Raw genomic sequence first — 66742 nt, 5'->3', positions numbered from 1 at the left:
CATACATTGCAGTCTCCACCCAGAGAAGGGTTTGGACTGAGCGTCACCCCCGCTCCCCTTCCCCGCCCTCACGACCGTGAGAGCCTGGCCTAGAACTCAGTGCTCAGGATCTCCTGGGCCACAAGGCTCGCTAGGACGCCCTCCCCCATCATTCTGGGGTTGTGCGGTGATTAAGGCAAAGGGACGACTGGCGTCCACAGAAGAATGGACATATGATTGGATTGGTTGCACACCAGGAAGGCACTTGACTTGCAAGACAAACCCCCACAGCCGCTGCTGCTGGGTCCGCCAACCTTCGTGGGGCCCTTAGAGAACTCCAAGGTGTGCAAAATTATTTTCCAGGTCCACCCCTGCCTGTGTGCGCACCTGCCTGCACACGATTCCTCCCCCGTACCGTTTACGTGGAGGGGGAGACTCAGAAGAAGCCGCGTGCTCTGCTCAAGGTCACATTGCGGGATAGTGACTGAGTCTGGACGGAAATGAATAAGCTCAACCATTCATCGGAGCCCTTTGAGATACTTGGATTCCTCTCCTCCCCCAGGCGCTCGGCTCTGCATCTCGGATTTTAATCATCCTGGCTCTACCCAATTTCTCCCCCCCACCCCGCCCCGCAGCTGAAATAGACTTGCTGTTCCCGCATTGGCCCAGACCCCGGTGACCCTGCCTCCGATTGTATCTGTTTGAATGTGCCATCAAAGTCCGGGGTGGGAGGGAGCAAAGTCCGGAGGGCTGGAAAGCAGCTCTGAACCCCGTTAGGAAGTACTACAGCGAGTCCCTGGATTTCAGAGGACCTGCCAAAGGTGTGGCCAGCGCCCCAATCTCAAAGACTCTGAAGAGAAGTCTGGCTAGGGGGAGGAGGAAAGCCTTGGTCCCTACCTTCCCCTGACCTTCTTCTCTAAGTGCTTGCGGGCGCCTTTTGATTGAGTTACCGCGGACTGTAGGCATGACAACAAGTCTCCCGAGAGGCAGCTCCCGGAGCGAGGGAGGAAGGAAGGGAGAGAGGGTGAGGGAGTTAGATTCAGAGAAGAGAGGAGACTCACAGATAGAAGAGGGGGTGTTTAGTGAACAGGAGTAGCTCTCAGAGCAGACACACCGGGGAGATGACTCCGCGAGAGGAAGAGGAGGGGCCATTCAGCTCAGTGAGCTCAGTCCAGTAACAGGATCCAGGGCTTCGGGTTAACAGGTACCTAGGTGTAGAGACGCGGGGGGGGGGGGGGGGGGGGGGAGCGACGTGGCACAGTGTGGAAAGTGAAGCCCAGGAAATGGGAACTCAGAGAGTCAGAGGGGTTCAATGAGATTGAGAAAGACATCCTAAATATGGGTCTGTTTTTGAGAACAGCTTTGGGTCTCTCAATGCAAAAGCAATCCATTCAGAGAAACTTGACTGGTGTTTTCTGCATTAGCTGCCAACTTCCAGATGAATGGAGGTGAGGAACAACAGACAGGCCCTTATCCTGCACACACACGCACACACACACACACACACACACACACACACACACACCCAAGTCTCAACATTCCTCCCATTCCTTCATGGTGGCACAAGCCAGTAATTTCACCATTTCCAAGGTAGAGGCTGGAGGATCAAGAGTTCAAGGCCAACCTGAGCTACGTGAAACCCTTACTAAAAAGAGAAAGGCCAGGGATGGCAGCCCATGCCCTTCCTCCCAGTACTTGGCAGGCAGAGGTAAAAGGATCTCTGCAAGTTCAAGGACAGCCTGGTCTACATAGTGAACTCCAGGGCAGTCAGAACAAATTAAGAAACTCTGTCTCAAACAAGCAATAAAGATGGAGAGGGTGGATAGTTCAATAAGGGTAGGGCTACCTAAAGAATATAGTAATAAGGAATCATTATCTAAAGTTACATATAATACATATAAGTCTATGTGTATATACATACATACATACACAGTTTAAATTAAAATTTCCCACCTGGTCTGACAATGCTACCCCCAAGAGTCAGAGACTAAAACCCCAAAACTGAGCTTGAGAAGCCATCTTTGGGGTTGCTAGTCAGGGTAGTCCAAGAGGCTTCTAAAACATTGTAGGCTATGGCCATTGCCCTTGGTTGCTTTCCAGAAGTTGAAGGTAAGTCACTATTGCTGAAGGCACTATGCAGTTTGAACATAGGACCCAAATATCCAAGCCAAACTTGACCCCAAATCCTCCTCCCTGAGCTTTTACGGCACCAAAGGTCCCATGCAAGCTTCCAAGAGAGGGAAGCAGGCAACAGACCTACCCAGCTCCCATGAACCATTTACACTAATGCAGGGGTGGCACCTATATCTCGATGGTAACCAGTAGCTTTCTAATTGGACTTAAGGCTCATTAGACAAGAGGGAAATCATGCCTGCTGCTGGAAATACAGCCAACCATCTCAGGACCCAGCAATTCCACTCCCAGTTTCCACAGTGGCTGCACAAGTTTGCATTCCCACCAACAATGGATGAGTGTTCCCCTCACCCCACATCCTCTCCAGCATAGGCTATCGTTGGTGTTTTTGACTTTAGCTATTCTGACAAGTGTTAAGATAGAGCTTGGAGGAGAATCTACAGCTGCCATTTTACCAAAGCAGCATAATTTCTGTGTTCTAAATCTGTATCCTTATAGCCATAGACAAGTGCAGCTCTCACTCCTTGTCGAAGAAACTTTCCTTTGCAACAGGCAGAGACCATTATAGACAACCACACTGATCAAAATACAGAGCACGAGCGATCATGCGGTGCCCAGCCCCCAGTGATCCGATGTGGTGCCCAGCCCCCAGTGATCCGATGCAGTGCCCAGCCCCCGTGATCCGATGCGGTGCCCAAACCCCCGTGATCCAATGCGGTGCCCAGCCCCCAGTGATCCGATGCGGTGCCCAGCCCCCAGTGATCCGATGCGGTGCCCAAACCCCAGTGATCCAATGCGGTGCCCAGCCCCCAGTGATCCGATGCGGTGCCCAGCCCCCAGTGATCCCATGCGGTGCCTAGCCCACAATGATTCCATGTGGTGCCCAGTCCCCAGTGATCTGTCTACAACACAACTCCTATACCTAAGGAGAAAATCTCCCCAGTTATTTATCCAATGCTAAGTGGTCAGCCCTGAATCATATCCACACAAGCAACATCACCATTATACAAACTGAGCAGGCTGTAGTTATACTTTTAGGAATATGTGTATATGTGTATTACAAATACATGTTCTCTCACTCTCTCTCTCTTTCTCTCTCTCCATTGGCTGCTGGATTTGGTTTCTGTTCCCCGTTCATGCAGAGAACTGTGATATGTGAGTCTACCCCTGAATAAAGAACCCTTTATTATACTAAAAAAAAATGTGTTTATAATTTACATAATGTAAATTATAAATATATGTACATATATGATGTATATATAATATAAGTGAGATATATATATATATATATATATATATATATATATATATATATATAAAGAGAGAGAGAGAGAGAGAGAGTATTCAAGAAAAAGAGGCCATGAATTTAAGAGAGAGCAAAGGGGATTCATGGGAGGTGTCAAAGGGAAGGAGAGAAATGATGTAATTGTGACTATTAGACTGTCAAGAACCTGCCTCAGGGCTGCTGGGATGGCTCCCCAGATAGAGACACCTATTTCCAGCCTGACTGTGTGAGTTCGATCCCTGGGAGCTATATGATGGAAGAAGAGAAATTTCTGACAAAGTTGTCCCCTGACCCCCACATGTATGCAGTGACACACAGATATAGGCACACAAAATAAGCAAAAATAAAATAAAAATGTAACTTCTTTTTAAGAAAAAAAGTAGGACTGTTATTTGGGGAACAAAATTGAACCCCACCATTGGTCGGATCCAGAGAACCTCTCAGATCTGGGTTCAAAACCTCCACACACTTTCTTCCAGAGACCTTTCTAGGAGGGAGAAGATGGTAAAAGCATGGAAGCGTGACTCAGCAGTCAAGCTGGGTTCGATCCCCAGCACCACGTGAAAATAAAAACAACAAGCAGCTATGATGGCTCCTGCCTGTTGTCCAGCATGTGAGAGATCATCAAGAGGAAGAGAAGTGCAAGATCATCCTTGGGTACATAGCAAGTGCTGGGCCAGACAGGGCTACAGGAGACTATCTCAGAATCCAAATAAAAAGAAAGATAGGAAGATAGGGAGACAGATAGATAGATAGATAGATAGAGAGAGAGAGAGAGAGATAGATAGATAGATAGATAGATAAATTATAGATAGATAGATGATAGATATGTAGATAGATAAGTAGATAGATGATAGATAGATAGATAGATAGATAGATAGATAGATAGATAGATAGATAGATAGATGTTAGGTAGGTAGGTAGATAGATAGATAGATAGATAGATAGATAGATAGATAGATAGAGTGTTCACTGAATAAGTCAATATCCTATTTTTTTACATCATCCCTAAAAGGAAGCTAAAACTCTCAAAGTCACATAACTGAGCTGGGTGTGTTGGCTCACAGCTATAACCCCAGAGTTCAGAAGGTTTAGGCGATAAGAATGCCATGGGTCAGAGACCAGTCTGGGCAACATATCGAATTCTAGGCCAATCTAATCAATGGTGTGATATCCTGTCTCCAAAAGATGAAGACCAGAACCAGCCAGATGGCTTATCAGCTAAAAGTCAGCACAAGTCTGACAACATGAGTTCGTTTCCCAGAACTCACAGTGGAATAAGAAGTAGTTCCCAAAAGTGCCCTGTGTGCCTCATTCACACACACACACCACACACAGACATGCAACAATGATAATAAATAACAACTTTTAAAAGTTTTTTAAACTTTTAAGATGGGGTCCTATTCTGTAACCTTAACTATCCTGGAACTCACTCTGTAGACCAGCCTGTCCTTGAACTCACAGAGATCCTCCTGCCTCTGCCTCGCAAGTGCTTGGATTAAAGGCATGCACCGTCACACTGGACATTCACTATTTTATTCCTATCCTCTGAGGTAGTATACATAAATATGCTATATATATTATATAACATATGTGATAAGTTTTTTCATTATTGATGGAGTCTCCCCTCTATTCTAGTTTCCCTTCTTGCTGGAATCCTTTGATATTTAGTAGAATGCTTGGGTCTAAAAGCACTCGTACCTAAATGCCCCTCGACTGAAGAATGGATAAGGAAAATGTGGTACATTTACACAATGGAGTACTACACAGCAAAATAAATAAATAAATAAATAATATCTTGAAATTTGCAGGAAAATGGATGGAGCTAGAAAACTTTATTTTGAATGAGGTAACCCAGACACAGAAAGACAATTACCACATGTACTCACTCATAAGTTGTTTTTAAACATAAAGCAAAGAAAGTCAACCTACAAATCACAATCCCAGAGAACTTAGACAACAATGAGGACACTAAGAGAGACTCACATAGATCTAATCTACATGGGAAGTAGAAAGTATAAAAAGACAAAATCTCCTAAGTAAATTGGGAGCATGGGGACCTTGAGGGAGGGCTGGAGGGGGGAGGGGAGAGGGAGGGAGGGGAGCAGAGAAAGCTATAGAGCTCAATAAAAATCAATAAAAAAGGTGGACTGGAGAGATGGTTAAGAGCATTGCCTGCTCTTCCAAAGGTCCTGAGTTCAATTCCCAGCAACCACGTGGTGGCTCATAACCATCTGTAATGAGGTCTGGTGCTCTCTTCTGGCCTGCAGGCATACACAAAGACAGGATGTTGTGTACATAATAAATAAATAAATATTTTAAAAAATCAATAAAAAATGAAACAGGCTGGAGAGATGGTTCAGTGGTTAAGAGCATTGCCTGCTCTTCTGTTGTGCCCAGATTATGACCGCCAGAGAGAGACCACCAGAGAAGCTCAGACTGTAATAAGCAAGGTTTAATCAGCATAATATAAACATGTTTGGAACCCCTGTCTACTGACCCCATTACAGCGAGGCAGAGAGAGGAGTTGTATCTCCTCTGTGGTGTAAGCTTTTAAAGGCAAAACTACAGAGAGGCTTTTTGCAGCTGCTTTGGTATGGGCGCAAGGACTTTTGCTCCCTTCCATCCTGCTAAATTAGCTTTCTCCTTGTCCTTAGAGTAAGGCCACTGTTCTTGAGTTAGGCCATCTTTATCAGCCTGTACCAGGTGGCTGGCTGGGCTGAGTTAAGTGACCTTGTGCTCAGAATCTCCCAGGTGGGAGAGGTGAAGGCCACTATCTTCCTGGGAAAACATTCTGCTAAGAAATTTCTTTTCACCCCTTTGAAAATAAGGGGTGAGGGTCCTACATTTCCCACTCCTCTTGGTCCTAACTTTGCTAACTTTGGCCAAATTGTCTCTTACAATTATAGTGTCTTTTTATGTTTTTTTTTTGACTTAGCATTTTAACCAGGGATTATTGGACGATGTATTTTTTTAACTGCTTCCAGCTGACTTTGGGGCGTCGTTGTCAAGGGTTAACAAAGGTGAAATGCTAGTCAAAAAGAGAAAATTTCAGGAACATTTGGTTTGCAGACTTTGTTGAAGAGCCAGAGAGCATTTACATCGGCTAGACTGGTCCACATCAGTTTTTAGCAAGTCCACGGTCCACAGTCATTTGGAGCAAGTGTTATAGTCAGCAATTAAGGCTTGTTTGTGTCTGCCAACCAAAGGGAAACCTGTTGAGACAAATTTAAACTAGGAACAGAAGTTAATACATTTGAAACTTTTAGACTCATATTAAAATTTGTATTACAGAAATAGCAAATAACAGATAAATATAAAACAGCAAAAATAGACTTACCTTTGAGTCCCAGCAAAAACACAGAAAATCCTGAGCTTGTAACCCAAACAGTATGTAGTCATTGTTTTATTGCTTACCAGTACTATCTTTTTTTAAAGATTTACTTATTTATTATGTACGCAGTGTTCTGCCTGCATGTATCCCTGTTGGCTAGAAGAGGGCACCAAATCTCATTACAGATGGTTGTGAGCACATGTGGTTGCTGGAAATTGAACTCTGGACCTTTGGAAGATCAGGCAAAGCTCTTAACCACTGAGCCATCTCTCCAGCCCCTATTAGTACTATCTTAAATTACTTTTTAGACCTTAACTTGTATTTTTAACAGAACAGAACTATATACCATATTTTTGTCAGACTGAACCTTTAAATTAATGATTTTAGCAAAGACAATGAGGCTAAAATCTAAACATTAGCTGACTCTTTTGGTGACTATCACCTGGCATTGGTGTTTTTGTTTGTTTGCTTGCTTAGTTTTGTTTTGTTTATTTTGTAACTGTTTTTTCTTTGGGAGTCTAGTCCCAGCTATTCCTGGTGGTAATCGACATTCTTGTATATTAATAAAGAACAGCATAAAACAGTTTTAACATTATCTATATCCAGGGGCTGGAGAGATGGCTCAGTGGTTAAGAGCACTGACTGCTCTTCCAGAGGTCCTGAGTTTAGTTCCCAGCAACCACATGATGGCTCACAGCCATCTATAATGAGATCTGGTGCCCCCTTCTGGTGTGCAGGTGCACATGGAAAGAAGGCTATATACATAATAAATAAATCTTTAAAAATAAAAAAAAACATTATCTATATCAAAAAGACATACAAATTTTTGTGAACCCGAATCTAATGACCAGAGCTCAGAGAAAAATTACAAGTACAAAACTTATAATTAGTTTGAGGCCAGCCTGGTCTACAAGATCTAGTTCCAGGACAGGCTCCAAAAGTCACAGAGACCCTGTCTCAACCCCCACCAAAAAAAAATAAAGAAAAAAAACCTTATAGTTACCAAAGGCTAATTTTTTTAACAAAACATACATATTTTTTTAAAGAAATAAACATGCCCCTTTAACAAGACAATCAAGGGTTTGTTTGGTTTTTTTTTAAACCAGAATTAACCATTAAACATTTAGGTACAAGAAATTACAGTAAACATCTTTTGGCCTTTTATATTTTTTTATACATTTTGCAACTTTTTATATACCTTTTGTAATTTTTAGGTCTGCCTCTCTCTCTCTCTCTATCTTTGTTTCATTGATTAAGCCAGACATTTTTAAACAAACTTTTTTATTATTATTTTAGTCCCCTGCTTTTTTTGTTCTTTAGACAATATAAAAACCTCCATTAAAAACTTTTATTAGGCAATATTCAAATTTTTATCAAAGTCTTTTTTGTGATTTTATCTAGCAGAACATTGCATAAAACAAATGCAGAAATATGTATCTTAATCAAAGGTGATAAGTATTTGTAACCCATATATTTTTTTTCCTGTGGAAACAAGCATTTTCAAATATAATGTATCTCTGACATTTACTTTAAAATTAACATTTTTTTAAAGTTACAGGTTAGTATAATTTAAAACTTCTTATAAGCATTATCAGGACAGGAAAGAGTTAAGAAGGGAAACTCCTGACCAGCAGAAGAGACCTTGAGTGTTATCATACTGAAGAACTTGATTCAGAAAAGAAAAAAGGCACAAAGAGTGTTCATGGCTGCCAATGCTTTTTTAAAAAGTTTTTTGTTTACTTTTTTCTGACTGTGATTTGGGAGTCTCTGTTTTACATTTGCCCAGTTTTTTAATTGCCAGTAGTCAATTTCCTGCACCCATGTGCAGGTCCCTCTCTCCTGCCTAAGGCAAAGACCCTCAAGATACAGAGAGACAAGGGAGAGGGGGCTGCCCTGTTTTGCTGCAGCCAGCCTCTCTCAGTCATTAGCTGCACCACCTGCCTTCTGAAGAGGCATTCCTCTGCCCTCAGCCGGGTGCATGCTGACTTTGCCACCTGCTCTGTCCCAGGGGCTGCTGCTCCCTGGTCTTGGAGCCCCAGAGATCCTCTGCTACATTGCATCTCCCGCAGTCTCAAGGCTTAGCTCTCAGCACCCAGGCAGTGTATTCTCTGCCCTCAGACCTGTCTCAGGGCCAGGGATACAGACCCTAATGGGCTGCTGTCCAGTCACCTGCATTTCCACATTTAACTTTTGTCCCTTTTTTAAAAAAATTTTTTTTTGTCCTCGTCAGTCCAGTCTTAAACATAATAAACGAAGAGACACCAGTTTTCCAGAACTCCAGGGGATCACCATCTATCCCATGTAGCAGGCCCCAAAGACATTCCAAGTCACAGGCATGCACTCCCTACCCTCTCCTTGCCCAGTTCCTTTTGGGCATTCCCCAAGATTTTGCCTCTCTTCTCTCCTCCGGCCCTCCCTCCTCTGGGGGAGAGAGGACTGGGGCTCCATAGGAGCTGCAGGATCTCCAGGATAGAAGTCAAGAGAGAAGGAAAACAAAGCAACAATTACCATAACATAATACAAAGAGACTGACAAATTCCTGGGACAAGATACATAGAGACAGTTTCAAACAGCTGCCTCTGAGGTGGCTGCAAATGACCCGGGGCCAGGAGAATGCCAGCCCCTGTCTACTGTCCCCAGACTGGGAGAATTCCCATCCCTGTTTGGAAATGAAAGACAAGGTGTCCCTTGCTTCTCCAGTGTCTCCATATAAGCGCATCGGCTGTCAATACCAAAATTCCAAATCGGTAGACTGGCACAAAACCAAAGTAGCCATAGTCAGACAGACAAGACAAAATGAAAGAGACAAAGAGACAAGAGACAAAATGTAACATGAGGGCCGGCTTGTTGGGGTTTCCGTCCCGCCCGGTACCCCAACAGCCGGCAAATCCCAAAGAGAAATTACACACAGGACTCCATAAGGTTATAAACTGATTGGCCCATTTGGTCAGGCTACTTATTAGCTCTTATAACATATATTACCCCATTATCCTTATCTATTTTAGCCACATGGGCTCAGTACCTTTCTCAGTGTGACAGCTTACATGTTGCCTCTTCGGTGGTCTGTGCAGGAGTGGCTGAGGAAGTTTCCTCCTCCCTAGCCTTATCCTATTCTCATTGCCCCGCCTCTACTTCCTGTTTGGTTGACCCGCCTATACTTCCTGCCTGGCCAATCAGCGTTTTATTAAAATACATGATTGACAGAATACAGATAATTCTCCCGCACCAACAAAAGACAACAAGCGCTCTCTCACCGGTAGATGCTAATAAACCTCCGGACTTCCATCATCCTGGTGGAATCTCTGGGGTTCCCGGCCAAAGCACCAAATGTTGTGCCCAGATTACGACCCCCAGAGAGAGACCACCAGAGAGGCCCAGATTGTAATAAGCAAGGTTTAATCAGCATAATACAAACATGTTTGGAACCCCTGTCTCCAAACCCCATTGCAGCGAGGTAGAGAGAGTTGTATCTCCTCTGTGGGGTAAGCTTTTAAAGGTATAACTACAAAGAGGCGTTTTGCAACTGCTTTGGCATGGGTGCAAGGACTTTTGCTCCCTTCTATTTTGCTAAGTCAGCTTTTCCCTTGTTCTTAGAGCAAGGCCACTGTTCCTGAGTTAGGCCATCTTTATTAGCCTGTACCAGGTGGCTGGCTGGGCTGAGCTAAGTGACCTTGTGCTTGGACTCACCCAGGTGGGAGAGAGGAAGGCCACTATCTTCCTGGGAAAACATTCTACTAGGAAATTTCTTCTCGCCCCTTTGAGAATAAGGGGTGAGGGTTCCACACTTCCAAAGGTCCTGAGTTCAATTCCCAGCAACCACATGGTGGCTCACAACCACCTGTAATGAAGTCTGGTGCCCTCTTCTGACCTGCAGGGATATACGTAGACAGACTATTGTGTACATAATAAATAAATAAATATTTTAAAAAATGAAACAGTAATGTTATCTGATGTAACAGAATAAGGCTGTTACTTCCAAAGGGCTAAAAACACTAACAATAAAGTCCCCAGTTTAAAAAAAAAAAAAGAAGCACTCGTATGTATGTGTGTGTGTGTTTGTGTGCCTGTGTGTTGTTAGACACGAAACTTGGGGCATTGTGCACACTAGGCAAGAGTTCTACCACAGAGATGCACCACCATCCTAATAACATCTGCTGGAATGGGGAACGATGGAAGCAGGCACCATCAGAACCGAGACCTCCCCTCTGCACTCACTCATTCGTTCATTTTCTTCTCTCTCCCTCGCTCCTCAATTTGATGATCCCTTTCTCCGCTGGGCTGACTGATGGGATGGGAGACACAGCCATAACGGGATAAGCCCTGCCGTGGTGATTGGATGGCAGTTCAGTACTGTTTATACCTGCTTGGGAGAAACACAGAGGCTGCAGGAACACATTGCCCAATGAGGCCAGCTGGGAAGACAAGGTGCAGAAGGTGGTATTTCAGCTGAGAACTGCAGGGTGAGTCAATGTGAAGAAGACAGAGATGAGGGGCAGGGACCATGTGTCGACCAGCAGAGAGAGAGACGGGTGGCATCTGCCCATTTTCTAGCCTTCTTGTTTAACTGCACACTCCCAGGAGTGGACAGGGACCACAGCCAACCACTTACGAGAACACGGCTAGCCCAGCAAGCTGAGCGCTCTGAATGAGGAAGCTGGAAGCTGAGGATGGGCCCAGTTTGGAGAGTGCTTCCCTAGCTAGTACATCTGAGGTCCTGGGACAGATCCCAGCACCAAACATATTAACCAGGTGTGGTGACACAGCCTATGGTCCCAGCATTCAGGAGGGAGTTCAAACCAGGATGACACTTTTTTTTTTACTTGAGATGAAAAAAATGTCTCACTATGCAATGAAAAAAATGTCTCACCACGCAACTCTGGTGTCCTGGAATTTACTATGTAGACCAGCAGGCTGGCCTCGAACTCACAGAGATCTGTCTGCCTCTGCCTCCCAAGTGCTGGGATTAAAGGCGTGCACCATGCCTAACCTGACAAAGTGACTTTTAATTCTTATTAAAGCTCTAAGAGGTAAAAGTTCCTTTATTCAACCTACTGAGTGTGTGTGCATGTACGTGTGCATGTGTGTGCATGCATGCGCACACATGCACTTGCACATGAGTATACCTGGTGTGTGCAGGAACTGCCGCCCTCATGGAGGTCAGAGGACAGCTTGTGGGAGCTGGGCCTCTCTTTCCACCACGTGGGGCTCAGCTTTAACTCTGGCCCTCAGGTTTCATAACAAGTGCTTTCGCCCTGTGCCACCTCACCTACATTTGTCTTTTTGAGGCAGGGTCTGACATAACCCAGGCTGCTCTCAATACGCTAGAGAACTGAAGCTGGCCTTGAACTTCTGACCCTCTCCCCTTCCACTTTCCTAAAAGTATGACGTTTGTCACTGGGCCCAGCTAGGAAACACATTTTGTGGTTTTCATGACCATTACATTTTCTCAGATCTTTATAAAGATTATAATTTTCTTTTTTTAAAATATTTATTTATTTGTTTGTTTGTTTGTTTATTATGTATGCAGTGCAGGCCAGAAGAGGGTACCAAGACTCATTACAGATGGTTGTGAGCCACCATGTGGTTGCTGGGAATTGAACTCAGGACCTTTGGAAGAGCAGGCAAAGCTCTTAACCACTGAGCCATCTCTCCAGCCCCCAAGATTATAATTTTCTTGTAGAAAAATAGAGAAAATCATAAAATTAAAAAACAAAAAATATCCGTGATAAATCAGAAGCTGCAACGCTTGCTTATTATACATAAGGTGCTGAGATCAACCCCTAGCACCGGATGGCACACACCTGTAATCCCAGCTCTTCGGGGGCGGAGGCAGGAAGATTGATTGGAAGTTCAAGATCATCCTTGGCAACTTAGAGTTGGTTTTCTGTCTCAAAACAAATATTATCTCACAACCAAAAGTAATGACAAGGGAGAAAGGGGAGCCTGGAGTAGGGGCTTGTGTTCGGATGGGGTTCAGTCCCTCCCTGGCACCTTCTCTGAACTTCCAGGTCCTGTCTGAGAGCTGAAGTGCCAACAGCACAGCCAGGACTTGAGGGTTTGTGTCAGACCTTGGGGCTGTTCCTGTCTACCTGACCCCAAGCCTGTGGTCGGTCTGAGTTCAAGACACTGTAAGCAAAGTAGCCATCAGAGTCCCACCCAGTATGGACCAGCCCCTCCCAGAACAACCTATAGGGAGGGGGCTCTGAGGGGTGGGAGGAGGGGGAGAGGCACATGTGAGTGTGGCCCAGCCAGGTCCCTCAATCAGCTGAGCATGGGCTAGGACAAGAGGTCAAGGCCTGAGAAGTCCACTTCTATTCCAGCCCACAAGATTCACGGCTCCAGCACAAAGCTCCAACACCCCCCCCACCCCGGGCCCCAGCCCACCCCACTGCATCTTCCTGGCAAGCTGGCCTGACACCCGCGAGGATGTGGTGGCAGTTTAATAATTTAGCAGATGCAGACAAAGATAGCAGTTCTGAAAATAAGGCAGCCAGGCCCCAGGCTCCAGCTCCCCTTTCCTGCTGAAGTCCCCAGGGTCTCTGGTTGCCCTATACACCTGCCAGCGCCCCCACCTGCCAGCGGACACGTCACCTCTCTCCTTCTCGCCCTCTTCCCTCCTTTCTCTCACCTGCTCTTCCTCTCCATCTCATAAAGAGCTTTGGAATCCATTAAGGCTTAAAGGAATCCTACCTTGGCTTTTATTCACAGTGGCTTAAGCAGGGCCCTTCTCTCTGAGCCTCTGTTCCTGCATTGGTAATATGAAACCTTTGGTTCCTAAACGTCAAGGGAGGAGGGGTATGTGGACAGGAGACTGAGTGTCTTCCCCAGCAAGCCACAAGTGCACTGCCAATGTCATCCAGCCCACAGCCTGCAATCTGCCTGCTGCTGCATCCAGAGAGCTCAGACTTTCTTTGTTTTTCATCTTTCCTATGATGAAAATTCTGCCCTACTTATTTTTCCTGGAATAAAAGGCTGTGACTGTTCACAATAGAGGCAGCAGGTGCCTGCCACATGCTTTCGATGTCTTGTCACATTTCTGGCAAGTAGAAATGACGTTCCTTCCCTCTCCGGGCACCTCTCAAATCCTCTGAGAGGGTAGCAGGAGTTTTTCTTTTTTTCTTTCTCTGCCCCTCCCCAGTAGGGCATTGTCTTTTATTGCCTTTTTGTTGTGACGTGCTGGACACCCAACCCAGACGTCTGCACGCTAGACAGGCACTCTACCTCAGAGCTACATCCCCAGGCAGGGTTCCAGTCACTAAAACAGTCTGGTGTTGAAAGATAAACAGGACAAAAGGGGGAAAAAAAAAAAACAACAACAACAACAACAAAAAACCCTCCTCTCATGTATTCATTAAACAACCCGATTAAACACCTCCTGTGTACACAGCCACTGAGTGATGCTAGGAGATCCCTGATTGACAAATCTCATATCTCAGAAGCAAAATAAATAAATAAAATAATAATCAAATCCTAGGAAAGGTGCTTTAAAGGATAATGAAATATCTGACAGTATTTCCCGAATGTTTCCTCTGTGCCAGGAATGGCTCTTAGAGGCACCGTTGTGTGTGGCCTTCCTTAGGGAAAGCAACAGAAGGACAGAGGGGAGTGCTGGGTGTCCCACCAAGCCACCCCAGGTCATCTTGATCTCTGGTGCATCCCTGGGAAATCAGGGAAGAAACTAGGGATTGGATGAAAAAGGGAGCCAGTGAGGGCGTCCCCCACAAAGATGGCATTCAATCTGAGACCCGAAATGATGATGGGCAAACTGGGGAGAGAAACTTCTCAGACAAAAACAACAGAAAGTGCGAAGACCCTGGGGCAGAAAGGTCCGTGTGTTCATTTATCTGGTGAGTCTGTAGGAAACCCGAAGGGACTGAGCTCTGAGCCCGAGCCTGCACTTCAGATGCAACTCTGCAGGCAGAGCCATTAGGTTGGGGATCAACATGATCTGATTTGTTTCTGAAGGATGAAGCTTTTGCTGGGTAGAATGAAGAGCCTGGGTTGGAAGGGGGCAAGGGAGGGCTGCAAGGCCTGAGCTAGGAGATTACTGCAGTAATCCATGGGAGAGAGGACAGCGCCAGACCTAATGGCAAGGGGTGGAAGGGGATGAGTGTTAGGGTTCAATTTGCAAAGAGAGGACTTGGACCAGCTTAGTAGGGATGGGAGTGGGGGCATGACCTTTGGTTTTGCCCGAAAACCAGCAGATGGATTATGGTGTTCTTGGCAGGGAGAACAGAGGGAGAAGCAGTTTGGTGGAGATATCAAGGTCTAGGATTTATGTTACGGCGCTGATGAGATGTTCCACAGGTAAAACTGCTTGCTATGTAAGCCTTATGGCCTAAATTCAATCCTGGAACCCGTGTGAAGGAGGGAGGAAGGAACCACCTCCGTGGCAGACTCCGCATGGACTGGTGCCTTGCACGACCCTCTCCCTGGCAGGGGTGAGAAGTCAGTGTCAAAGATGTAAGTCTGTGGAATACCTGGGGCAGTGTGCAGAAAGCAGCCCAGCTGCGTGGGAGGGGCTAGGATGAGGTGGCAGACACTGTAATCCCAGCACCGGTTACACCAGAGATAACCAGACAGGGGTTAATGTAACTGGCTGTTTTTAACTCTTTTTGGCTCTTTGGGGGCTCATCACCCAGCTCCCAGATAAATACACACGGAGGAGACTTACCCTTGCTTGCGAATGCCCGATCTTAGTCTGGCTTGTTTCCTGACAGCTTAACTCACATTATGCTGTGTACCCTTTACCTCTGAGCTTTTACCTTTTTCCATTTCTATATATCTTTCTTTACTTCTTACTCTGTGCCTGGCTCTGTTGCTGTGTGGTTGGCCCCTTCTTTTCTTGCTCCTTGATCTTTTGTTCCCTGATTTCTCTTCCTATTTATTCTCCCTGTCTGGCAAGACAGGCAAAGTAACATAGTTTCACAGAGTTAAAGAAATGCAACATAAAAGAATGCGACATGGGGCTGGAGAAATGGTTCAGAGGACTGACTGCTCTTCTAGAGGACTGGGATCAACTCCCAGCACCCACATGGTGGCTCACACCTGTCTGTAATTCCAGTTCTAGAGGAACCCCAACACCCTCACACAGACATACACACAAGTAAAATGCCAATAAACATAAAATAAAAATAATATTTTTTTAAAAAAAAGAATGCAACATTTTTAACTATCCACATCACAAGCCGGATGGTGGTGGCGCATGCCTTTAATCCCAGTACTCAGGAGGCAGAGGCAGGCAGATCTCTGTGAGTTTGAGGCCAGCCTGGTCTACTAGAGCTAGTTCCAGGACAGACTCGAAAGCTACAAAAAAAACCCTGTCTCAAAAAAAAAATCCACATCACAAAGTAACACATCTTAAAATATTATTCCACAACAGGATAGAGCAGTGGTTCGCAGCCTCCCTAACGCTGTGACCCTTAAGTGCTCCTCATGTTGTGCTGACCCCAACCATACAATTATTCTCACGCAACTTCATGACTGTCATCTTGCTACTGCTATGGATTGTAATGTAAATAGCTGTGCTTTCTGATGGTCTTAAGCGATCTCTGTGCAAAGGGTCGTTCGACCCCTGCCCTCCCGCAGGGGTCTCGATCCACAGGTTGAGAACCATCGCCCTGTCACACACTGAGGAGATGGAGGTAGCAAGATTGCGAATTCGAAGGGAGCCTAGTTTACCCCGCGAGCTCAGGTCAGGTAAAATTCCTTGAGTCACTGGGCTGCAGAACAAGGAGTATCTGTCTTCCAGAATCCTGTTCGCTATGGATCAGTCTAACCTAGAAAGATGAAACCTAACAGAAGAAAGAAGACAATGTGGGCCGGCGAGTGGGCTCCAGTGACACAGCACAAAACCCTGACAAGCTGAGTTTGACACGCCTCCCTGCCCCCCAAACACAAGGAAAAGTGGAAAAGGAGAACCGATTCCACAAAGTTGGCCTCTGAGTGAGTGTCACGGCATTCACCCCCAACGCAATAATAAATAAATGTTTTTATTGTTGCTTTATTTCTTATTTTTTTGAGGTAGGGTTTCTCTGTGTAGTCTTGACTATTTGGAACTAGCTCTTGTAGACCAGGCTAGCCTCAAACTCACAGAGATCCACCTGCCTCTGCCTCCCAAATCCTGGGATTAAAGGTTTGAGCCACCATTGCCCATCCTATGAATAAATATACAAAACAAACAAACAAAGAAGACAAAGAGGGCAGTCATAGTAGTTAATGTCTATAATCCAGGCACTTAGAAAGATGAGGCAGAAGGATTGCCATGAGTTTGAGACTAACCTTTTCTACATGAGTTTTTCCAGCCCACCCTGAGCTGTGGTGTAAAAGTCTGTCACCAAAAAGAAAGAAAGGGGCTGGGAAGTTTTGGCACATACCTTTAATCCCAGCACTCAGGCACTCAGGAGGAAGAGGCAGGTGGATCTCTGTGAGTTCGAAACCAGCCTGGTCTACAGAGCAAGTTCTAGGACAGCCAAGGCTACACAGAGAAACCCTGTCTTGAACACCCCACCACAACAAAAAAGAAGAAGAAAAAAGAAAAGGAGAAAGAGAGGATGCAGAGTAGGAAAATGCATTTCCAGTTAGGCTCTGCACAAGGATAAGGAAATCTGTGGGAAGACCTTTGAAAGCCCAAACTGGAAATTCATGGTAAGCAGATGAGCAGGCAGGGGAACAGGTTGGGTGGGGCCGGTGAGATGGTTTAGTGGATAGGAGCCAGTGTCTCCGACCTAGGCTGACTCCCTGAGTTCAATCTCCGGAGCCCACGTAGTAGAAGAAAACTGACTCCTGACTCCTGAAAGGTGTCCCCTGATGTGATGTGCACACGTGGAGACACACAATAAATAAATATAAATAAATGTGATTTACAATTAAAAGAGAGATTCGTCTAGGGGTAGAGATCTAAGTTCAGTATGGCATCAACATACAGATGGCACCTGAAGCTACAGGACAGAATGACAGCCTCAGGAGAAGGTAATGAGGTAAGGGGGACTGGAGGACAAAACCTGAGACCCTGGGGGCTGGAGAGATGGCTCAGAGGTTAAGAGCACAGACTGCTCTACCAAAGGTCCTGAGTTCAATTCCCAGCAACTACATGGTGGCTCACAACCATCTGTAATAGGGTCTGGTGACCTCTTCTGGCCTGCAGGCATACACACAGACAGAATATTGTATGCATAATAAATAAATATTAAAAAAAAATGAGGCCCTGTCATGGGGAGGTCAGGATAGGGTGCAGGAGGGCCCAGGGCGTGGGCAATTCTAAAGGCAAGAACTGAGGCAGAAAGATTTCAAGTTTGTGGTCAGTCTAGATTACATAGTGAGTTCAAGGCTAGCCTGGGCTACCGAGTGAAACCATGTCTCAGAAACTGAAAACACAAAATCAAACTTGTAGAAAACTATTTACAAAGGCCAAGTATGGTGGCGCATACCTTTATTCCCAGCACTCAGGAGGCAGAGGCAGGTGAATCTCTGAGTTTGAGGTCAGCCTGGTCTACAAAGTAAGTTCCAGAATGGCCAGGGCTACACAGACAAACTCTATCTTTAAAAAAAAATAAATAATAAATAAATAAATAAACCTGTTCACAAAGCATGATATGGCCACCTTGAACTCTCAGCACTGTGAGTAACTGCCAGAGACCTGCCCAAGACTGGACCCATTACCTCTTCTTCACAGAGGAATAAGCAGGGTTTGTGAGGCTCACCTCACTCTGAGGGCATAGAGACATTTTCTTCAGTGGTGTAGTTGCTTGTCAGTCCCCCTGTTCCTGCAGGTAACCCCTTGCAGTTGCTCCTATAAGCATCGCTAATTAAGCTCAGTGGGTTACCATGCTCAACTAGGATGGAATTGTTTCTTTGGCTCCCTTTGAAAAAGTGGACATTTGTTCATCTCTCCAAGTTCACATAACAGAAATAAACTCATACACCACCTCCACTACTGCCATCACCATCACCACCACCACCTCTACCACCATCTCCACCTCCTCCACCTCCTCCTCCACCACCTCCTTCTCCACCCACCACCACCACGTCCACCATTGATGAATCAACCTAACAAAGCGCTATGTCCCTAAGCTGTCAAAACAGTGCTGGCTATTGGGCTAGAAAAACAAGCCAGAGCCAAGGAAATGAACCAGAGTGCTGCCCCAGTGGCCTGTAGATGGCACTGATGGCTGTCCTGTGAGGACAGCCGTGAGGACCCTCCTTGGCGTGTCATTGGACCTAAAACCTCATCTGACCGATTAACAGAATAAGAGCTCAGAAAAGTCCATTCACTTAGTTCCAGGTTGCCAGGCAAGACTAATAACGTCAGACCTCGTACCCCTTCCGCTGGCCCGGGTCCTCAAACTTCTGTCCTCCCCACCCATCACTGCTGCTGGGATCCAGCTTGGCCAAGTCACACCCGCTATCCCTCTGTGTGTCCCCTTCTTCTCTCTTCTTACATGGACCCTGTAAGGACCAGTATCAATTAGATGCCAACTGTGACACGTTGGCCAGCGACATTGGATCAGCTTCTGCATTCTAGGCCTTGCCATCTGCCTGAAATGCTTCGACAGGCAGTTGACGGTGGTGCCAGCCCACAGCTCTACCCCTGCCATCTGTTTTTAGGTCTGGCATTTGCGGCCTCCTCTGAGACTGGTGAGCCAGCTTTTCTTGACATCCGATGCTGATTCAGACTCCATCGTGACAGGGGAGCAAGCACACTCCGATCATTTCACTCCGAGCATCCTCCTTGCTTCTGTGGCTCAGGTTCCAGCGGCAGGAGGGAGCTATGTTTGGCTTTGGGAAAGAACAGCACAAGGCTTGTGAATTGTACCTAGGGGCTTCTGTTGGCTGGAATAAAATGCTAAGTCTAGGATACTGTAGTGCACCCATGGGATTGATCAGGCAAAATAACTCAGGTGAAGATTTCTTTCTTTCTTTTTAATTAGACAGAGCCTCACTATTGTAGCCCTGGTTGCCCTGGATCTTGCTCTGTAGATCAGGTTGGCCTTGAACTCTCAGAGATCTGCCTGCCTCTGCCGCTGCCTCCCAAGTGCTAGAATTAAAGGTGTGCACCACCAACTATGGCTGAAAGATTCTTAAAACAAGAGTAAGTCCAGGCACTTTGCCGCCTCCTGAGCTGTTCCAGGCTGTGCAGTGTGCTCCAGGTTTCCAGATTTGTGAGTTGTCACCGTGTCAGAGTGGACCTGGGTAATGCAGCTGTCTTTGAGACATTTCTATTCCTGTCAGTAACCCCACTAAATCTCACTGGTTCCAAAAAAAAAAATGAGTCCAGGGAGATGGCTCTGTGGATAAAATACTCATCCCACAAACACAAGGACTTGAATTTGAAACTCCTGGGTCAAGTGCTTTGGAGGCCCTGGGTCCTCCTTCTCCCGGCTGCTTCTGTTTAGATATCCTCACATACCTGTGCCTTCCTGGCCCGTTCTACTTACAATGTCTCCTGGGAGTAAGAAATCATCATCTTAGAGAGCCCACGACCACTTTCCTTGTCTACCTATGTCTCTCTTACTCTCCCTCACTCCTGTGGTGAGAGGGGAAGTAGAGGCAGGAGAATCCCAGAGGCTCACAGGACAGCTAGCCAAGTGGGCACACAGCAAATACCAAAGAGAAACTGCCTCAAATGTGATAGAAGGCAAAAATAGGCACACATACATGTGTGCACATGTATTATGTATTTATAAATAATTTAAATGGGTAACAGGCCCCTGTCAGTGGTTTCGTAAGACAGCCCAGTCTAGTCATGCTGGGGATGGAGCCCAGGGCCTCCTGTGTGCTAGGAAGATCTCTGCCACTATGCTACATCCCAAGCCTACACTTCCCTTACTAGGAAGTCTTAGGAAGATAATTGTATGGCCTCTCCATTATTTTAGCTTATTAACTTTGGTTCTGGAAACAGTCTCAAGTTAGCAAGGATGGCCTTGAACTCCAGATCCTCCTACCTCTGCTTTCCATGTGTTAGAATTATAGACTTGTGCCACCAAAATTTTGGCCCAGATAATTTTCTATTTTTCAGTTGAGGCAGCAAAATATGTTGCCTATTTATTAATTAAATATTTTTTTATTTTTAAATTTGTGTGTGTGTGTGTGTGTGAAAATTTATAAGTACCATGTGCCATACGTGTCTTCAGTGTCACAAAAAAATGGCATGAAGCTTAGGCTTGTTTGTAACTAGCTCTTATAACTTTAATTAATCCATTTCTATTAATCTATGTGCTGTGGTGTAGCTTGTGGCTTTTTTTTTTTTCTGAAGCAGGGTTTCTCTGTATAGCAGTCTTAACTGTCCTGGAACTAGCCTTTGTAGACTAGGCTGGCCTCTAACTCACAGAGATCCCCCTGTCTCTGCCTCCCAAGTGCTGGGATCACCATCACTGCCTGTCTCCTGCCTGACTGTCCCCTGGCTTTTATCTCTCTTCCTGCATGTCATGCTTCCCCTTTGTCTCTTCTGGCACCTCTCCCCCACCTAGATTCATCTCCTCTCTCTGCCCAGAAGTCCCGCCAAACTTCTTCTTGCCTAGCTACTGGCCATTCAGCTCTTTATTAAACCAATCAGAAGGCACCTTGGCAAAGATGATTCCGCAACATTTCCTTCTTTTGTCTAAATAAAAAGAAAAGAATTTAACTCTAACACAATAAAACCATAAACAATAATTATCAGGTAAGAATTACATTCATAATATCCAGTCCATTTGACAAATTCAGAGAAAATATTTCATTATCTATCTTATCTTGGTGAGTCCAAAGTTTTGTACCTTGTTGTGGCCCTTGTCAAAGGAGCATCAGATGATAATTAACACTTAAGGTGTCAACCCACCAGGAATAATTCTCTGATGGAGAACCTCGTTAAAAAAAGCCACGAGGCTACAGAGTCCAGAGTATCTCCTGCCTCTGTCTGTAACTTCACACTGCTGCAAATTTCCCTGTATCATAGTGTGTTTATCTCACAAATACATCCAGAGCTACTGGCCAGTTTTATCTGATTTCCATGCTGAAGCTGAGACAACCCCAATGTGTACAGGCTGATTTAATTCAGTAGCCCCTTCCACAATCCAGTGTCTCTCAGCAGCATCGTTCTCTGTTTATTAGCATTCCAAAAATTCAAAATTAACAAAACACCATACAAAGTCTGTGTCATAATATTTTCCATCCTTATGTGGCTTATTTTTTTATATTTTACCCTAATCTCTCCTTAAAGATTTTATTATTTTTAAACTATTTTTATTGTCTATACCCATTTTCTTTTCTTTCTTCAGCATCTAAGCATGTTTTTAAACACACTGTACCTTTTTAGAGATTTTCTGTGTCTGGATCTGGCTTTACTAAGTGTCTGCAGCATTTTCTGACCTCATGAGACAAATCTTAAACTGCCATGTCAGCCGTCCACGGCACAGCTTAGCATATGGTGCTGGCGCATGGTCCTGGAGGTTGGCTCCAGTCTGCAGCCAATGCCAGTAGCTACACTTCTGTAATACCATTGAACACCTGCCCAGAGAGACTGCGGGACTAGGCTACATCTGGCTCCTTGTCAGAACTTTTCTTAGCTTTCTCAGACCCTATGTTTGGATATCCAAGCCCCCATGTCGGACACCATATGTAGACAGATTTTTCTTTGGTTCACCAGCTCACAAGGAAATGACACAGAGGCTTATGATCAATTATAAAAGCTCAGCCTTAGCTTCGGCTTGTTCCTCTCTAGTTCTTATAACTTCAGCCATTTCTATTAATCTGTGTGCTGTCACATGGCTTGTGGCTTTTACCTCTCCCCTGCATGTCCTGTTTCCCCGCGTGTCCTCTGGCATCTCTTCTTCTCTCTCCACCCATAAGTCCTCCCTAACCTTTCCTGCTTAGCTATTGGCCATTCAGGTCTTTATTAAACCAATCAGAAGGTGCCTTGGCAAAGACACATCTTCACAGTGTACAACTAGATTATTTCACAACAGACTGGAGTTGCAGGTGACTGTGAGCCACCTGATGTGGGTGCTGGGAACTGAACCTGGGTCCTCTTAAAGAACAGTAAGTGCTCTTAACCACTGAGTCATCTCTCCAGCCTGCAAAAGTTGTCTTTTGACTGCCACATGAGTGCCATTACACACACAAACACACACACACACACACATACACACACACATACACACATACACACACACATACACACATACACACACATACACACACACATACACACACACATACACACACACACATACACACACACACACACACACACACACACACTAAATAAATGTGATTAAAAAAAAAAGGCTTGGGCTGGAGAGATGGCTCAGTGTTTAAGAGCATTGACTGCTCTTCCAGAGGTCCTGAGTTCAATTCCCAGCAACCACATGGTGGCTCACAACCATTTGTAATGAGATCAGGCACACATGCAGACAGAATACTGTATACATAATAAATAAATAAATCTTAAAAAAAAGTTTAAGAAAAAATACCCAAGTGAAAAGTTCAAGGGGAGCACAATGTCAAGGCACAGCTGCCATGAGACGTTCAACCATCGCAGCCTCTACCAGATTTCTCTTGGTTTCCCGGCTCTCTTTGCTGGTGGGCTTATCCACAGTCACTTTCATTGTGCCCACAGGTGTACAGCGCATATAGCGAGCGTATGATCCATTTAGTCAGCAGCCCCTAGGCAGAGAGTTTCTCTTGTCCGTCAGTTCCAGAAAACATCCTCATTTAGCTTCATTGGCCAGGACAGCATGATAAGCCGGGTCCTGAAGATCGGCTTTAGTTGGCCCCACACAAAAACGTGCACTGAAGATGTTAGGAGTGGTGAATCCTCCAAGCAGAAAGACACAGTGTCCAAGGCAGGACAAATGGGGCCAGGGTGTATCTCAGTTGCTCAGGGTCATGAGTTCAATCCCCAGTACCATATAAACAAGATACACACTTGTAATCCCAGCACTCAGGAGATGGAGGCAGGAGCATCAGAAGTTAAGTCAACCTCAGCTACACAATGAGTTGAAGACCAGTCTGCAATATGAGAAACCTGTGTCGACAAAAGGGGGGTTCTATTAGCTACCCCTCTGCTGCTACGATAAATACCTTTACCAAAAGCTACTTATGGAAGAGTCTAGTTCAGATTAAGGTTTCGGGAGGAGTTCACAGTGCTGGAAAGCGTGGCAGAAAGTAACAAGCATGGCATCTGGAGTGGGGAGTCTCATTCTGTAGTCTGTCCTGGAACTCACTCTGTTCCTGAGTTCCTGAGGAGGATCTCAGTGAGTTCGAGGCCAACATGGACTACAGAGCAAGTTCCAGGACAGTCAAACCATCCCCCAGAGAAACCCTGCCTTGAAAAAAATCAAACCAAACAAATAAAAAATTATAAAAGCTGCTCTCTCTCTCTCTCTCTCTCTCTCTCTCTCTCTCTCCTCCCCCTCCCTCTCCCCCCACTTCTTGCCTTGGCATGGATCCCAACAATATATGTACATTAAATTAAATAAGATGGTCTTAATGTAAAAAAAAATTATAAAAGCTCGGTCGATACCTTAGGCTTGTTTCTAACTAGCTCTTATAATTCAAATGAGCCCATTTCTATTAATTTACATCCTGTCTCATGGCTTCATTACCTTTGCTCTGCATTTCCCATGCTGCTCCCTCTCAGTCTGGCTGGCGACTCTCTGCATCTCTGCTCCTCTTCCTCCTCCCTGCATCCTCTGTGCCTGAAAATCCTGACTAACTATTGGCTGTTCAGCTTTTTAGTAAACCAGTCTGAGTGACAAATCTCCACAATGTACAAAAAAATTATTCCACAACCTTTAAACTCACGAATTGACTGGAGAGATGGCTCAGTGGTTAAGGATGGGTAGTGCTCTTTCAGAGGACCAGAATTTAGTTCCCAGCACCCGTGTTGGTTGGAAGGTCCAGGGCATCCAATGCCCTCGTCTGGACTCCATGACACCTATACTCATGCATACACATTCACCCCAACACACATACACACACTAAAATTCTTTTTAGTCTTAAAAAAATATTTATTATTTTAATTTTTATAATTTTCTGGGTGATGGTGGCACATGCCTTTAATCCCAGCACTCAGGAGGCAGAGGCAGGTGGATCTCTGTGAGTTTGGGACCAGCCTGGTCTACAGAGTGAGTTCCAGGACAGGCTCCAAAGCTACAGAGAAACCCTGTCTCAGAAAAAAATAATTCCTAAAATTTATTTCAGTGTATAGTGTTTTGCTTACGTGAACACCTATGTACCATGCACTCAGCAGAGGCCAGAAGAGGGCGTTAGAGCTACAGACAGTTGTGAGTCACCGTGTGGTTGCTGGAACTGAACCCAGCTGGTGCTCTTAACCTCTGAGCCATCTTTCCACCCTTAAAAATATTCATTTATGTATATGCATGCTTTGCCCACACATGTGTATGTTTGTGCCCATGAAGGTCAAAAGAAAGTATAAAATTCCCTAGACCTGGAGTTATGAACGGCTATAGGACATATGTGGGTGCTGGGAGCGGAACCTGGGTCCTTTGGAAGAGCAGTCAGTGAACCATCTCTCTAGTCCCAACAATTTAAAGTATCTTTTTTTTTAAGTTTTTAATTTTTTTATTCTTTTGGTTTTTCGAGACAGGGTTTCTCTGTAGCTTTGGAGCCTGTCCTAAAACTAGCTCTTGTAGACCAGGCTGGCCTCAGACTCACAGAGACCCACCTGCCTCTGCCTCCTGAGTGCTGGAGTTAAAGGCGTGCACCACCACTACCCGGTCTGTTTTTTAAAAACTCATGGAATGTTTATTTCTAGAATGTGTTTTGTTTTGATTTTGGGTTTTTGTTTTGTTTGTTTGTTTGTGTGACTGTTTGGGAGTATTTTTGTTGTTCATTGTTCTTGCTTTTGCTTTTTCCTGTTGTTTTTTTGAGACATGGTTTCATTATTTAACTCTGACTGATGTGGAATGGTGAAGATCAGACTGGGCTCAAACTGGCAGCAATCTGCCTGCCCCCACTTCTTGGGTATCCTATGATTACAGGTGTAAGCCACCATACTGGGCTTTATTTCTGAATTTTCTCTGCAAATTCGTAATTGACCACAGATAACTGAAAATGTAGAAAACGAAGCTGCAAGCAGGGAAAGGCTACCACTTTACAGGTATTTCAAAGGCATGGAGAAGTTAGGGGATTTAATCAAATTCACAAATCCTGTAGGTAACAGATCTTCGCAGTCTAGGGCCCTATGGCTTCAGAGTTCACACTGTAAACAGTGTGATATCTTAAGCGAAGCTGAGCCCACCCGCTGTGAGAAGAGCAGAGGCTCAAAGCCTGTGTTCACACAGCACCTGCACAGGCACACACCTAGAGCCGGGCAGCAAGTCTGGGCGTTTTCACTGTTGTATGCTGCCCCCTAGTGCCCCTATGGGAGAAGTGCAGCAGAGGCAGGGAGACTTGCAGAGACTGATTATGGCGCCCATACACAAGTCCCTTGAGCCCCAAAGCTGTTGTGTGTCAGTTTCAAAACAGTCATCCATCCGTGTGTACAGTAATGTGCTTGACTGCCTCACGACCCTCAAACCCAACGGGTCCAACCTAGGTCAACATCGTTACACCTGAAACTCTCCGTGCATCCAGTCGCACAGTCAGGCGCCAGAACTAGAGACCAAAGAAGGTGACCAGAAAATCACAGCAGAGCAACAGTGGTAAAAACAGACGGTCAGGATGATGGCCTCAGGTCAAGGCTATCAGGCCAAATGAGGTCAGGAGGCCCTAGTTACAAAGCAGTGCTCCCGGGCTGGATGGGATGGGATGGGATGGGATGGGATGGGATGGGATGGGATGGGATGGGATGGGATGGGATGGGATGGGAGAGACCAGCAGGCAGATGTATCCAGAACATGCAAAAGCAGTTTCAGTGCTGTGGTACAGAATGCTGGCCTCCAATGTGCACGGCCCTAGGTTTTAGCTCAAATACTAGAAAAAAAATCTCTTAATAAAAATGGAAAGGAATTTCTAGGAATGAGGTTCAGAGGGTAGAGTGCTCACCTACATGCATGAAGTCCTAGGTTCCATTCCAGCCCAGCATACATCAGGCAGGCCTTTAATCCTGGCACTCTGCACTCTGGATGATCAGAAGTTCAAGGTTGTCCTCAACCAAATGGAGAGTTTGAGGCCAGTTTGGGTCACTTGAGATTCTGTATTAAAACAAACAAACAAAAAAACAAAAACAAAAACAAAAACATGGGGGGCTGGAGAGATGGCTCAGAGGATAAGAGCACTGGTTGTTCTTCCAGAGGTCCTGAGTTCAATTCCCAGCAACCACATGGTGGCTCACAACCATCTATAATGAGATCTGGTGTCCTTTTCTGGCCCACAGGGATACGTGCAGGCGGAATATTGTATATATAATAAGTAAATAAATCTTTTTTTAAAAAAAACAACCAGACACTTTTTTTATAAACTATATATAACTGGGTGCTCTTACAGAAGACCTGAGTCAGTTCCCAGCACCTATTTGGCAGCTCACAACTGTCTGTAACTCCAATCCCAGGGTATATGACACCCTCACATAGACATATCACAGACATATATACAGGCAAAACACCAAAGCACATAAAATAAAGATAAATCATTAAAAAAAAAACAACACTCAAGGGGCTGGAGAGATGGCTCAGAAGTTAAGAGCACTGGCTACTCTTCCAGAGGTCAGTTCCCAGCCGTCACATGGTAGCTCATATCATTTACAATGAGATCTCGTGCCCTTTTCTGACCTGCAGGCAGAATACTGTATACATAATAAAAAAAGAAATCTTTAAAAAAAAAAAAAAAGCCGGGCAGTGGTTAATCCCAACACTTGGGAGGCAGAGGCAGACAGCAGATCTTTGTGAGTTTGAGGCCATCTTGGACTACAGAACGAGTTCCAGGACAGGCTCCAAAGCTACACAAAGAAATCCTGTCCTGAAAAACCAAACAAACAAACAAACAAAAAACTCAAGGAAAAAGGGTGTTAATCTCGGACCTTCCCCTGGAAGCCTGTTCTTTGTCTTGTTGACAAATGAGACACTAGGCCAATGAGACTGAGACACTCTGTTTTGTTTTCAGAATGCCCTCTTTTGTTTTGTTTGCTTTAATGAGAAGCAACTGTGCACATTCTTTAAGTTTTTGTTTGTTTATTGTCATTATTTTAGCGTTTTCGAGACAGGGTCTTGTTATATAGTTCAGGCTGGCCTTGAGCTCACTATGCAGCTAGAGCTGGTATTAGACTTGAAATCCTGCTGTTTCCAGCTTTCCACACACCTGGCTTAAACCATTTTTCAGTCACTTTGTTGTACGTGTGTGTGTGTGTTTGCGTGTGTGTGTGCGCGCGCGTGCGCGCACACATGCATGCAGATGCCAGAGGAGATTTGAACTCAGGCCCTAATGTTTGTACAACAAGAGCTCTCATCAACTGAGCCATTACCCCAGACCGTTAAACCACTTTGAAGCACCAATTTAACTGGAATAATTACATTTATAGTATTACACAACCTCTATTTCAAAAATGTCTTCATTATTCAAACAAGAACTCTGTACCTATGAAGCAATAGCTGCCCGTGACCTCCAATCTAGCAGTAAATAACATCTAATCTTTCTGCCTCTGTGAAATTGACTATTCTTAATATTTCACATGTTCATTTTGTTTTATTTTAGGCAATACTGGGAATTGAACATAGGATCTGATGTACTTTGGACAAACACTCTGTCGCTGAGTTATATACCCAGACTTCAATATTTGATGTTAATAGAAACATACAGTGTTCATTTTTGTTTTGTTTTTTCCGAGACAGGGTTTCTCTGTGTAACAATCTAGTTGTCCTGGAACTCGCTCTGTAGTCCAGGCTGGCCTCAAGCTCACGGAGATCCGCCTCCCTTTGCCTCCGATGAGCCACCACAGTTCCGATGAGCTGAACAGTTCTACCAGCCCCTTGTACACATTTCCTTCGGGAGTAGCACGAGAGCTTCTTGTGCATGTGCCCTGGAACCGGCCTTTCTGGTCTCAGAGTACACAGAAGTGCCACTATACACCATGGAACCCATGTTCTGAGCTCCAAATGAGAAAAGAATGTGCCCCTTGCCCCAGAAGGAAATGCGGATGAGCTCTGGTGGGAAGGCCTGCCATCAGGTCTTTGGCAGGGGCAGCACACCTGTGTGCATTTGCACCACTGATCTGAATCTGTTATCTCCTGTGTGTCTGTTACCTTTTTTTTTACAATCTCCCCAATTGATAGAAGTTACCTTCTTTTTTTTTTTTTCTTCTGCTTTTTTGCTTGTTTGGTTGGTTATGGGTTTTTGTTTGTTTGTTTTGTTGTTTTTGAGACTGGATTTTTTTCTTGTAGCCCTGGTTGTCCTGGACTTGCTGTGTAGACCAGGCTGGCCTCGAATTCAGAGATTCACCTGCTTCTACCTCCCAAATGCTGGGATTAAAGGTATGCACCACCACTGCCTTACAGTAGCTTATCTATCTATCTATCTATCTATCTATCTATCTATCTATCTATCTATCTATCTATCTATCTATCTATTTGAGGCAGGGTCTCTCTATATAACCCTGCCTGTTCTGGAACTCACTACGCAGACCAGGCTGACCTGACCTGGAATGCACAGAGATCTGCCTCTTTCTGCCTCTGGAGTGCTGGCGAGAAAGGTGTGCATCACTATGCCCCACACACAGGTACCAGAAGTACCTTCTTTTTCTTTTATCTTTTAAAGAGTTTTTAAAATTTATTTAATTTTATTTCATGAGCATTGGTGTTTTGCCTGTATAAGGGTGTCAGATCCTCTGAAACTGGAGTTATAGACAGTTGTGAGCTGTCATGTGGGTTCCAGGAATTGAACCTGGGTCCTTTGGAAGAGCAATCAACGATTTTAACTGTTGAGCCACCTTTCCAGTCCCCAAAGGTACCTTCTTATGTCTTGGTTGTGGTTTGGTTTTTGTGACAAGGTCTTGCTGTGTATATATCCCCAGCTAACGGGAAACTCATGACTCTTCTACCTCCTCCTTCCCAAGGGTTTGTAGGAGTAAGCTGGGCTTACAGGAGTGCACCACCACGTCTGGCTAGAGAAGTTCTATCATCTACAGAGAAGCAACTGCAAGACAGAAAGTGCTCCCCCGTCAGTCAGTCAAACAGCTCATGCCAACTGATTGATCAATTTCTCCTTTCTGTGCATAAATATCAGCAATGGTGTGTGTGTGTGTGTGTGTGTGTGTGTGTGAGAGAGAGAGAGAGAGAGAGAGAGAGAGAGAGAGAGAGAGAGAATCCCTCGCTCACAGATACTTCCCCCATTTCTTTTGTCCCATCAGTGGTGTTTGTGTGCTTCCAGTTCCGGGCTACCACGAACAAGATTTCTATCTTGTAGATTAGTGGAAGGTTGAATAATGCTGCAAAGGAGGGAGGGGCTTAGCATGGACCTTTATGATCCTCCTTAATGTTCAAGTCTACCAGAATTGCTGTCCAGTTACGGAGAGCAGGCAGTTAGGGTAGAGCAAGACTTTGATGGGGCCTTCCCAGGGAAAGCAGCAGCCACCGTGTTTTCTGGTCTCCGCTCATCTCCCACGTGGTTCTCAGGGCCACGCAGCCTGACCAACTTCTTCACTATACTGGGGCACAGGGTCTCTGCCCCTGAGGTTTTCAGCCGCACATTTGTACACACTGATGAGCAGCAGGTGAGCTGACCCGTCAACCAGGAGCCCCTAGCACTGTCCCAGAGCAAAGAGAGAAAGCCAAGCCCATGTTGGGTGCGGCAGTGCAGGCCTGGAATCCCAGCATTCCAGGGGTGACAGTAGGAGGAGGAACTGTTCAAGGCCAGCGTTGACTACCTAGTGAGCGGGAGGCTAGCCTGTGAGACAACGTCTAAAAAACCTAAACAGTCCGTGGCCATACCCTCCTAGAACACGCCGGGCCTAGTCTGTTCTGGAAGCTAAGCAGGAATAGAATCTGGTTATAGTTGGATGGGGAGACCGAAATAGGTGGGGCTGGAAAGGCGGGTCAGCTGCCGAGAGCACTGGCTGCTCTTCCAAGTTCCAAAGACCCAGCTTCGATTCTCAACTCCAGGTCCAGGGTATCCCATGCCCTTTCTGCTTCTCAGTCGTGCATGCACCAGGCATGCAAGTGCTGCACAGACGTACATGCAGGCAAGAAATCCATACGTATAAAAAAATTAATGTAAAAAAGAAACTTAAATAAATGAATACGTAGACAGAGAGACAAACAGATTGATAACGGACCATTGCCTAGCCATTCAAACAGTGAAGACTGTTTGCTGAGCATTTCGTATGCTCCAGGCCCTGTACTAGGGAAACAAGGCCAGACCTTACCCTCAAGGTCAGAGGCTAAAAGGAGGAGACAGAAGACAAGAAAGAAACAGCCGGCTGGGGACTATAATAAAGAGCACAGAGAACTATTCCACATAACGGAGCTAGGGACTCAGGGGTCAGGGACGAATTCCCAGGAGCCATACGCTTTGAGTAAGAGTTTTGCGGCCCCGTAGGCGCTCCATGGCCTCTCAGAGACTTCCACGACACCGGACTACAGAGCTAAGGGAACCGGAGCACTGCGGCCTGGCTGCCCCTCTCCGAGCCTCACTCTCCTTGCCTAGGCCGGGGCTGGGCGGGGCCTCGGCCAGGTGCGCGGCAGCGCTTCGCGGAGCCAGGAAGTGTGTCCCCAGCGGCGACCCGTGCCGCGCTCCCGCGAGACGCTCACCTGCGACCCAGGTGAGTGCCGAGGGGGGGCGGGGGAAGGGCTGGCTGGAGGCGGCTCACCTGGCGGGGCAGGTAAGTCCAGAGCGGACCCGCGGGGGCGCGGAGCGGCGCAGCCCCGAGTGAGTGACCCTAGAGGCCGCACCTGGATGGCAGCGGGGCGCGGGGGCCCGGCTCCTCGGGACCCGACGCCCACTTCCGGGGTGCGCGGGCCGGGCCGCAAGCCCGAATGGGCGCGGGGCTGGGCGGGCCGGGCCGGGAGGCCTGGGGACTGGGGCCGGGCACTTCGGAGCCGTGGCAGGAATCGTAAGTGGAACAGCGTCCGGACTCGCACGCAATGGCGCTCGCGGCGAGAAAGGCCGTGCGCGCCCCGACGGCAATGCGTACCCGGTACCTGCAGAGGAGGGAAGCTGAGGCTGTGCCTAGGGGTGGGGGTGCCCCGTGCCCTGCGCTCGAGCTCAGCTGACCACGGCTTAGTGACCCGAAGCTTGCTTGGGCAGAGAGGTCGGTGCAGCCAGTCCGTCCTGTGGACGCAGGGAGAGAGCCCGTGGAGAGCCCCGAGTATGTGTGTGTTTGCGGGGACTGGCGGAAAGGCCAAGACCACGAGAAGTCAGAGAGTCCTGGGGCCACCAGACCCTCGAGCATCCTTGTGATGCCTTCGAATGCAGGGTGACTGAGCCCGTTTTCCCAGGCTCTCGCTAAACACCAATGCCTCATTGGAGCGCTATAAAGACACTAATTTCTTCCGTTCAGGCAGATGGGATTTTCAAATTTTATTTGTATTTTATTTCACTTTGGTTAATTTTTTATGTATTTATTTTTAATTATATTCAATTTAATTAAGTATATATTTAGTTTTTGTTTTTGAGATAGGGTCTCATATGGCCCAGGCTCCTTGTCATACTGTCTTGTGTTGGGTTTAGGGGCATGGGCCACCTAACTACTCTAAGGGGAACTTATTTAAAGATGACGAAACGGAGACCAAGAGTCTTGTTCCAAGCTAAAAGAGAGGTGAGAATTGGCCCCACTATATTAGGTGACCGGTGTTACTGAATTGGTAGGAGGGGGAGGAGCAGGGACCCTGATGGGGAAAGGAAGATGTAGCCTGGAATGAATGGGCCATTGGAAGGGACATTGAGACCAGACACTATCACACCACAAGTAGGAAGGCTGATTGGTTGGTTGTTAGGATTTAAGACAGGGTCTCTCTTTTGTAGCCCAGGCTGATCTTGTTGAACTCCAGGGAATCTGCCTGCCTCAGGCTCTTCAGTGCTGGGCTTACCTGAGTGAGCCGCCATCCTTGGTTTATCCTAGGCTTTGCCCATTTTGTCCCCGTTCTTCCCTGACTGGAGATGTGGCACAGAACAAGGTACCTGGGCTGAAGAGCCCTAGCCCACCACACAACAGTTTGCCATCTTGCTCTAACCCCTCCTCTGAGCTTCAGATTCCTGGGCTGTGGAGTGAAGGTAAATTACTCACATGGTAGTTGTAAGTAATGGGAATGCTCTCTGGCCAGAGCCATTTGCTGCTGTTTCCTCAGTAGTTAGCACGGTGCTGACCCATGGTAAATGTGTTTGTTGGATATGAACATACCCTACAGTAGTCAGTCCTAAGCCCTTGATGATGAGGAAAGAGACAGTGTCCCAGCCCAGTGTCGGTAACCATGATACTCCCACAGACCCACAAAGTTCAGCTTGGTGTGATGCTGAGAGTGGCTGATTTGGGAAACACTCCAGTTGCAAGCCCTCAAAGGATGCCAGCTCGTGCTGGCAGCCCTAACTGGCTCTTTCCTCACAAGTCCACAGATGGGGTGGGGTAGTGGAGGACATGGGTAGGAGTGGTCGAGGGTCTGAGGCCAGGTCAATGAGTACAAACAGAAGTGTGTTTGTGGGCTGGGATAGAGCTCTATTGGTAGAGCACTTGGCATGCATGAGACCCGGAGTCAGAGCCCCAGCTCTGCATCAACCAGCACTTGAGGCAGGAGGATCAGTAAGTCACTCTTATCCCAAGGTGCACAATGAGTCTGAGGCCAGCCCGGGATACATAAGAACCTATCTCAAGAAACAAAAGGGGGTGGGTGGACACGCCTGTAATTCCAGCCCTGAGGAGGCAGAGTTCGAGACCACTCTGGTCTACAGAGCAAGTTCCAAGACAGCCAGGACTATTAGACAGAAAAACTGTATGGTGTGGGGGTGTGGTGGGGGAATCTGGCTTTGGACAACTTACTTAAGTTTTCTGCCTTAGTATAGTGGAATAATACTAAGAATTCCTTGAGAATTAATAGATTTATTACAAGCAATATGTTTATGGTGATAGAAGCTGTGAGTAATAACTTTCAATGGGATATAAATCGAGGCTAGGGAGTTAGTCTGTTTTACTGCTGTGTCCTTAGATTTTAGGATGCACAGTAGGGCCTCAACATTTGTTAAATGGCTGAATGGATCCATGCCCAACCTCATGTTGATCAAATCAGGACAAGCATTTAGTTGTTTCCCTCTGAATTGTGAAGAACATTTTGTTCTGTTGAGATGGGGTCTTGCTTTGTTAGTCTCAAAGTCACAATCCTCTTGCCTCAGCCTTCATGGGACAAGGGTGACTGGTGTGTGCCACCACATTCCCTCGTGAAACACTTCTAAATCACTCACTACAGTTTCAGTTTCTATACCTTTTCTTTTGTAACTGAGCAGAAGGGTGAGAGGTGTTCCAAGGGGGAAATACCTCCTTCAGTTTATAGACTTCCAAAGATGGGAACCACATAGGTATACATAGTTCGCTAAGAGTGCCGGCTCCTGCTCTGGTCTTCCTGGAGCCTAAGTCCTTTGTCTTTCCACCATAAAGTCACACAGAATGTGTCTTGTGCCATACTAACACCTTCCCAGACTGACCTTGTTCTAGGCATTGAAGCAGAAAGGAGGCTGACCTTTAAGCTCAAAGTCCCTGGGGATTTAGGCTTATCCCAAAGCAGTGAGTACAAGGCTGACCCAGTCATCAAGAGCCCTCAGCAGAAGGGTCTGGAAAAGGAGCTCATGTAGCTAGGACTCCTCGAGGTCCCCTAGAGAAGGAGAGCTGAGTGGGTACCAGAAACTGTAAAAAATTCAGGAAGAACTGTGTCTTCATCCAGCATAGCGAATATTCCTTGCCTGTCTCTCTGTCTATCTATCTCTACATGAGCTCTCCAGGCATGTGCTGGTAGGCTGGTATAAACCATTGATGATCACACAGCAGATATGTGTTCCTTTACCTCTAAGAACTATAGTCTGCTTCCTAAGCAAAGATACTAGGCTATTTTGTTTCCCCTAGAAATGTATATATCTGTTGGTTCAGCTGGCATACCTTTAATTCCAGCACTCAGGAGGTAGAGTCAGGCAGATCTCTGTAAGTTCAAGACCAGCCCAGTCGACTTAGCAAGTACAGCTAGGGCTACATAGTGAAACCCTGTCTCAAAATAAATTTTATATAGGACTCCATAGTGATTAAATCAGGGGTAAAGGATAGTGTCAGCATCTCAGAAAAGGGTAGGAGGCTGGAGAGGTGGCTCAGTGGTTAAGAGCACTGGCTGCTCTTCCAGAGGACCCAGGTTCAATTCCTATCACCCACATGGTGGCTCAAAATACAGGCTAAGGACAGTTAAGTGTGGTTAAGGCCTTCCTGAGTATGGCACTACATTGTCTCTTAGGGTCCCATGGTGATTTACTCAAATCCACCTGCTTCATCCTAGGAGGTTTTTGGTTTTTGTTTGTTTTGTTTTGTTTTGTTTTGAGACAAAGCCTCACTACATAGCCCAGGCTGGATTAGGGCCCTCTACATAGACCAGTTTATCTTAAACTCACAGAGATCACTGTCTTCTACTGACCCTACTCCGTGCTGGCATTAAAATTGTGAGTACTGCCGGGCAGTGGTGGTGCACGCCTTTAATCCCAGCACTTCAGAGGCAGAGGCAGGAGGAGCTCAGTGAGTTTGAGGTTAGCCTGGTCTACAAAGGGAGTTCCAGGACAGCCAGGGCTACAGAGAGTAGCCCTGTCTTGGAAAAAAACAAAAACAAAAACCCAAAAACCAAGCACATGTCTGGCTAGCTTTTTTTCTTTTCTCTTCTCTTCTCTTCTCTTCTCTTCTCTTCTCTTCTCTTCTCTTCTCTTCTTTATAGGATCTCATGTACTGGGCTGGCTAGCCTGGAACTCACTTTGTAGTGCAGGATGACCCAGAACTACTAGTCCTGCCTCCATCCCCCAAGTGCTAGGTTTTCAAACAGATATTATTGTACTCCGCTTGTCTTAGAAGCTTTTCTAGAAACTGAACCATCAAGTACAGCATGTATAGTTGATTTATATTTGGTTTTGCCTTTCCTGACACATGGCCAGGCTCAGTGTTCATCAGTAAAACAGTTGTAGTTCTGAGATACCTAGCACATAAACCCGAAGAGAAATGAAGATCAGTATTACTATTTTAAGACAAAGCTGTTTTCTTTTTTATTGACTCTCTTATCTTAGGTCTATGTCTGCACTTGAAGGAGTACATGTGTGGAAGTCAGAGGACAGCTTTTAAGAGTTGGTTCTAGCCGGGCAATGGTGGTGCACATGTTTAATCCCAGCACTGGGGTGGGGGGGAGGGGTGGCAGAGGTAGGTGGATCTCTGTAAGTTCAAGGGCAGCCTGGTCTATAGAGTGAGTTCCAGGACAGGCTCCAAAGCTACCCAGAGAAACCCTGTCTCAAAACCAAACAAACCAACAATAAAAAGAGCCAGTTCTCACTTTCCACCTTGTGGAAGCAGTCTCTCATTTCTGCTGCTGCGCTGTGCTGTGCTGTGCCGTGCTGTGCACTCCAGGCTGGCTGGCCCGTGGGCTTCCAGACAGTCCTCTCTCTCCCATCTCACCATAGAAGTGCTGGGATTACAGATGTCATCACTGCATCCAGCTTTCACATGGGTTTTCATTATTAGTGCTCTCACCTGGTGAGCCATCTCCCTAGTCCATGAGAATTATTTTTGTGACAAGGAACCAAAACTGGTTGGTGTTGCCAGGCAAGGTAGTACACTCTTTTAATCCCAGGACATGAGAAGGGAGATTGGAGGACTGGGAATTTAAGTGCAGTTTTGGCTACCTAGCAAATTTGAGGCCTAACTGGCAACATGAGACCCTCTTGTCTTAACAAAACCAATCCTTCTCTCTCCAAAAAGAAAAAGAGAAACCTTCTTGATGGCAAATGTTTCTAGGAGGGCACATCTGAGTATGACGGGAGACCCATTCATGCCCGTGCCCAGGATGATGGGTATGAAGGAAGGAGGGGCAGTGTTGTTGATTATGGCAAGGCAGACAGAGAGTTGTCTGTTGAACAGAGGCCTGCACCGGGCTCAGTGATAGCAGGAAAGTGGGGACAGTCCTCAGGAAGTAAGGTCCCTGCACAGCTCACCTTCTTTGTGGGAAAATATACATGAAAATTACCATTTTAATCTTTTACGTGCCATGTTTTAGCACGCCATCCTGTGGCATTAAATACATCTTCACCTTCCAGAGCTATGAGACCTTCCCAGCTGAAATTCTGTATCCATTCAACATAATAACTCACGTTATGTGTCAGCCCCTAGCATCCACCACACTATTTCTCTCTATCTGTTAAACTGGTAGTTGTGGAGAGTTCATATAAGCTAGACAATAGAGTATTTGTTCTTTCTTGTGTAACTTATTTCATTTAGAATGTCTTGAAAGCTTATCCATGTCAAAGCACAAAAGAATATTTTTTTCTTTTTTGGCTTTTCAAGACAGGGTTTCTGTATAGCTTTGGTGGCTGTCCTGGAACTAGCTCTTATAGATCAAGCTGGCCTTGAACTCTTAAGACATTCGCCTGCCTCTGCCTCCCGAGTGCTGAGATTAAAGACTTGCACCAACACCGCCCGGCTAAGAATTTCATTCTTTTTAAGGTCTAAATGATATCCCAAAAATGTTTCATTTTATGAGTCGATTCATCTGTTGATATAATATACTTTTTAATTTTTTAACCTTTATTTTCATTTGATGTGCATGTTTTGCCTGCATATGTGTCTGCACACTACCTGCATGCAGCACTTGTGGCGGTCAGAAAAGGATGTCAGATCCTCTTTGACTACACTTGCAATTGGTTGTTTGTGGGCATGTAGATGCTAGGAATCAAACCCGGGTCCTCGGGAAGCCCCTCCCCCCACCCACTGATGAACTTTTGGATCGATCTTACTTTATGGTTATTGTAAATAATACTACTATGAACATTGACATACAAATGTCTGTTTAAAGTTGCTACTTTCAGCTGGGCTGTGGTGGCGCACACCTTTAATCTCAGCACTCGGGAGGCAGAGGCAGGCGGACCTCTGTGAGTTTGAGCCCAACCTGGTCTCTAAGAGCTAGTTCCAGAACAGGGTCCAAAGCTACAGAGAAACCCTGTCTCAAAAACAAAACAAAACAAAACAAAAACCCAATAAAATAAAGTTGCTACTTTCAGTTCTCCTGGATATAAACCAAGGATTGAATTTGCTAAGTCATATAGTAATTTTGTGGAGCTTTGAGGGATGTTAAAAACTTTTTTTTTTTTTTTTAGATTTTATTTATTTGTTATTTTCGTTTTGAGACTGGGTCTCACTATGTATCCCTGGCTGTCCTAGAACTCACTATGTAGACCAAGCTGGCCTCAAACTCACAGAGATCCTCTGTACACCACTATTCTTTTTTTTTTAAATATTTTTTATTAATTAATTAGTTTATTTATTATGTATATGCCTGCCTGCCAGAAGAAAGCACCAGACTTCATTACAGATGGTTGTGAGCCACCATGTGGTTGCTGGGGATTGAACTCAGGACTTCTGAAAGAGCAGCCAGTGCTCTTAACCTCTGAGCCATCTCTCCAGCCCCTGTACACCACTATTCTAAGCAGAGATTTTTATTTGTTTATATGTATATGAGTGTTTCTCTGAATATACATCTATGCACCTCATGTGTGCAGTGCCCAGAGAGGCCAGAGGAGTGCACTGGATCGATCCCCTAGGACTGGAGTTAAAGAAGGTTGTGAGCTGCCATATGGGTGCTATGAATTGAACCCCAAGTCCTTTAGAAGAACTGCCAGTGCTCTTAACCATAAGCCATCTGTTGAGCCCCCACTTACACATAATTTTTAAACTTAATAAGGACTGGCACTCAGGAGGCAGAGACAGGTGGATCTCTGTAAGTTTCAGAACAAGAGAAACCCTGACTCAGAAAATCAATGAATTAGTTAATTACGACTAGAAAGATGGCTGGGCATTAAGATCACAGGTTGCTTTTCCAGAGAACCAAGATTCAAATCTTAGTAGTCAACAGTATAGCTCACCACCATCCATAACTCCAGTTCCAAGAGCCCCTACAACCCTCTTCTGACCTCCATGGCCACCAGACACATGTGGCACACACACATATACAGGCAAAATGCTCACACACATAAAAGAAATCTAAAAAAAAAAATTTATTTTTTTTTTGTATATGTATGTGGAGTGAGCGCAGTGTGGGCAGAAGACATAAGAGGGTGTCACATCCCTAGAACTAGAGTTACAGGTGCTTCTGAACCCATATTCTTAACTGCTGAGTGATCTGTCCAGCCCGTTTTTATGTTTTTTGTTTGCCATACTGGGAATGAACTTAGCGCCTCCTTCATGTTATGTAGGCCATGCATGCTACATTTCCAACCTGTGTGTTTAAAGTTTGGAGAACTGTTCTGTTTCCCACAACACCTACATCATTTCATAGCCCCATTAGCAAAGTGCAAGAAGTCCAATTTCTCTGCATCCGCATTGACACTTGTAATTTTCTTTGTTTTGTTTTCAATAATAGCCATTCATTGAGAAGTCCAGGAGATTGTAAAGCCTTAGTTAGACCACAAAGAGAACTTTCTGTTTGGGGCAAGAAGAGCTCAACGTTTGCAGGGGTTTACGGAATGCTCCATCTGTCCTCCTCACAGGCTTCTCAGGAGTCTAAAACTCTTCAGGTCAGCCCAGGAGCTTGTCTCTGACCTCTGCTTCTGATATCCTCCTGGCTTCTCCCCTGCAGGTGCCTGGCTGCAGCAAGCCATGCTCTGAGTCATGCCCAGGCCCGGACAGCCTCGCCCATCGAGTGGGCCTCCACGCTTGGGTCCCTGGGAGAGGCCAACAGAGCTATGCCTGGAAACCAATGATGAGCGCTCCCAGCCCCCACCAGGCCGCCGCACCCGCAGGCCAGACCCCAAGGATCCTGGCCACCACGGGCCAGAGAGTATCACCTTCATTTCAGGCTCTGCAGAACCGGCCACCGAGCCCCCAACCTGCTGCCTCCTTTGGCGCCCCTGGGGGTGGGACTGGTGCAGGGCTGCCTTCTGCTTTCGCCGCTGCAGGGATTGCCTGCAGCGCTGTGGGGCTTGTGTGCGGGGCTGCAGCCCCTGCTTATCTGCTGGGAACCCCACTGAGGGGTCTGCCGAAGCCGCCTGGGTCAAAGAGCCTAATGGTGTGCCACCCAGCCCGGACCGTGCACCTCCCAGCCGCCGAGATGGCCAGCGGCTCAAGTCCCCCATGGGCAGCAGCTTCAGCTATCCTGACGTTAAGCTCAAAGGCATTCCGGTCTACCCCTACCGCCATGCCATCTCCTCAGTCCCTGACTCGGACTCCTGTTGCAAGGAGCCCCTACCCGAGCCTCCTCCCACACGGCACAGCCTGCCCAGTACCCTCCCCAGCAGCCCCCGCGGCTCCGAGGAGTATTACTCCTTCCACGAGTCGGACCTGGACCTGCCCGAAATGGGCAGTGGCTCCATGTCGAGCCGGGAGATCGACGTGCTTATTTTCAAGAAGCTGACAGAGCTATTCAGTGTACACCAGATCGACGAGCTGGCCAAGTGCACGTCGGACACCGTGTTCCTAGAGAAGACCAGCAAGATCTCAGACCTGATCAGTAGCATCACACAGGATTACCATCTGGACGAGCAAGACGCCGAGGGCCGCCTGGTGCGCGGCATTATCCGCATCAGTACCCGCAAAAGCCGTTCCCGCCCACAGACTTCCGAGGGGCGCTCGGCACGCTCTACTGCCCCTGCTGCTGCCCCTGATAGTGGCCATGAGACCATGGTGGGCTCTGCCCTCAGCCAGGACGGTAAGTGTGCATAAGTAGGGAAGCTCTGGTTTATAGGACGGTTGGGCTGGGTTCTTTGTGGGGCTTACCCGTAGCCAGCTGACACATCTCTAAACTCTTGGGCACAATGGAGCTGAGAACTGTGGGGAGCATGCAGACTCAGTCAGTGACCATTGCACTGTCCCCAGCACTCATCCATCCATCCATCCATTCATTCATTCATTGCATCTGTCAGGCTCCTCCTTTCCCCTATTACTATACTACTTGGCAGAGCAGCTCCCAAGCCTGGACTGAACCATGGACCAGAACTCAAGAATTTGTGCCTCTGCAGTAAACAAGAAAGGCTAGTGATAGTTCACGCTTGTATTCCCAGAATTCTAGAGGTTGAAGAAAAAGGACCGCCAAGCGTTCCAGGCCAGCCTGGGCTACAGAGACCTTGTTTCAAAAAACAAAACAAAACCCCAGGAATTTGCATCACTGACCTGGCCTAGCAGAAGTCCCACCTGCCCACTACACACACACACCCATGTCTAGCCTGTGTCCCACGAGCACCCTTCTTCGTTGAGCTGCTTTGTACAATATGATAATGACCACTACCTATTCGTACTCCTTCCCTAGAACTGACCGTGCAGATCTCCCAGGAGACAACAGCAGATGCCATCGCCAGGAAGCTGAGGCCATATGGAGCCCCAGGTGTGGTCCTGACCTGACCAGAGGGTGGGAAACTACACTAGGGGCCCTTCAAATGACCTTCCAGCTTACTTTGGGGGTGGGTGAGGATGGGATCAGAAATGGAAAAAGGCCTGAGCAACCACATATCCACTGCAACCTTGGAAGCTGGCTTGAAGAGAGAAGGTTCCCAGAATAGAGCTAGAAGTGATTGGGGAGTAAGCTGGACAGCAGGCCATCCATCCTGCAGCTGCGGAAGCTCCCCTTATGATGTCTACTGCTATCCTCTGGGCCGTCACAACCCCAGGAGCAAAGTCATTACCCTTTTACAGACAACTGCTGGGATTTGAACATCAGGAGTGGGTTGCGCAGGCTGTTATGGCTGACTAGGCTCAGTCTCAGCAGGCTTCTCCTTGGCTGTAGGCCCTGGCTGAGCTCTTTCCCCTCTCTGAGCCTCTGCTTCCTCCTCCAACCAGGGTATCCAGGCAGCCAAGACTCATCCTTCCAGGGCACGGACACAGACTCTTCAGGGGCACCCCTGCTGCAGGTGTACTGCTAACCCCCACTGGCCCAGCAGTCACAGCCCCTCTTGGAAGAAGCATAGCCAGCGGAGTCGAGGAACCAGGACCCCTTTGTGTGGAGGCCAGATCCTGAGCCCAGCAGTGACCTCTGGCTTCTCCTTTCACTGAATGACTTTAGACCACATACATTTCACAGGACCATGGTGCCCCTGTCCTCTGCCTGTTCAGCTGGATTCACTGCTGCCTGGGACTGTTTCTTCCTGTGAGCTGAAAGCAAAGTCTTGGGAAGTAGCTTTCCAGTTTCAGTCCCACGTCACCCTAAGCAATTATGGAAACTACATAGGTTGGGTTGGGGACAGATGGCCTCTATATGTGATTCTCTGGGCAGTGCCCACCTATTATATTGCTGAGCAGTTTGTGCTGATCTTGACTGTTCTATATTGTTAACATGACCATAGTTGCAAGTTCACAGGCCGGCTCATCAGAGTTACATAGTCTTCCCTGTGCCAGTTGCCCCAAATTCAGCATCGTGGAATAGAAAGGCAAGGTAGGAGCCAGACAGACTGTAGCTTCACTTCTAAAAGATAAAGAATAATCTAGGGCGGCTTTGTCCGGACTGCCACTCCTCCATGGTCTGGCCACCCTTAGTATTAAGTCCCTCATCACATATCAGGAACCCCTCTCACCTCTCCTTGGTGTCAATAGAGCACTCTGGTTTTCACTTTATCCTGCCCTTGCTGGCAACTTGAGAGCCTGGTGTTCAAAGACATCCTTGTAGCTAGCAACGGGCACCAAACTTGGCAGCTGAGCTCCCTGAAGCAAAAGCAGGCTCCTTTCGTGTGGTCACCATCCAGGGCCCTTAGCTGCTCTTTCCAGGTGCTGGACCTGGTACAGACCTAACATCACAGCTACCTGAGGGTGAGGCAGAAGGGCTACAAGTACAGGGTCCATTAGATTAGCCAGGGTAGCTCTTCAACCCAATACAACAAAGTAAGGCCCTATCTAAAGTTTGAGCAAGCTCTGGGCTGACCCGCCTAGCCCAGTAACCACAGGCAAGAAAAAGGGGCCATTCTTTCCCAGCTTCTTCCTTTATAGAGATTGTTTACTGTTTGGGACACCTTTTGGAAAGTGGTAAAACTATCATTTATCTAGTTTCTCAAGGGACAACAGATGGCCCTGGGGGCTGTGACCACAGGCCCCAGGTGCAGCTATACCAAGTGAACTGGCCCTTTTCTTGGGAGCTGCTGTGTTATACAAATTAAGGCATGAATAGAATGACCAGGGAGGGGTGCAGCTTGGTGTTGACTAACATATCTGGGGTCCTGGCTTTGATATCCAGTGCTGCAAGAGGAAAAGGGGGTGTTGACATGTAATCCTACCTAGGAAATCAACAAGAGGATCGCTGAGTTCAAGGCTAACCAGGGATACATACCAAGACTCAGCCTACCCATACGATGGCTCATAACCATCCCTAACCCCAGTTCAAGGTAAACAATGCCCTCTTCTGAGTGTTGTGGGCACCAAGCACATAGATGGTACATATACACACATACAGGAAAACATTGGTTCACATTAAATCTATAAAAAGATTACAGAACGGGGGAAAGCAGAGCAAGTGTTAATGGTCCCTAAATACTAGTCTTGGCCCAGAAACCAACTCCCCAACAGCTTTGTGAAGCTTTGCATTCCCAGAAAAGGGTTTATCGAAACAGCTGGATACTTACTTTACCCTGCACAGCCCCTGCACTCAATAACCCCTACCCTCCAGTGGAAGCAGAGGCTCCAGGGCCAGATGTGAGCACAAGTGCCTCCTGGGCCCTTTACTGCCTCAGTGCTGTCTCTGAGAGGAACAGGCCAGAGACAAACGGTGGGGCTCCACTCGACTGTACCCTGCCTTCCCAGCTCCCACACCCATGCAATCACCCCGACTTTATTACTCTTCTGTCTCAGCACAGTCTAGTCTAAATAGTCAATTCTGAGACTGGGCTCCTGGTAATACACAGCTGCTGTTAGAACTTCTTGGATCATGGGTCCCTTTGGGAAGCTGTAGCTTTTGCTCAGAGTCACACATGTGGCAGGTGAGGTGGCTCAGAGTGGAAAGGCACTTACACAAACTGGACAATCCAAGTTCCATCTCTGGAGTCCACATAAACATAGAACTCATCCACAAAGTTATCCTCTGAACTTCATACATGTGCTACAGCACATGTGCACATACAATAAAAACTAAAACAAGCCAGATGGTGGTGATAGCACACACCTTTAATCACGTGGGGAGACAGAGGCAGGTAGATCGGAGTTTAAGGCCAGCCTGGTCTACAAAGTAAATTCCACGATACAGAGAAACCCTGTCTCTAAATAAAGCCTGTGTCGCCATCCCCCCTAAGTCATGGAGGGAGCTGAGATCCAGAATGAAGAGCCTGCCCTAGTAGGTAGAATTCTACACAACAGAATCTAGGCTAGAAGCCAAAACCCCAAGTCCCAGCCGCAGCAGGGAGGGGCTCAAGGAAGGACACAGATGAAGTAGGGTAAATAGTTTTAATGTGTAACAGGCCAAATGGAGAGGAGGAGACCCCCAACACCCAGCCCATCTCCGGGGAAGCCTTGGAGCTCACATGCCTGGTAAGTCCCATGCCTGCCCCAGCCCTAAGGTTCCCAGGTCCAAGGAAATGGTGGGAAAGGAAGTTTAGGGGTTCAGTTCCAAGAGTATAGGAAGGCAAACATGGGAGGCTAGTTGAATTTGGCTTTGGAGAAATCCATCTCTGGGTGCTGATCCATGAACCTGGGAAAGAGAAGTGTAAGACTGAAGTGAGCTGTCCATCTCAACCTAGCCTAGTCCTGACACTGGGCCTAACCTCCTCAGAACCCTGACCTGGGGCCAAGCTGCGTGGGCCTCAGCTGAAGGTCATTTCAACCCTGGAGGCTGGAAGTGGGAAGTGCCAGCAGTGGCACCAGTTTCCAGTAGGTGGCAATAACGGCCTCTTACCTATTGCTCCCTACTCTTAAGGTAGCCTTGTCCTGGAGATGACCCTGGCAAGTGGTTGGGTTAGCCAAGCCAAGGCCATAGAACCATGAACTTGACTGGTTCGTGCTGGAAGGGGGAGAGGGTAGGGCAGTCTAAGTCCCCAGGGCAATCCCCGAGTTGCTTACTTCTTCAGGATTTCCTGTTTCTTCTGCTCATCGGAGGTGGGCAAGCCCATGGACTTCTGCCTTTGGTCATACATCATTTTTTCCACCATGCTGCGAGTCTCACTGTCCAGGTCCGACAGCTAGAGAGAGGCGGGGAGAGGGTGAACAAAACACTGGAGCTCCTATCCCCTCAATTCCATAAATCTTCAGCTGACCAGGACTCACCTTAGAGTTCTCAGGGTTAATCTTCTTGGTATTGATTTCGGGGTCACTGGTAACCAAGCGGTTCCACCATTCCATCTTATTGATCTTAGAGGAGGAGAAGGAAGATATCCATGGAGAAGGAAAGCTCTGACCTAGGAATTACACCTCAACCCTTTTAGAACTAAACTCCCATCCACATCTTGTATCCAAGCCCCACACAGGTCTGTGCTCGGGCTAGAGATACAAAAGAACCAGACCTCTGTCCGGCCAGGGAAGATAGATACACAGAGGGCAACAGTTACCAATCAACCCACCAGGAAAGGAAGCATGCAGTGGACGCTCAGCGTCAAGGAGAGAGGCTAGATAACAGGTGGACTAGGCATTAAGGCTTCAGCAGTAAATAAGAAGGAAGACAGAAGAAAAAAAAAAAACAAAAAGGGAGATCCTGGCTGGGAGGAAAACCATGAACAAGGGCACAGAGGTGAGTGAGTGGCAGCCAAGCCACCGTCTGTGCCAGGGAAAGCTGTCCTTGGACTCTTGGCCTTTTTCAGACACCACCTTCATTTACCCCAGCAAATACCCTACCTCTAGGAAGGCAGTCTAGAAGACAATATGGACTTCTATGTTTGTTCACTGTTCTCCATCCTTAGAACAGTGCCTGACACACAGTAGGTGCACAGGCATGTATGGCACTGAACCCATGCGCCAGCATGATGGGAAGAAAAGCTCAGCACAGAAGACTGCGCAGCCTGACTCCGCCCACCCTGCGCCAAGCTGAACTGACACTGTTTCCTGACTACAAAACAAGGGCAGAGTGAGGAATAGGCCCCCAAGGGCCTATGGGAGCCTTGGGGAGTCAGCTGGTCTCTCCCCACAGTCAGCAGGCTCCTCCAGGCAGTTGGCACCCAGGCTAGGCTGGGAGTCAGCAGCCCCCCCTTCCAGTGAGCACCCAGGCTAAGCTGGGAGTCAGCAGCCGCCCCGCAGAAAGCACCAGGCTAGGCTGGGCCTCCCCTACCTTCTCCAGGTGCACCGTCACCACTTTGCCATCCTCGATGAGCCATGAGCTCTCCTCCACCTTTACTTCATTGTACAGTTCTCCATCAATGATTGGCGGCTGTCCTTTGAGGCCCACCCGGAGGTGCCGCCGCTGAATGTCCACCACCACGTCCTTCCCCTTCAGCCGGAAGCTGACTCGGAAGGGCACTGCCAGATCTAGTTCCGACAGGGTCTGGGTCCAGCGGTAGTTGGGCAGGTCAGCTCCATTGCCTAGGTTGGGCTTCAGCTTCCCTTTGTCCTTCTCATCTTCCTCCTCATCCTCCTCGTCAGCATCCTGCTCATAGTCAGGGTGTTCAGTGACTTACCTGACAGACCAGACTTCCACCAAGTCAGGCCCAGAACTGCCACTGAACAAAACAGTCACAAGACAGCAGACCTACACTGGGTGGTGGGGGCGCACACCTTTAATCCCAGCATTTGGGAGGCAGTAGCAGGTGAATTTCTGTGAGTTCAAGGCCAACCTGGTCTCCAAAGCTAGTTTCAAGTTATGGAGAAACCTTGTCTCAAAAAACAAAAAAACAAACAGAACAGAAAGCAGACCTAAGCATGGCAGACCCACACACTCTGGGCCACTGAGAACCAAAGGAAAACACAGGTCTGATCTCTGCCAGAAGGGCTCAAAGTGTGTCATGTGACAAAGGATATGGTGGAGTTCACTGCCCCTTAGCCCACCCTTCATGGTGCCCTCTGACTTGTGAGCATGTTAAGAAATATTTTAAGTGTATGAATGTTTTGTTTGCATGTATGTGTGTGCACCATGTGCATTCCTGGTGCTCAGAGTACAGAAGAGGGCATCTAACTGAAGTTAGAGATGGTTGTGAGACACCATGGGTGCTGAGAACCAAACCTGGGACCCTTGCACAAGTAACAAGTATTCCTAACCACTGAGCCATCTTCTCAGCCCACTTGCGGGTATTCTTGTCTCAGTCTTTTATTTTATTTTTTGATTTTTCAAGACAGGATTTCTCAGTGTAGCCCTGGGTGTCCTAGAATTCACTCTGTAGACCAGGCTGGCCTCGAACTCACAGAGATCCACCTGCTGCTTCCTCCCTGCTGGAATTAAAAGTGTGCGCCACCACTGCCTGGTTTATTGTCCCAGTCTTAAAGCCATTAACAAAAAGATTATCACCATCATCATCATTATAGACAGTGTCTCTCTACATAACCCTGGCTGGCCTGGAACTCAGAGATCCGCCTGCCCCGTCTCTTGAGTGCTGGGATTAAAGGTTTTTGCCACTATGCCTGGGTTGAAAAAAATATTAATTTCTTTTGAGATAGGTTCTCACTATATAGCTCAAATTTACATCAATTTTTCTGCCTCAGCCCCCCAAGTGCTGAGATTACTGGTGTGAGCCACCACACTGGCTCTGTTCTATGTTTTCCACGTCTTTGGGGTGCGACCTTGAAGGTTGAGGGCAGGGGAAGGAGACAAGGGAATTCTGTAGAAGGGAGGAAGCTGATGCCCATGCCCCTGCTAATCTATCTTACCTGCTTCCCTGGTGAATCAAGGCTGCCATTCTTGAGCTGGACCTCATGATTCTGGGCATCCTTTTTCTGCAGCAAAAGGCACACAGGGCACACAGGTGGGACAGAGCCCTACTTCCCAGGGCCAATAGAGTCAGGGATGGGGCAGAGGTGGAAGCCCAGCCTCACCTGGTCAATCTCCAGCTGCAGTCTCTCTGCTTCCTCATCAGTCAGCTCCTTGATCTGCGGCCCCAGGGTCTCTGCCTTGGCCTCCTTGGCCAGCCTGGCTGCCCGCTCTGCCTTCTCCTGACGCTCAGTCTCCTGCCGAGCTCGCTTCTCTCTCCGGGCCTTCTGTGCCAGCTGGTTGTGGTGGTTAAATGTCTGTGTGATGAGCTAGGGAGGGCAGTGAAACATCAGAGCAGAGGGCAGCAGTGTCCTAAGGCCTAGGGACAAAGCCCTGCCCGCCTCTACCTTGCAACTGCTGCCAGGTACATAGCTGTGCACCGGTGGACGGGGCTGGTAGCTGTTTCTGTTGCAAGCAGAACTCACGCTCAGCCCCCTTAGGAAGCCTCCCCTAGCACACAGGTCTACACTTCCTGTTCCGTCTCTCTTCTTGCCTATATCCATCTTAGGCACAACCCCAGAAGGCAGCACTCCATCAAGGGAAGAGATTATTTCCCTTCCTAAACAGAGAGCTTCTGATTTCAAGTTGTTTCATGTCCACTGAGGGAGCCTCCCATGATGCTTCAACCCTAAAACCATCTAGATGTCTGCCACCCAGGGCTACCCTCATGGCACCTGTCACAGGTCTGAACTACGACCCTGAGCAATCCCTATCTCTCTCTAAAGGCGGCCTCGGCAGATGCTGCTCTCACCTAGAATGGGGTCTTTGTCTCACCGGCCAGCCTCCAGAACCAGCTCAAATGTCTCGAGTTTAACTAGCAGGTTCTGAACAGACCCTCAGAAAATACAGTTTTCTGTGGTCTCCCACATTCGATACAAAGTGCACACCTGAGGTCTCCTGGAACAGCCACCCCGTGATCAGAGCTCAATGAACCATCTGCCAGGCACCTCCACACCTAAGATGGAAGGAGGGTGTAGCCTCTGAAGTCACCCATGGCCTCTCACATCCAAAGTCCTGCCAAATGCTCCCAGACTCTCATTCATCTGTGACCGCCCCCGCAGCCCCATGCCGCCCTGAGTAGCTTAACCAAAGCATCAGGAAGTTTGAGAGTAACGGTGGGAATGAGTGCAATGAGGCACGCAGAGGCCGCGCCACTGTAGAGAGAAACAGGTCATGGAGCAACTGCAGCAGAGGTTGTTCCACCACAGGGCCTCACCCCCAGTTTCTAATCAGGGGGACCTTGAACTCAAGCCATTTGACAATCACTGGTCAAGGAGGGGCAGGAACAGGGTCCTCCCCTCTTCCAGCCCCATAAATCATGTCACAATCCACTTGTCCTATTACTTCCTAGCCATGAGAGGTTAAAAAAGGGCAGCAGGAGCCACCAGGCAAAGGCCAACCATAGCAGCCTCTAACCTTTCTTCCCAGGCCCCTCCCACCAAAAGACACGGTAGAAGTGGCCTCTGCGCAGAGGCTGTGGAGGTCACAAGTCAAGCTTCAGTCACTGACACATGGTGGGGAGTCACACACAGGCTGGCAAATGGGAAAGTGAGGTCTTTTTTAAATATTCGTTTATTTACTTACTTGTTTATTTATTATGTATCCAGTGCTCTGCCTGCGTGTATCCCTGCAGGCTAGAAGAGGGCACTAGATCTCATTACAGATGGTTGTGAGTCACTATGTGGTTGCTGGGAATTGAACTCAGGACTTCTGGAAGTGCAGCCAGTGCTCTTAACCTGGGCCACCTCTCCAGCCCCCACAGGTGTTTTCCTGACAGAGCTGACAGGGACAAGGATGGTTCCTAGTCTGGCAGGGCAGACTTAACACCCAACCCGAAGGCTTAAGAGTCTCGTAATACATTCAAGCAGTGGACAACAGAGGTACGCCTCTGATCAGGGATGCTCAAAGATGGGGTCCTGCTGATTCTGTCTTTCGGCCCCACCTACCCTCATCTTTCTCCCTTCCCAGACTGGGTTGGAGAGGCATACTTGACCCCTTCCCTTTCTCAACTTCCAAGCGGTCTCTCGGGCCCCAGGGGAAGATCAAGAGGTCTCAGCGAAGAGACGCCTGGAGCTGGGGTGGAAGAGGTCCACACCGGCAGGCCCTCACCTAAGGGACAGGCAGAGTCACCCTGGCTTCTCTCCACCCTTACTGTTGTAGGGTATTTGTACACTGTGAAGATGTGTCACTGTGATTGGTTTAATAAAGAGCTGAATGGCGAATAGCTAGGCAGGAGAGAACAGGCAGGGTTTCTGGGGAGAAAGAGAACTCTGGGAAGAAGAGAGAAGTGGAGACACCAGGGAAGACACTGAACAAGGCGGACATACAGCACAGAGCAGAGGTAACTGAGTCACATGACAGAATGTAGATTACTACAGACAGATTAATTTAAGAGCAAGGTGGAAAAAAACCTAAGCTAAGATCAAGCTTTCATAATTAACTCTCCATGTCATTTGGGGACTGGCAATTCAAAGACAGTCAACAAGAAAGCTTGTCACACTGACCCATCCCACAAACCAGCACCCTCATTGGCATCCTTTTCCTCCTTCGGAGCTCCTCATTTTGAGTGACAACAGTGCCCAAGGTCAGAGCAAAGCATCATCTATGAAAACCCACTTGGTACCAGTCTTAAGACACTGGCTGCTTTAGGCCAAGCTGTCTCCCTCTGCGAGCTCCAGCAGCAGCGGAATGCCCACAGAATGCCCACTGCTCCCCAGCTTGCAGCCATGACACTCAGCCTCAGGTCCTTTCATCCGGCCTGCAAAGCAGCAGAGAGGGTGCGGGCATGCAACCTTTTCTCTCAGTGACTTCTACAGCTCTGCACCTGCTATTTGCTGCTCCCTTTACTTGGGACAGCCTTGTTCCGTCCACGACTAGCCCCAATGAGGCTTTCAAGCCACATTTCCTGTTTCTCACCAAGATCCCTGTCTTCTGAAGAACAAGGCCCCTGAACAGCATCTAACTTTGTCATCAGCTCCTTCCTCACTTGAGAGGAATCAGGAGGGCTGGGCTTCGCATCCTCTGAAGCTGGATCGTGACTGAGCTCTCTCTGCAGCATCTCAAACACCTCAACCACCTTCCTGAATGCACAATAATTTTACACAACACCTTTCACTCAGCTGCTAACTGGGAAGTACCTCTGTTCAAACATTTACACAATTTAGAGAATTTTTCTGAAGAATCAGTGACCCGGCCTGGTGTGGCGGCTGCACTCCTGTGGTCCCAGCACTCCGGAAGCAGAAGAGGGAAGGTCATGTTTGAGGCTACTGTGCTCTCCATATCAAGACTGGGACGGGGGGTGAGGATAGATACACCTCAATGGCATAACAATCACCTAGCATGGCACCTAGTCTAAGGGTTAGTCCCCAGTCCCACACACAAGTACTTATAAGACAAAGAACCAACCGCCAAGGACAAACAAAAAGGAGGAGGCAGTCACCTAAGCAAGTAGAGGGATCTAGGAGCATGGTGACAGTGACAATAGCATGACAAACTCCCACGATGGAAGCTGACAGCAGTTCACAAGGGGCCAGGGCTGAGATGGAATCTAATGCTAGTATCAAAAGTCAAACTGGGCTAGGAATGGTGGCACACGCCTTTAATCCCAGCACTCGGGAGGCAGTCAGGTGGGTCTCTGTGAGTTCCAGGCCAGTCTGGTCTACACAGTGAGTTTCAGGACATGCTCCAAAGCTACACAGAGAAACCCTTTCTCCAAAAAAGGAAAAAAAAAAAATAGCCAAACTGGCCTGTGTCCTTTGACACAGATTCCCCTCGTGATTTGACTTGGTAACAACCCTGGAACATGTTTACCCAAGCCTGTGAATTTGCTTTTGTTTTTTGTTTTTTTTTTTTTTTTTGGGGGGGGGGGAGGTTTTGAGACAGAGTTTTTCTGTATATCTCTGACTATCCTGGAACTTGCACTGTAGACCAGGCTAGCCTCAAACTCACAGAGCTCCACCTGCCTCTGCCAGTGCTGGGATTAAAGGTGTGCGCCACCAGCGCCCAGCAAATCCTTGAGTTCTAACAGTAGAGCAAAAACCCACCTCACAGGCCACCTTGGAAACCTAGCAGTCATTCTGAGAGCAGCAGTGCGGGCTCCTCCTGCAGGAGTGAACAGTGACAGACGCTTCCAGACACAAGAAAGATGGTAGAATAGCACTGAACGGTAGGCGCAGGCATGGCCAACCACTGACAGTGCCGAGAGAACACCCACCATTTTGTCCTTCCTGTCTAAGCAAAATGAGTTCTAGAGAAGAAAAGCAATCTATAGAGCAAAACACACTACACCAACAAGGGGGATGTGAGCGACAGCGACAGCAAGAAACCTTTGACCAGGTTCCCGACACAAGCTCCTAAGTCCTTGGTATTTCCAGAGGGACGGGTGCATCTTCTGTCAGACTGAAACCATGTCTGTCAGAATCCTGTCTCATGGCTCAGGACTGGCTGTTGGTTGCTAGGAAGACTCAGCAAGAGCTGAGGCTGGATCTTACAAACCCCCTCCCCAGTGGAGGAAGGCAGCGGGGAGAACCTGTGAACTGAAGTGGTTGACAGCCAATGATGCAGCAGTCATCCGCAAACGCTCACACATGCAATCCCCTAAATGATGGAGCTTGGACCATTCCTCGCTGCTGAGCCTGAGCATGAAGATCCTGGGAGGAAAGCAAGTCTACAGAGGGTACGGAGATACCACACCCTGCTATCCGCTCTGCTTCTATATGGTTATTTGTGTGTGCGTGCATGCATGCATGCATGCGTGCGTGTGTGTGTTTGTGTGTGCGCATGTGTGCGCGCGTGTGTGCACGGCGCGTGTCTAGGCACCACACCCTCACACCCTGCCATTCGCTCTGCTTCTACACGGCTATTCATGTCTCTCTGTGTATGTGTGTGTAGGTGCCACCTTCACACCCTGCCATATGCTCTGCTTCTGTATAGCTATTCCTATATATGTGTGTGTGTGAACTGTCCTAGAACTCTCTACTACGACTCTCAAACTCAGAGAGATCCTCTCCTGCCCCTACCTCTGCCTCCTGAGTGCCTCCCAGTTTCTCATAATAAAATACAAAGTAGAAGAATACACGAAGCACTGTCCCCCAAGTTCCCAGTCTCATGAGCTCTTAGCAAACCCCTCAGTTTGGGCAAGTATTTGACTTGAGTGGTCTGTCAAAGGATTGGGCTTTTTATTTGCTTTTAGGATTTGCTTTAGGATCTCAGGCTGGGCATGGTGGCACTGGTACACGCCTTTCACCCCAGTACTCTGGAGGCAGAGGCAGTCAGATCTCCATATTTGAGGCTAGCATGGTCTACAGAAGAGAGTTCCAGTAGGGCCAGGACTAAACAGAGAAGCCGGCTCAAAAAACAGATTAAAAAAAAAAGCAAACAAACAAACAAACAAAAACCCCCGACGCCGGGAGATAGTGAGTAGTGGGGCACACCTTTAATCCCAGCACTCGGGAGGCAAAGGGAGGCAGAGGCAGGTGGACCTCTGTGAGTTTGAAGCCAGCCTGATCTACAGAGCGAGTTCCAGGACAGGCACCAAAGCTGCACAGAGAAACCCTGTCTCAAAATACCAAAACAAAACCAAAGAAAACAAAACAAAAACTCTTAATTATGTGTATGTGTATCTTTGAGTTGGTATACACATCTGAGTCCAAGTAGGCAGGAAGGTGAGGAGAGGGCATGAGATCCCGTGATGCTGGTTTCAGGCAGCTGTGAACTACCTGATATGAGGGCTGGGAGAAAGTCAGCCCTCTCCAGGCCCTTGGCAACCGCGGCCAGCCCTCTCCAGGCCCCTCCTGCCTCTGCTCATTCTAAATAATGTCCGTTACCAGGAACATAGGCATGTGCAAGCAAATCTTCTCTACCTTGCCCAGAAATGGACCCGCTGGGCACGGCAACTCTATTTTTACACTCGAGGAGCCACTAGGCTCTTTGCCACAAGTAGATGGACCACCTGACATCCCCAATGGCTGTTCACGGTGATTCCAACTTCTGTACATCTTTGCCAACACTTATTTCCAGCTGTTATGGTCTCTTTTTAAATGTGTACCTGCCTAGTCTCAAACTTGCAGGTTTAAGCCACCCTCCTGCCTCGGCCTCCACAGAAGCAAGCTTTTCCTGTCTTTCTGATGGAAGCCATTTTAATGGGTCTGAGGTAACAGTTCATTATAACCTGGAGGAAAGGGTAGCAGAGTTATCTGACAAGGATCTAGTGATGTGGCCCAGGTTGCCAAGGATGGCCCTGAACCACCACCCTCTAAATGCTGAGACTAAAGGCCTGGCCTGTGTCTGTAATATTTTAATTTTTGCTTTCTTTTTTGAGATGGGGTCTCATATCATAGATCTAAATTCACTATGTAGCACAGGCTGGCTCAAATTCAGTACTAAGACTACAGGCATGCACCACTATGCCTGGTTTTAAGCTTGAAATTAAAATGTCTGTCCATTCATCTCCCAGATAAGACCTTGTGGGGCCGGAGGGTGATTCGGAGACAGAAAGCAAGCCTATAGCAGACTGTCTCCATGGTGTTTCTATAGCTCAGCCCAGGACTCTGAAGAATGTAAAACACCCAAGTTGACCTCCTCATCCACAAAATGGGGGTGTGGCTGACATCCAGGAAACTGCTCAAGAACCATAGGAAGTTTATGAGCAGAGGACGCAGCCAGGAGAGGGGCCTCCGTGATGCTCCCCTCCCCAGCCCCACTCTACTGGCATTCTGCTCCAGCTTAGATAAGCCAGGTCAGTCTCCCTTGCCAGCTACAGACCCACTCAAGGAAAAGGGGTCCCCAGGACTCACCTTCTCTGCCATCCCCTCTTCTCCTCCAATGAAAAAGTCTGTTTTGCGTCGAAGAAAGCTGAAGAAAGTGTTCACAAGCTGAAAGACAGAGGGAGAGGCTGAGACCTGGAGCGCAGGATGTAGACAATGTTCTAGTTTAGGAGAGAATTTGAACTTGAGCATTACCTCTGAACCTCTCCCCTAACAGCCAGCCTCCCCACCAAGCCCCACAGCCCCTTCTGCCAGGACCTTCAGTGTAAGACACAAACTCATTTCTTATGTGTATATGTACACATTCCCCTTCATAGCGAGGCTGGACCAGTCAGACATGCTTCCTCTACATTCAGGACTTCAAATACCTGAACCAAGCCTTCATCGTTAGACAGTAAAGCCCATCAAGAGGTCTAGAGATGGCTCACTGGTTAGGGCCCTGTCAGGCAAGCCTGACAGCCTGGGCTCCACTGCTCAGAACCCACAGTAGAAGAAACAGCTCCTGAAAGCTGTCATCTAACCGCTGCACGCACAGATGTTGAATGGTGGTGTTAGACACCGTTAATTCAGCACTCAGGATTAATTAGGGATTAGGACAGGACTCGATCGGTGACTGAACCATGAAGAGCACTTCCTGCTCTTGCAAAAGAACCTGGATTCAGTTCCCAGCACTGAGATGGTCGCTCACACTCATCAGTAACTTCAGATCCAACATCCTCCTCTAGTGTCCATGGCAGCAGAAACACACAGTGCACTCGCACACATGCAGGCACACACACACACACACAGTAAAAATAAGTGAATCTTCATAGGAGCATCCGGCACAGAAAGACCAGCTCACAAAGGCCAGAGCAGGAATCCCCTTGAAGCTCATGTGACAGGCAGTTGTGAGCTGTCTGACGCTGAATGCTGGGAATCGAACTCGGGTCCTCTGGAAGAGCAGTACGGGCTCATAACTTAGCCATCTCTTTACCCCTGTTGTTTCTGAGACAGGATCTTACTACATAGCCCTGGCTGGTCTCAAACTCAATTCACCTGCCCCTGCCTCCCAAGTGCTGTAATTAAGTGTGCAGCATCATACCCAGCTAGATAATTTAAAAAATAAAGTAAGGATAGTAATTGTGTGTGGTAGCACTCAGGAGGCTGAGGGAGGAGGACCACGGGTTCACGGTCAGCCTCAGCTATCCAGTGGGACGCCATCTCAAAAGAGCGGAGGGTGATTTTTATTTCCCCAGTGTTGTTCTAGCTGTTTTTCCTGTTGGTGTAATTTAAAGCACAAGCTTGGGGCAGATGGTGCTCGGGAAGCCGAGAGCAAGGCTGGTGTTCAGTTCACTCTCTCCTTTGGTGACAGTGAGCCCTTGGGAGTGTCTAGCACAGGAGAGATGGGCTAGCGGATGGCAGACTTCCTAAAAAAGCTCAGCAGCTGATGACCTAAGGTAGGCACCTTAGGGTTTAGACTTCACTCTGATACAGCAGCATGCACGGAGTAGAAACTGAATCTATGTGGTCTTTCCTGGGCTATGTGCACAGGTGATGATAACTGGCGATCCTAGGCAGCCAGAGTCGTTCGCGCTGCACCGGACTGCTGAGCTGAGATGTTCTGAGATTCACTGTTATCATCGGACTCTCCATGGACATCCTCAGCTTTTTGCTGTTTTGAGACAGGGTTCTCTGTGTAGTCCTGGCTGTCCTGGAACTCGCCGTGTAGAGCAGGCTGGCCTTGAGCTCAGAGATCAGCCTGCCTCTACCTTCTGAGCGCTGGGATTAAAGGTGTGCGCCATGATGCATGGCAGTGTTTGTCCTTTCTTATTTCACTTAGCATAAATGTCTTCAAGGTTCATCAATGGGTCTAAATTTAACGTAAGAACTTACCCCACTGTGAAATCCCTACTTCTAGGTACTTTATATTCATTAAAACAGAAAGTGAACTCACTCCCAAACCCATTTTGTTAGTTTAGAGGAATGGAGACAAGGAGGCTTTTCACTGTGATGATGTTAGTGCTGTAACAAAGTTTGCCTGATCAGTGTGGAGCAAGTCACTAATTAGCCATAGAGGTCAGGCAGTGGTGGCACACACCTTTAATCCTGCACTCAGGAGGCAGCAGATGGATCTCTGAGTTCAAGGTTACACTGGGCTACTGAAGATTGTAGTGGTATTTCATTTGTATTTTAATAAATAAAGCTGGCATTAAATTGAGGGAGTAAAACAGTCACACTGGTCAGCCTTACAGACCAGGCAGTGGTGACACACACACCTTTAAACCCAGTAGCCACACTAGTTTGCCATAGAAACCGGGTGGTAGCGGTGCACACTTTTAATCCCAGCACTAGAGAGGAATTTAAAACGGGAGGAGACAGCTCTCACACACAGTCTCATTCTGAGATTGCTGGAGGCAAGATCACCATTTCAGACTCAGGTCAAGGTAAGAACCAATGGCTGGCTGTTTCGCTTTTCTGACCTTCAAGTAGAACCCCAATTTCTACCTGTGGGTTTTTATTAATCGTGCTACAGGACATTGAGCCAGTCTCAAAGAGAAACTGAGACAGGTGGTGATGCCTCACATCTTCATCCCAGCACTAGGGAGGAGGAGACAGGAAGGGATATGGCTAGGCAGAGAGAGGAATATAAGTCAAGAGGATACAGAAGATCAGGAATCAGTCCAAGGATTCATACAGAGAGGATCACCCTTCCGGCCTGAGGATTGGGTAGAGGCAAGAACTAGTGACTGGCTGCTCCGCTTCTCTGATCTTCAGGTAAGCTGTATTTGTTAAAGCACAAACAAAATATCACCACAGTTCACATTTGCAGGTCTGACACTCTCTTCCACTTGGAGGGATTCAGAAGTCCTCGGTCAACAGAAGCACCTAGAGAAATACTTGGAATGTGTAGTGACTGATTTTCTGTCAACTTGACATAGGCTAAAATCAGGAGAGGAGTAAGCCTCAGTTGATAAAATGCCTCAATAAGGCTGGGCTACCCCCACCCCAGAAGCCTGCAGAGCATTTTCTTAATTACTGACTGATGTGGGAGGGCTCAGCACATTGTGGGTGCCCCCCCCATGATGGTCCTAAGTTCTCTAACAAAGCAGGCTGAGTAAACCGTTAGGAGCAGGCAGGTAAGCACCACCCCTTCATGACCTCTGCATCAGCTCCTGCCTCCAGGATCTTGTCCGCACTGCTTTTGGAGTTGTCAGTGAAATAAATCCTTTCCTCCCCAAGATGCTTTTGGTCATGGTGTTTCAACGCAGTACAGTAACCCTAAGACCTAATGGGAGGTTAAATGAAAACCCACCCCCAGCGACAGACGAAAGCAGCCTATCTAGGTGAGGGACTTCGGGTCTGATTTCGGGTAAACCTGTCACTCTCTGACCCTCGGGTACTTGTAGAATCAAAAGTACTGTCAGAACCACCACAGGCTTTTCCACCTCTGCCTGTATTTCCATTTGAGAAAAAAAACCAAAAAAAAAAAATTAACAGCATATGTATCTTTGTGGATCATAAACCACACCCATGGGGATAACTAGGTCTGGTCACTCAACATCACCTATGGGCTATATATTTGGGGGGGTCTCACTATGTACCTGACTGGCCAAGAACTTGCTTATATAGAGCAGGCTAGCCTCTAACTTGTAGTAATTCTGCCTCTTCCTTCCCAGTACCAGAATAACAGTTATGTACATCATTCAAATCCTAAGGTATACTTACTTTTTTTTGTTTGTTTTTTGAGACAGGGTTTCTCTGTGGTTTTAGAGCCTGTCCTGGAATTAGCTCTTGAACTCACAGAGATATACCTGCCTCTGCCTCCAGAGTGCTGGGATTAAAGGCGTGCAACCGGCGCCCTGAGGTATACTTCTAAAATGCTCATTGGGTAAACAGTGACTACCTCAAGAGCCTGGCAACCTAAGATCATGAACCCACATACAGGTGGCAGGAGAGAACTGACCCCACAGTTTTCCTGACACAAACACCCAATTATATTAATTTGGTTTTGTTTTTTTCAAGAGTTTCTTCTCTAAATAGCCCCGGCTATCTTAGAATTAGCTGTGTAGATTGGGCTGACCTCAAACTCAAAATATCCACCTTCCCCACCTGCCTCTGCCTCTCCAGTGCTGGGATTAAAGGCACACCTGACTAATATTTTTTTTGAAAGCAAGAAGTTCTCTTTGTACGCAAGTAACTCCATGAAGGCAAGGCTTGGTCTCCGGCTGTGTCTGCATCCCCAGGGTCCAGCCTTCTGTGTCTTGTACACGATAATGGCAAACACTTGATGAACAAGCCTTATTTTTTTTAAATATTTAAATATTTATTTATTTATTATGTATACAATATTCTGCAGGCCAGAAGAAGGCACCTCATTACAGATGGTTGTGAGCCACCATGTGGTTGCCGGGAATTGAACTCAGGACCTTTGGAAGAGCAGGCAATACTCTTAACCACTAAGCCATCTCTCCAGCCCCTGAACAAGCCTTATGAATTCAAAAGTACTACTTCCCTAAAATTCAAGAAAACTAAGAGCCACGCAGGGTGGCGTACATCTGCATTCAGAAGGCAGAGGCAGGAGGATGACCCTGAATTGGAAGTCACCTTAGTCTAGCTAACAGTTCTGGGCAAGCCAGGGATACACAGTTAGACCCTGACTCATAAAACCAAAACCAAGAACTGGCATTCCCACTTTTCACCTCACAGACTGAGTCTAGACCATGCGGAACGCTTAACCCCGTAGAAGGCAACCGAGCCGTCTACAGGTCTCCGGTTCACTTCCCCGATTCAAGTTTAAAGAGACCACGTGCTGACTTCACCTCGGTTCTCACTACCCCACGCAGTGTGTGATAGGTAGGCTTCACTTCTGGTTAAGATGGAAATCACGCCTGGGAGAGTCGGTCCTGGGATGCCCTAGTGATTAATCACTAAAATGCAAGCAGAAGCACGCGTGGAGCCCAGAACGGATGCGGGATGCTTTGGGGTCACTCTGGGACGAGATTGCTCTTGGGGGCCAGGTGCCGGGCGCTGATGGCGTGGGAGTGATACTTCGCCCGTGGGGTGGGCGGACCGGAAGTTGGGGCGCGCGGACCAGCTACAGGGATTCGGGGACCCGCGAGGCCGGGGTGGGGGAGGTCTCGGCGATCCACAGCGGAGAAGAGCCGGGGCACGGGCCACACCGCTTACCTCCTGCACGCCGCCCTCGTGCTGCTGCGCCATGGCCAGCAGCATGCCGTCGAAGCGCTCCTCCTCCTGTTCCCCGCCCATCTCGCTGCACTCCGAGCTCCGCACTCGCGCTCGGCGATGCCCGCGCTCCGCACGGTTCGAGTCGGGCCCAACGGTTCCTCTCGCTGGCCTTCCGCAGCGGAGCCGGAAACACGCATCGTCCCGGCCGCCTGGCTCCGCCCTCCCCTGCTCTCTTCCCGCCTCCCCGCCCATCGCTGGCCATTGAACTCCCGGAACACAGCCCGCTTCACCGGTCATTGGCTAACGGGCGGAGCAAATCAACAGGCGCGACCCTAAAGCAGTGGGCGAGGCTTGCGGCCGCAGAGTTTAGTTTGAGTTGCTATGGTCACCAGATACCTGGGAGCTTTCTAGAAAGGTCTGAGCTCACATCTTGAAAGGGCTGGAAGTTAAGAGAAGTTTTGGTCGAGGAATACCTTCAGTTGTCTTTTCCTGCGATCGGCAGTTGAGACCAGGAAGAAACCACTCACCAAACCTACTCCATCATGCTGGACCAGGCTTTTGGAAAAGCACACAGAACTGTAGTTAGCGTAGAGCCCCAGGCTTAGAAACTGCACTTGGATTAATGCTCTTCCCTTACCGTCTGGAAAACTGCTTTGTATTGGTGGTGAGAGTGGTGGTGCTGGCTTACTTTGTTTTGCTGTGATAGGGATGCTGTACCGGAGGCAAGGACGAACTTGTACTCTCGGTCCACCTACCTTCTTCTCAAAGCACTGAGATTGCCCGTGTGTAGCACCTGATGCCCCGCGTGCATATATTTTTTTTTAACTTTGTAAACCTGGAAGTGCTACGCTGTTGGAAGATTATTACCAAACATTTCCTGAGAGCCCGACCGTATCTCCCTTCTTGAAATAGTGACTCCTGAGGGTCGAACCTCAGAAGAACATTCCCAAAGAGCAGGATTTATCTCCCCATCAGACTCGGATCTCTGAGGGCTGGTCTGTGTCATCTCCCAGTTAGAACCTCTACTGGTTAGTTTTATATAAACTTGTCACAAGCTACCATCATCAGAAAAGACGGAGCCTTGATTGAGAAAATGCCTCCCTATGATCAGGTGGTAGGGGCGGCTGCACTCGCCTTTAGTTCCAGCACTCAGGAGGCAGAGGCAGGTGAATCTCTGTGAGTTCGAGACCAACCTGGTCTACAGAGTGAGTCCTAGGACAGGCTCCAAATATACACAGAGAAACCCTGTCTTGAAAAACCAGGAAAAAAAAAATCCCACAGAGGTAAACCTGTAGGGCATTTTCTTAATTAGTGATTGATGGGGGAGGGCCCAGCCCATTGTGGGTGGGACCACCCCTGGGCTGGTGGTCCTGGGTTTTATAAGAAAGCAGATTGAGCAAACCATGAGGAGCAAGCAAATAAGCAGCACCCCTCCATGGCATCTGCATCAACTTCTGCCTCCAGGTTCCTGCCCTGTTTGAGTTTCTGTCTGACTTCCTTAGATGTAGGAGTGTAAGCCAAATAAACCTTTTCTTCCCCAATTTGCTTTTGGTCATAGTGCTTCATCACAGCAATAGAAACCCTAGCAGTGGTGGTACTTGCCTTTAATCCCAGCACTTGGGAGGCAGAGGTCAGCGGATCTCTGTGAGTTCAAAGCCAGCCGGTCTACAGAGCGAGTTCCAGTAGTTCTAGGACAGCTAGGACTGTTACACAAAGAAACTATGTCTCAGGGGGAAAAGAAAAGAAAAATGAAAGAAGGAAGGAGGGAGGGAAGGAAAGGAAGGAAGGAAGGAAGGAAGGAAGGAAGGAAGGAAGGAAGGAAGAAAGAAGAAACCCTAAGACAGAAAAGCTCTGGACTTTTCTGAGCAAATGGCTCGAGTCAGCCTCTGGTCTAGCGACCCTAACCACAGCCTTCTCTCCGCCTCCAAGGATTCCAGACATGACACCTGTCCTCTTAAGGTATGATCTTAACACACCCAGGGCACAGGAAATACAGCTCCCTATAGTGAGAGGTACCTAACTTCCGGCCTGGCAGAGGGGTTCCACCTCCTCAGCTTCCTCTTCCAAAGAGTGAGGATTGCAGCAGCAACAATGGTGACTATCCACCTTCGGGACATGCCTGAGTGCGCAGGTGCTTTGCATCCACTTTGAGCCCCACAGCCAACAAGTGGGAAGTCCTTTTGAAGCAGTTTCTGTGATGCTTAAAAAATAAGAAAAATTATAATTCAATTTTAAAATTTTTTAGGTTTATTTTATGTATATGTGTTTTGATTGCATGACTGGCTGTGCACCATATGTGTGCAGTGTCTACAGAGGCCAGCAGAGGGTGCTGGATCCCCTGGACTAGAGTTATTGATGTTTGGTTGTGAGCTGCCACATGGATGCCAAGAACTAAACCCTGGTCCTCTGCAAGAGTGTCAAGTGCTGTAACTGGTGAGCCATCTCCTCGACTCCCTACATTCATTTCCTGCCTGTAGATACAAAGAAACATGAGGGTGATTATCGCCAACTCCCATCCAGTAGAATAAGATTTGTGCTGTGTTTTCTCCCTCTGCGTTGACACCTTCCATCTCCCACTCTGAGAAATGTGGTTTCCATTAGTCTGTCTTACCCCCTTACGTGGGTACAGCATAGAAGTCAGGGCCTTGCATATGGTAGGCACGCTCTCTCTATTAACTACACTCCCATGCCAGAATCAGAATGGAGTACCGGCTGATTCTAGGAACTGGGAAGATTGATGTCTTGTTGTAGCAGAGAACCAAAGCATATTCACAGAACAACATGGCAGATCAAAAGAACGTAGACCCCAGGACTTAGACACATAGACCAGGATTCTGACAACATAATCATCTGCTCGGCAGTATAAATAATGACAGCAGTACTTTATACGCTACTAGACAGAAGGCCATGAATTCAAATCCATATAAATGCAGACTTTGGACCGGTGAGATAGTTCAAGTAAAGGCACTTGTTGCCAAGTCTAATGATGTGAGTTCAATCCCCAGGATCCACATGGTGGAAGAAGAGAATCAACTCCTATTAGTTAGTTTCTGATATTATCCTGATGATTTTTTTTAATCAGGCACAGTGACGTTTAATCCCAACACTTAGAAGGCAGAGGTGGGTAGATCCTATGAATCAAGGCCATCTTGATCTAAGGAGTTCTAGAACAGACAAGGTGTCTTACTTTGGGTTACTATTGCTATGATAAAACATTATGACCAAAAGCAAACTGGGGAGGAAACGGTTTATTTGGCTTACACTTCCAGATCACTGTTCATTATCTATGGAAGGGAAGTCAGGACAGGATCCTGGAGGCAGGAGCTGATGCAGAGGCCATGAAAGGGTGTTGTTTACTGACTTACTTTTCATGGCTTGCCCAGACTACTTTCTTTTTTCACGGGGAGGTGCATTTCAAGATAGGGTTTCTTTGTGTAGCCCTGGTTGTGCTGGAACTCTGTAGACCAGGCTAGCCTCGAACTCAAAGATCTGCCTGCCTCTGCCGCCTGGGGGCTGGAATTCCACCACCAACCAGCAGATTCCTTTCTTAGAGAACCCAGGCCCACTAGCCCAGAGGTAGCCCCACCCACAAGAGGCTGGGCCCTCCCCCATTAATCACTAAGAAAGTGGCCTACGGGCTTGTTTGCAGCCTGATTTTTATAGAGGCATTTTCTTAGCTGAGGTTCCCTCCTCTCAAATGATTTTAGCTTGTGTCAAGTTGCCATAAAACTAGCCAGCACACAAGGTTACGTAGAAAAACCCTCTCTCAGAAAATTAAAACAAAAAACAAAACAACAACAACAAAAAAAAACCACTGGCACCAAGCAGCTAGGGGATACAAGCCGACAACTGGTGCAGTTTAGAGGTTGAGGGAGGAGGGTCCCAATTTCAAACCCAACTAGCTAGCCTGGGCAAGCAGAGCGAGATTAAGGCCAGCCTGAGTAACTGTACATGCTGCTCTTACAGAGGGTCCAGGTTTGGTTCCCAGCGATGTGTCACTCCAGTACCATGGACTCTGAAGCCCTCTTCTGACCTCCTTGAGCACCAGGCATACACATATATGCATGCAGGCAAAACACATACATAAATCTAAAAAAAAAATGAATCAGGGGTAGTGCACTGGGGTATTATCTAGCAAGAACAAAGCCCTTGTGCTGCAAAAAGAGGAGGAGGAGGCAGTGGAGAGGGAGGAAGAAGAGGAAAAAGGAAAAGGAAGAAGAAGGAAGAGGAAAGGAAGGATAACAGACAGACTGCGGTGGCGCATGTCTGTTGTCTCAACACTTGGGAAGAGTAGGCAGGAGGGTCCAAGAGTTAGCGGTTATCCTTGGCTACATAGTGAGTTCAGGGACAGGCTGGAGTACCTGAAACCCTGTCTCAAAAAAAAAAATCCCAGCACTTGGGAGGCAGAGGCAGGTGGATCTCTGTGAGTTCGAGGCCAGCCTGGTCTACAAGAGCTAGTTCCAAAACAGGCTCCAAAGCCACAGAGAAGCCCTGTCTCAAAAAACCAAAATAAAATAAAATAAATAAATGAAATTGTTAAAAATGGTTGAACTACATGGGTCAGCAAATCAAGGCAATTCCCCTGGACAAGCCTGACTGCCAGCATTTGACCCCTGGAACCCACATAAAGTGGAAGGTAGAGACTAAGACTTTTCAGGATGCCGCTAGCATCCGATTTCAGCAGGAGCAGGAGGTGCAGCCTGTCCATCTGTGGGGATCAGGATGTAGCAAGCTCCGTTTCTAGCTACAAGAGGGGCCTATGTCCTGGCGGACAGGAGAGGGGTTTCAAACACAGACGAGTTTGGAGGTGAGACTTGGAAGGCATTGGACCTCACTCCCAGAATCCCAGCACTTGGGAGGCAGATGCAGGAGGACTGCCATGAGTTTATGTTGCCTCGGCTACACTGAGTTCCAAGATTACCTGAGCTACAGAGGCAGACGTTGTTTCAATAAGCAAGCAAAAAGAAAGGAAGAAGAGAGAGAGAGAGAGAGAGAGAGAGAGAGAGAAAGAGAAAGGGCTGGAAAGATGGCTCAACGGTTAAGAGGATTACCTGCTCTTCCAAAGGTCCTGAGTTCAATTCCCAGCAACCACATGGTGGCTCACAACCATCTGTAATGAGGTCTGGTACCCTCTTCTGGCCTGCAGGCATACACATAGACAGAATATTGTATACATAATAAATAAATATTTTTTAAAAAGAAAAAGAGAACGCTAGATATTTAAAGAAAGAAAGAAAAGTGGAAAGTAGAACAAACTTCATACACACAACAATAGCATATTTTATGTTGTCTGCAGCCATCATACCCAATAAGTGAAACTGAAAAGCAGCAGCAGCAGCCAGCGGGTAGGTGTTGTAACTCAGTCTTGTAATTCTAGCAGCTGGGTGGCCGAGGCAACACAGTGCAAATTCAAGGCTAGCCTGGGCTGCGCAGTGAGCAATCAGCACCAAACAAACGAAAAATAAAGGAATGGAGCCTCAGGCTTCCTGTGTCATTTTTAGGAAAGAGATAGACCAGAATGGAACCTCACGGACCATCAGAGACCTGGGTTGAGGTACACGCCATTACAGCAGAAGCAGCCTGCCTGCCTGCAAGGATGGAATGGGATGCACAGTCTCTGCAGGATCTTGCTCCTTTCTCAAGTCATCACCGCAGGGAGACCAATGTCTCAGGTAAGACACCAAGGCTCACAGACCCAGGAGACCAGTTGACAGTCACACGGCGACTGGCAAGCATGGATCCAAGACCTGATGCCAGGGCAGAGGACGTCAGAGTCTCTCTCTTCTCATCCGGGAACACCAGGTTGCCCAAGAATGTGGCGACAGGGAGCCTGCTAAGCAAGGCTAGCCAAGGTCAGGAACGGACACAACTGAGGACCTCCCATTTCCCTTGTCCCTCGCCTCTAACAAATATCCGGGACGGAGAAGCCATGTGCTGCTGGAGATATGTTTCCACTCACTCCAGAGGCAGGCCACACCTGCAGACCAGGCAGTGATAGGGGAGTGGGGCGGGGATCAGTTCCTCACCACCGATGCTGGGAAACTCACACGGACGTGCACAATTGATCCAGGGGGACAAACAAGGGTGACTTTGAGGCTATGCATGTCTGTGCTCTGTCCCTTCCCGTTGGAGTAACTTTGAGCAGGTCACTTCACCTCTTTGAATGACACAGAGTAAGACTCTAATCTCCTCCGGAAGTCCCCAACATCACAATGGAAAGTGACCCACGTTTAGTGGGTCTTCAACAAATGACAGCCATGCAGGCCCACGATTTTGCAAGGGCCAGCAGATCCAGCTGTCCTGGAGCTGTAGGAATGCAGGCTGGGAGCAGGGGGTTCCGAATGGGGGGGGGGGGCCCTGTGCTGGAGTCCCAGGAAGGGGGCCTTCTAAACTGTACAGTGAGTAAAGTCCCCAGAGACCTGGCTCCCTTCCCTGCAGCCTGCTCCTTACCAACAACAGGGGCAGTGCCCCAAGGTTAGGCAAACACAGCCGCGATAAGGCACTTCCAGGCTGGGTCGCACATTCAAGGCTTTGGCCAGCTTTCCCTGGCTGGCTCCTTGGCTCAGTGAGAACCCTGGTCCTGTGTGCATGAAAGTGGGCACCAATAGAAGCAGCAGTCAGAGCCAATGGCTGGTTAAGCACCCGAGACCTTGGTGCCCTGGGACAGCCTGGGTTAATGACCTTGTTTATACACTTGAGTCATCCGATAAAAGGCAGGTAGGTGGCCCTATGCCCTGCAATGGCCACTTCATTGACTAAAGCGATAGCAAGGCCACGTGGAGCTCCAGTGCCCCTCCCCCACCATTTCCTCACCAGTCCTGCCAGGGTCAGTGTGTGTATGCATTGTGTGTGTGTATGTGTTTTTTTTTTTCAATGAACATGACTTCTGGAGTCAAGGTTGCGCGGCCATTCCCCCCTCCCGCCCATCGAGGATATAAATAGCCCCACAGTACAGAAAGGCCAGATAGCTGGGAAGAAACGGGAACAAGACACCAACCATGAACTCCAGCCAGTCTGGGGGTTGCCCATGCCAGGGCTCTGCAGGCCGCCCAGCTATTCTGTATGCACTTCTGAGCCCCAGCCTCAGGTCCAGGCCCATTGCACCGGCGTCTCGCAGCCACTGTCTGTGCCAGCAGCACCGGCCTGTTCA

At 47.7% G+C, this 66742-nt stretch overlaps 3 protein-coding genes and 1 pseudogene across 6 annotated transcripts in view; 2 read left to right on the top strand and 2 right to left on the bottom strand.

Moving 5' to 3' along the window:
• Nucleotides 1–26744: 26744 nt before the first annotated feature.
• LOC148122671 (uncharacterized) lies at nt 26745–32124 on the bottom strand (annotated as a pseudogene).
• On the top strand, nt 31344–42109 carry Kdf1 (keratinocyte differentiation factor 1). 4 transcript variants are annotated; one of them, XM_048434091.3, is made up of 4 exons: nt 31344–31422; nt 39449–40516; nt 41114–41188; nt 41641–42109. In XM_048434091.3, exons 2-4 carry the CDS (start codon nt 39481–39483, stop codon nt 41721–41723), a joined length of 1194 nt encoding a protein of 397 aa, XP_048290048.1. In that variant the 5' UTR covers nt 31344–31422; nt 39449–39480; the 3' UTR covers nt 41724–42109. The 4 variants fall into 4 exon arrangements, with proteins under 4 accessions (XP_048290048.1, XP_048290047.1, XP_085542852.1 ...); XM_048434090.3 differs by lacking the exon at nt 31344–31422 and adding an exon at nt 31431–31482; XM_085686726.2 differs by lacking the exon at nt 31344–31422 and adding an exon at nt 31466–31482 and having other exon boundaries at nt 39233–40516.
• A 2100-nt stretch (nt 42110–44209) lies between these two features.
• Nucleotides 44210–59772, bottom strand: Nudc (nuclear distribution C, dynein complex regulator). Its single transcript, XM_048434089.3, has 8 exons — nt 59593–59772; nt 54457–54534; nt 47728–47931; nt 47563–47628; nt 46034–46348; nt 45040–45123; nt 44836–44954; nt 44210–44467 (listed from the first exon to the last, which is right to left on the bottom strand). The coding sequence occupies exons 1-8, from the start codon at nt 59671–59673 to the stop codon at nt 44416–44418; spliced, it is 999 nt and encodes a 332-aa protein (XP_048290046.1). The 5' UTR covers nt 59674–59772; the 3' UTR covers nt 44210–44415.
• Nucleotides 59773–66532: 6760 nt separating this feature from the next.
• Nr0b2 (nuclear receptor subfamily 0 group B member 2) overlaps nt 66533–66742 on the top strand; it is a 3127-nt gene continuing 2917 nt past the window's right edge. Inside the window, exon 1 of the mRNA XM_048434088.3 lies at nt 66533–66742. This exon is cut by the window's right edge and continues 389 nt beyond it. Within this exon, the coding sequence (XP_048290045.1) occupies nt 66591–66742 (152 nt within the window). The 5' untranslated portion in view covers nt 66533–66590.

The sequence above is a fragment of the Myodes glareolus genome, chromosome 3 (genome assembly GCF_982192425.1).
Source record: "Myodes glareolus chromosome 3, mMyoGla1.1, whole genome shotgun sequence".
NCBI classification, from domain to species: Eukaryota; Metazoa; Chordata; class Mammalia; order Rodentia; family Cricetidae; genus Myodes; species Myodes glareolus.
This window is presented reverse-complemented; position numbering and strand designations above follow the sequence as displayed.

Bases quoted from the DNA above. Each gene is read 5' to 3' on its own strand.
- Kdf1 (XM_048434091.3), top strand. From the start codon at position 39,481: ATGCCCAGGCCCGGACAGCCTCGCCCATCGAGTGGGCCTCCACGCTTG. The intron at 40,517-41,113 runs GTAAGTGTGCAT...CTCCTTCCCTAG, and splicing joins CTCTGCCCTCAGCCAGGACG to AACTGACCGTGCAGATCTCC. The intron at 41,189-41,640 runs GTGTGGTCCTGA...TCCTCCAACCAG, and splicing joins GAGGCCATATGGAGCCCCAG to GGTATCCAGGCAGCCAAGAC.
- Nudc (XM_048434089.3), bottom strand. From the start codon at position 59,673: ATGGGCGGGGAACAGGAGGAGGAGCGCTTCGACGGCATGCTGCTGGCC. The intron at 47,932-54,456 runs GTGAGTCCTGGG...TGCCCTCCCTAG, and splicing joins AAGAGGGGATGGCAGAGAAG to CTCATCACACAGACATTTAA. The intron at 44,468-44,835 runs GTAAGCAACTCG...TCTCTTTCCCAG, and splicing joins AAACAGGAAATCCTGAAGAA to GTTCATGGATCAGCACCCAG.